General features: G+C 34.9%; 6 protein-coding genes and 1 long non-coding RNA gene across 11 annotated transcripts; 1 reads left to right on the top strand and 6 right to left on the bottom strand.

The window, feature by feature from the left end:
* Positions 1–7,023: 7,023 nt before the first annotated feature.
* Positions 7,024–8,872, bottom strand: rgs2 (regulator of G protein signaling 2). The gene is made up of 5 exons (XM_058761008.1): positions 8,626–8,872; positions 8,450–8,536; positions 8,186–8,247; positions 7,543–7,709; positions 7,024–7,461 (listed from the first exon to the last, which is right to left on the bottom strand). The coding sequence occupies exons 1-5, from the start codon at positions 8,727–8,729 to the stop codon at positions 7,282–7,284; spliced, it is 600 nt and encodes a 199-aa protein (XP_058616991.1). The 5' UTR covers positions 8,730–8,872; the 3' UTR covers positions 7,024–7,281.
* A 5,338-nt stretch (positions 8,873–14,210) lies between these two features.
* Positions 14,211–17,655, bottom strand: si:ch211-117l17.5 (regulator of G-protein signaling 1). Of its 3 annotated transcripts, none has more exons than XM_058760739.1 (5): positions 17,471–17,655; positions 17,276–17,335; positions 17,101–17,162; positions 16,798–16,964; positions 14,211–15,130 (listed from the first exon to the last, which is right to left on the bottom strand). In XM_058760739.1, the coding sequence occupies exons 1-5, from the start codon at positions 17,545–17,547 to the stop codon at positions 14,942–14,944; spliced, it is 555 nt and encodes a 184-aa protein (XP_058616722.1). In that variant the 5' UTR covers positions 17,548–17,655; the 3' UTR covers positions 14,211–14,941. The 3 variants fall into 3 exon arrangements, with proteins under 3 accessions (XP_058616722.1, XP_058616721.1, XP_058616723.1); XM_058760738.1 differs by having other exon boundaries at positions 17,101–17,165; positions 17,471–17,654; XM_058760740.1 differs by having other exon boundaries at positions 17,101–17,165; positions 17,417–17,635.
* Positions 17,656–24,630: 6,975 nt separating this feature from the next.
* Positions 24,631–27,213, bottom strand: si:ch211-117l17.6 (regulator of G-protein signaling 21). Of its 2 annotated transcripts, XM_058759468.1 has the most exons (5): positions 26,689–27,213; positions 26,517–26,603; positions 26,119–26,165; positions 25,869–26,035; positions 24,631–25,495 (listed from the first exon to the last, which is right to left on the bottom strand). In XM_058759468.1, exons 1-5 carry the CDS (start codon positions 26,763–26,765, stop codon positions 25,316–25,318), a joined length of 558 nt encoding a protein of 185 aa, XP_058615451.1. In that variant the 5' UTR covers positions 26,766–27,213; the 3' UTR covers positions 24,631–25,315. The 2 variants fall into 2 exon arrangements, with proteins under 2 accessions (XP_058615451.1, XP_058615452.1); XM_058759469.1 differs by lacking the exon at positions 26,517–26,603.
* Positions 27,214–28,121: 908 nt separating this feature from the next.
* Positions 28,122–30,993, bottom strand: LOC131529661 (platelet glycoprotein V). The gene is made up of 2 exons (XM_058759467.1): positions 30,916–30,993; positions 28,122–30,448 (listed from the first exon to the last, which is right to left on the bottom strand). The coding sequence occupies exon 2, from the start codon at positions 30,437–30,439 to the stop codon at positions 28,529–28,531; it is 1,911 nt and encodes a 636-aa protein (XP_058615450.1). The 5' UTR covers positions 30,440–30,448; positions 30,916–30,993; the 3' UTR covers positions 28,122–28,528.
* A 749-nt stretch (positions 30,994–31,742) lies between these two features.
* On the bottom strand, positions 31,743–33,444 carry uts2d (urotensin 2 domain containing). Its single transcript, XM_058759470.1, has 5 exons — positions 32,694–33,444; positions 32,474–32,578; positions 32,314–32,351; positions 32,037–32,130; positions 31,743–31,955 (listed from the first exon to the last, which is right to left on the bottom strand). The coding sequence occupies exons 1-5, from the start codon at positions 32,788–32,790 to the stop codon at positions 31,930–31,932; spliced, it is 360 nt and encodes a 119-aa protein (XP_058615453.1). The 5' UTR covers positions 32,791–33,444; the 3' UTR covers positions 31,743–31,929.
* Positions 33,445–33,801: 357 nt separating this feature from the next.
* LOC131530502 (uncharacterized) lies at positions 33,802–34,361 on the bottom strand. The gene is made up of 3 exons (XR_009268406.1): positions 34,254–34,361; positions 34,026–34,123; positions 33,802–33,920 (listed from the first exon to the last, which is right to left on the bottom strand). It is a non-coding gene; the product is annotated as an uncharacterized LOC131530502 (long non-coding RNA).
* A 2,568-nt stretch (positions 34,362–36,929) lies between these two features.
* On the top strand, positions 36,930–57,870 carry ccdc50a (coiled-coil domain containing 50a). Of its 2 annotated transcripts, XM_058760811.1 has the most exons (12): positions 36,930–37,305; positions 42,554–42,616; positions 46,969–47,098; positions 48,610–48,700; positions 48,924–49,020; positions 51,977–52,756; positions 53,032–53,156; positions 53,258–53,302; positions 53,393–53,497; positions 54,356–54,450; positions 54,534–54,637; positions 54,724–57,870. In XM_058760811.1, exons 1-12 carry the CDS (start codon positions 37,257–37,259, stop codon positions 54,741–54,743), a joined length of 1,704 nt encoding a protein of 567 aa, XP_058616794.1. In that variant the 5' UTR covers positions 36,930–37,256; the 3' UTR covers positions 54,744–57,870. The 2 variants fall into 2 exon arrangements, with proteins under 2 accessions (XP_058616794.1, XP_058616795.1); XM_058760812.1 differs by lacking the exon at positions 51,977–52,756 and having other exon boundaries at positions 36,938–37,305.
* Positions 57,871–58,384: the final 514 nt, after the last annotated feature.

Consider the following 58,384-nt stretch of genomic DNA (forward strand, 5'->3'; position numbering starts at 1 on the left):
TTAATGAAAATACAGTTGCTCATTGTTTATTCATGTTGCATTAACTAATGTTAACAAACACAACTTGTGATTTTAATAATGCATTAGTAAATGCTGAAATTAACATTAACTAAGATTAATAAATGCTGTAGAAGTATTGTTCATTCTTAGTTCATGTTAACTAATGTTGTTAACTAATGAACCTTATTGTAAAGTGTTACCGAAATATCTCAATTCTCACCTTTATAGATGATGTTAGTTGATCTGTAGTGGGCGATGGTCAAAGTAACCTAATTTTCTATTAACTATGTATAAAAACCTGTTTGTTTTTTTACTTAAGTAACATATATGGGTGTTTATATTTAATGTGAATTAACATTGAAAGTTATGAATAAAAACATTGTAAGTTAGGCTATCATAACACTTTTATTGTACAGAAAGAGAGCAAAGAACATTTACATTATCAAAGAACATTTTCACTGACAAGAGTTCAAGCACTCTCAAAAACAACCCAGTAAAATCACTGAAGCTACACAGTGAAATGAATATCTTACTTACATATTCGTACACACATTTGCACTTTGTTGTTTCTGACCAGAGAATTCGCCAGAAAGAGGTATTCAGTCAGCGAGCAAGTGAAGAAAACACCATTTTAGCGATGACTCATCTGAACACCTCTGATTGGTCATTGCATTCATAAGCTCAACAGAATCGTGTGTGATTGGTTATAATGCGCTGTACTGTAAAACGCGTCTGTCTCTGGCTCAGCGCCAGCCAGCAAACCCAGATTTGAATTTAGCAGCTGATGATATGATGCGCTGAACCATGATTGTATCAATTATAGAAAATATTATTCGGGTATTTTTTGTCCTTTGGAAGCTGCATTCAAAATCAAAACTTGGCTCAAAAATCTGAAGGGGCACGTGCCCCCTCTCTTTGAATGGGCATGACGCCTCTGCAGGCTACAGTACGGTTTCCGCACTCGTTTGACTCGCGCCTGGCCCTAAAGTGAAGTGGAGCGCGCGTCTGAAACGTCTCCGGTATGATGTGCTGGTAAAGACGTTCTGCGACTGAATAAATGCACTTCTTGCCAAGAGAAAAAGTGACAGAAACAGCAGTTGTGAGAGGGGTGGCCAACCCTAGGCTCCGCCCCTGTGTTAATTGCATTATCTGAAAAAAAAAAAAAAAAATCGCCTGCATTAACGCGCTAATTTTCACGCCACTAATATGTGTAATATATATATATATAACAAATACCTTTCCCTCAGGCACATCTTTAAAAAAAAAAAGTGTAATCAATGGTCACCGGTTTCATGAAAACCGTCGTTATTTGGGCAGTTCAGTTTTGAGGCTTGAATTGAGGAACTGATTAAACTAAAAATAAATTAAGGAAAGAAGGCTACCTATTTATTTTAAGAGAATTAGCTAAATTTTGCAGTTTTATTTTAGAGGTGAATGCTAGTTCCCAGCATGCTTTGCATATGGCTGGATATGGAGAGTACATTTTGAAATTAAATGCTATTTTGTGTTTTTGAGTGAAGGGAAACATCTATTAATGTTTAATGTTCAGTTGTTTGACATTTGAAAGAGTTTCTGTTACACTGAAGTTTACATTGTGCAGAAGAGTATAGAGCTTATTGTTATGGATACTACTCCTATAAGACATTAAGCCTTGTTCAACAAGCAGTAGCTTTGCTTGAGCTAGTGCAGTACTCTCCAGTATTTCTCAAGTATTTTCCTACTTGAGCTGTTTGGCTGTATACAGTCTTTTAAATGTAGCCTATAAAATAACTCAAAGTCAAATACAAACAGGCCTCACTCAAAATCACAGACTTTTGAGAATCAGCTTAAAATAAATGAGTACAAATTATATTAAATTCATTGTGTCATAGGTTAATTAATTTAGGAGATTTTACATGATTTATTCAGGTATATTACATTAAAAAAAATCAAGCCTTAAAAACTACTCAAAAATATTAAGTGTAATATTGTTACCATATTTTTAATTTTTTTTAAAGTAAATAGCCCGTTCCATTTTTTACAGTGTTGCAGCCATTCACATGAAGTGATGGAAACTTCGGTAAGTGTTGTTCAAAAAAGCTGAACAGGCTTTTTAATATTCTGCCGTGCTCAAGCAGAAGCTTAAATCACCGGAGCGTTTGGCAGTACAGTTTTCCACAGTCGTTTACACAGTGAGTTGCGTTTCTATTTTTGCCAGACTGTTTATTTACATTCCTTCAAACTCCCCAGACCAGTAGTGAGCTTCAGAGAGCCGCTGTAGTACATGATAACCGCGTCACGACGCAGTTCCCGCCATGAAAGAACACGCTATCTTATATTATTGCAGTCAATAGAGCAGAGCTGATCGCGGCAGTTGATAATAGCGTGAAATTGCGCGCTTGCGTTAGGACCCAGTCGCCATTACCTACTTATGACGCGCGTGCGCCTGTAAAAGTGTACAGTGCGATCCGGTTATGTGAAAAATCTTACTCTCGCCAGTAAAGTGTGTTATGTCTAGGTGTGAACATGTTCTGAAGTTCATAACTATTCCAAACATTTGAGTTAACGATGGGTTGAGTAACTTCAAACTACAAGCTACAGAAGTCTTGAGAGGTTATTCTGGTGCAGCTTCACAAAACCAGCACATTATTATAGCTTCTTTTTATGCTTTGATTTCTCCGTTTCACATGAGTTGCCAGATTTATCTTCACTGAATTCAGACTGCAAGGAATCATAATCTAGCAAGGAAAATATTTTTTAAATTATTTTTAGACTTTCAAATCACACTGGGAAAAAACAACAACAACTTCTATCTATCTATCTATCTATCTATCTATCTATCTATCTATCTATCTATCTATCTATCCTTCTCATCTTCTTTATCTATCTATCTATCTATCATCTATCAATCTATCTATCTATCTATCTATCTATCTATCCTTCTCATCTTCTTTATCTATCTATCTATCTATCTATTTTCCTTTTCTTTATATCTATCTGTCTGTCTGTCTATCTCTCTCTCTCTCTCTATACGCTCTATATACACACACACATAAACACATACATGCACACACATACAGATATATAAAAATATTCAGTGTGTAATATATAATTTTTCAGTTATACAATATATATAATTTTTTTAACGGCACTTGTGTACATTTATTTTAAATTACGTTTGTGTTTATATATCCAGTAACTTCAAAAATTCTCTAATAGCCTACTCTAAGTCTCTAAGATTGTTATTATTATATAAATGGCACTTGTCTTAATATATTTGTATATCTAGTAACCCAACATAGAGGCTGACATGGGAGTGGATTTTCAAACCTCTCCCGTCCCACTCCCACAAAAAAAATTCCTTCCCGTCCCAATCCCACAAAAAAACTAGGGGAAAATCCCGTCCCGTCCCAATCCCGGAAGAATGACTCCCATTCCCTCCCACTCCCGTGTTGTGGGTTTTTATTTATTTTTTTGGGCCGGAGTCTGTCAGTTACAGTAAAAATACAGTACAGATCACAGCGTGCCCACCTAATTGAATAAAAATCCAAAATGTAGTTTTTTGTTATTATATTGAACTGAAAGCCATCTTAAAGGAACACTCCACTTTTTTTGGAAATAGGCTCATTTTACAACTCCCCTAAAGTTAAACAGTTGAGTTTTACCGTTTTTTAATCCATTCAGCCGATCTCCGGGTCTGGTAGGAGCACTTTTAGCTTAGCTTAGCATAGATCATTGAATCTGATTAGACTGATAGCATCTCGCTCAAAAATTACCAAAGAGTTTCGATATTTTTCCTATTTAAAGCTAGACTCTTCTGTAGTTACATCGTGTACTAAGACTGATGGAAAATGAAAAGTTGCGATTTTCTAGGCCGATTTGGCTAGGAACTATACTCTCATTCCGGTGTAATAATCACGGAACTTTGCTGCCGTACCATGGCTGCAGCAGGCGCAATGATATTACGCAGTGCCTGAAAGTAGTCCCCAGCTATATCATAACTAGTTACCTAGCTGGGGACTACTTTCAGGCACTGCGTAATATCATTGCGCCTGCTGCAGCCATGGTACGGCAGCAAAGTTCCGTGATTATTACACTGGAATGAGAGTATAGTTCTAGCCCAGTCTTAGTACACAATGTAACTACAGAAGAGTCAAGCTTTAAATAGGAAAAATATCGAAACTCTTTGGTCATTTTTGAGCGAGATGCTAATGGTCTAATCCGACTCAATGACCTATGCTAAGCTAAGCTAAAAGTGCTCCCACCAGACCCGGAAATCGGCTGAATGGATTCAAAAAAGGTCAAACTCAACTGTTTAACTCTTGAGGAGTTGTAAAATTAGCCTATTTCCAGAAAAGTGTTCCTTTAAGGCACTGCACTAAATTTCATGTAAATCATCCATGCTAACACACATGTTTTTCACTCTCTAAGTCTGTCACGGACTGCATACCTCATTCACTTAACCAGCCACACCAAAGCAAACAGGAGGAGAGCTTAAAGAGATAGGGCAACTAGAATTGAGTTCAAAATTAAAATATACAGTTAATAGTTTATTTATATAAAAGGAATATTTGCGTATAAAGTTGGGTATCATAGTATTATTACTATTCCCGGTCCCGCCCACTCCCGCTGACATTTTTTCCTGTCCCGACCCCAATCACGTTATTAATAGTGATTTGGCCTGCGTCCCAATGTGCGTACTATCCATCCTAAATTCTATGTGATATTAGTAATTTTCAATACTATTTAGGGCAGATAGGGTGGATGGTATGCACACTGGGATGCAGGAGTTGTTTCCCATCCTGTGGGATTCCCGAAAAAATGTCAGCCTCTAACCCAAAATAGTCACACTTGTAAATATTGAAAAAATATTAGTATAAATATTTTAATAATAGTAATAAATTAAAAAATATTTATTTTATTTTATTATTATTATTTCTTTTATTTTTTTCTTATTTTTTTACATAGATTTTAAATGACATTTGTGTCCATTTTTTTGGACTCTCAAAAAATCTATCTATCTATCTATCTATCTATCTATCTATCTATCTATCTATCTATCTATCTATCTATCTATCTATCTATCCATTTATTTTATTTTAGTTTAGTTTATTTTAATGGCTGTTATGTTTAGATGTGCAATGGTCCTGTAAAGTATTTTAGACTCTCAAGTCACACTTAAACACACACACACACACACACACACACACACTCCACATATGTGAAAAGGAAAATAAAAAAACTAATTTTTAAGTCTGACTTTTCAATGTATTGTTTATATATTTATGTTTTTTTTTTATTGTTTTTTTTAATGTTATTTATTTATTTGGCATTTGCAGGCAATTGTGGACTAGAAAAATTCTCATACCAAATTTCACCTTTCTATTACATTTTTTTTCCTTCTAAATTTAAACCAGCTAGTCCCAATCTGATTTTAGTAGGTTTATGAAGTCCAGGTCTCCCAGCAGAGTCACCACATGTAAAAATTAATCACATTAACTATATGGACATGTGCATTTATTCAAATGTTTAGTTTGGAAAAACATGCCATGTCTTCCAAATAAAAGCCACTTGCTTTGACATTCATATATTTTCAAGTGTGGCATACTGTAAGTGCCCCGATACATCTCAGGCCCACTGCAGATATGAAGACGACCCGTGGGAAGTGAGTTGAGGAAAGCCAGCAGTGTTTCTGCTTCACTGTCTGTGAACACGTTCTTGGATCAGTTAAACAGACGCAATGTTTGTGGTCTGTTCAGTGTCGGATGGCCGTGAGATCATCTACAGGAACACAAGGAGCGCAAATGTGCCACAGAGGTCAATTCATCCCCACATACAACAACAAGAAAACGTTTAGCTGTGGAACAAAACAAGCACGTTAAGTGCGGAATGTTCTGCTCACTATATTTGCATTCAGTGTTTGTCTTATGTGAGTTTTGTTTTGCAGGTACAGCTCAGATCTTGCAGTCATTCCTTAAATGGGAAGAAGATAAAGTCTGATATGTCGGTGAAATGACGTGAGTATGTGAGAGTTTCTGTAAATGTTTGGAGGATTGAAGTCTGCAGTAATTCATCGAAATGTGCACTGGGTAAGTTTGTTGAGAAAACTGCATTTCGGTTTTCTTTTGGTTAGTGAGACTTGTAAAACTGGTCATGAGACGTTGAACTGATCTGATCAGTTAAATGAAAGCATTTAGTAGGTCGTCTTATCTTGGCAACTAAAAATAGCTTAAGGAGGACAAAGCAATTAATGGTGTGAGTTTGGGGCGGGGCTAATTGTTTGTGCAACCAATAGCAGTGCACGAATGTTTATGAAATGTTCTGTTATTGTTTTGCAATGCTAGTGTAATTACACTTCAACTTTAAATACTATGAAGGATTTCTGTCATCAACAAATTATTAATTGGGAAGGGATACTTTAAAAACAATTTTTTTTTTAAAAACGCAAATTTTATGTTATAGTCAATATCATTTTTGGTTGCATATTTCCCCCCAAATAAATCAGAAAGTTACACTTAAATAAATAAATAACGAAAGAAATGGTGTAGAAACAAATTTCATTCAGAGAATCGACAAGTAACACTTTAATTTAAACTTTGTATTTTAAAGATGTAGAAAGAATGAAATAATGATTTCCTGTGAAACATACTCCAATAATGTCTGTTTTATTTACAGCTTTGAAAAATAAATATTTACAGTGTAATGGAATGACAAACTAATATTATTTAATCCAAGTTTATTTGTATTTTTATTATTGTTATGATTAGTGTTTTTTTTTAGAGATTAACTTTCAGTGAGTGCTAGATAGAAAACGTAAAAATAAATCTAAATCTAAATGTAAAAAATAGGGAAATAAGCATGAATAATTAAATATGCAATATTAACTGATACTGATACAAACTAAAAAAAAAAAAAACTCGAATGTCAGTTGGTAAATATTTATACACTTTTTGCTTATTTTTTTTATTTTATTTTATTTTATTTATTTGTTTTTTAATAGCAGTGCCCCCAAAATCCAGAAAGTAATGGAATGACAATTAGAAATAATTTCATCCAAATTTATTCTTTTGCTCTTTCATTGAAAAGCAAAAATAATAAAAAAAGACCCACAAGTAAACTTCAAAACAGATACAACATTATGTGAACATTCAATACCAATACCCGACTATTTACAAATCTGTGCAAAATCTGCAAAATGAAATACACTGAAATCATAGTAGCACAATCACTACATGAAACACCATATGCGCAGCATTCTGAAACGGACCGGCCATTCGTTTAAACAGTTTTCGACTGAAAACATTATCGCTCCTCTGCTGCGATTCTGCAGAGCTGGCGATAGAGTTCAGAGTCCAGGAAGCGAGGGTATGAGTTGTGCTCCATCAGGAAGTAAACTCTGTTTTGGGCAGCTTTGAAACTCGACTGTGTTGGGATCAGAAGGCTTTGGTGGAGGGTCTCCTTTGTGTGGAAGTCCAGGTTGATCTAGAAGGAAGAAGTGAAAGAAATAAGAATGTGTGGCACGGCTTAATGAAAACGAATCAGCTAGCATTGACTAAACCTCACCTCTTTTGGAGAATCTACCCCGATGAACTCGTCGTATATGGTTTTTGCCCTGGATTTGAGTTTTGATCTGGACCTGATCTTTCTGAACTCTTCACAGACCATCCAGAACTCGATATTCTCCTCGCAGTGTTCAGACTTCATGAACAGTCGCAGAGCTGTTAATCCACCTGAAATATGAAAATATATATTAATTACATCAGTTGACGTTAAATAATGTGGTGCATTTCCAACTTAAAATAAAAAATGAATAAAATTTTAGCGTGTGTGTTTGTGTAATAAATATGAAGATTAACATTATATATATATATATATATATATATATATATATATATATATATATATGAATTTTGTTCATTTTGGTTAAGCTCAGATAAATAGGAATTCTATATTTTTATAAATTATATATTTTCTAATATAAACTATAATATATAATGTATAAAATAAGAATATGAAAATAAAATAAAAACTTGATAAATATTAATTCTATGAATGTTATAGTAAATATTGTAATAAACACGATATATTTTTATAAATGATAAAAATAAAATATTATAAAAATGATTTAATAAAAATATTATAAAATTGAAAATAATAAAATATTACAAAGATGAACATTAAATTCATAAATGGAAATAATAATTACATTTGCTGCTCAGCAAGTTGTCCAGAGACTGTGCCCATTGAGTAACTTCTTCAGTAGTTGGCCTGCACGAATATAAACAAAGAAATGTTATTTAATTTTGATTTAACAATAATACAATTTAATTTTAATATAAACAATTATATATTCGTTTATTTTTATTTTAGATTTTAATTTAATACTTTTTTTTAGTAAATCTATGATCCCACTACATATTATAGTGATTTTTATGCAAATTATTAAATATGAAGTATTTTTAATGCTCACCCATATGATTTTCTCTGTGGCAATGTGTGGCGTGATTCTCTCACGGGAAAAGTCTTGAAAAGCATTCTTGATCTCCAGTTTGTTTGTCTGTTAATCATAATCAACATACATTAGCAACCACGGGTTAATTGCCCCGCATTAAAACCGAATGCAAAGTGCTAAAATGCGAGTCTCACTTCATCTCTTTCTGTCCTGTAGTCGTGTCAGGGTTCCTGCAGTAGATCAAACGCTCCATGCTCGAATCTGGTGTGGACTTTCGCATTTTTGCCAATCTATCCATCACTATCAATTGAACTGAAACATGTGTCTTGCTGTGTGTGGCTTTTATACTCCAGAGTGCAGTAGTGTGGGCGGGGCCTTGTCAGCAGGGGTAGCATCTGATTGGTCGTCCTGCATCAGTGTTTGAGTATGCAGACCTTGTTGACTGGAACACTGCAGCTCTTTCTCAAATAATCATGTTGACTTGGAATGCATTAAATTAAGATGAATGTCTATGAAATTAGTATAAAACTTGATTGTAATACACACACACACACAAATGATTTTCGTGGTTCAAAGATAAATGGAGTATGTTTTACTAAAGAACACTATTTCGGTCATTCTATTTAAACATTTCACATTGTGTGTGTGTGTGTGTGTGTGTGTGATAGATTTTTAAAATTTATTTCATTATAAAACTCAAAGTAGTAAAAAATAAGAGTATGTTTGTAAATTCAGAAATTAACAACTATTTATTATTTGTTTTTATTACAAGCACATCATTTATTTGATTTTGTATAATAAAGAAAATTCATATTAGCATAAAGGAGAAAAATACATTTTCAATGTACATTTTAATGATGTAAAATTGAATATTATAAAATATAAGATGTTTGTGTATATATGTATTTACAGTTACATTTTTCTTGTATGATTATATATTATATGTGTGTGCGCGCGTGTGTGTGTATACACACATATACATAAAGAAAAATGTATGTGTGTATATATACACTGTAAAAGGTGATAAGTTGCCTTAAAATTTAAAAAGTAAATGATAATTAAAAAAATAAGTTAACTGAATTGTCAAGTTCACTTAACTTTTTTTTTTTTAATTAATTAATAATTAATTAATTTTAAGGCAATGGGTTTCCTCAATTTTTTTAAGTTAAGTCAACTTTCACTTTTTACAGTGTATATATATAATTTTGTTTAAAATGTTGATTTGTTTATTACATCATTTAGATTATGTTTTTATTTCAAAACGTGCAAAGTAGTTAAAAGAAAGTATAAGAATGAGTATGTTTCAAGATGAACAATACTGAGTCACGTCTGTTACTTGAGAATGTTAACGCAATATCCGCCTCAGACAAAAAGTACTAAACAAACCGGTTTGTACCCAACCAGCATTCCACATGCTTCTATTTGTGGAAACCAAAGGAGTGCTCTATTTATAGAAACTAATTTCTAAAAAAAAACTCATGAGTTTGTGTTATCACTGGCTTTTAATTACGTTGGATGTGATTCAAACCACTGAAAACACTTGCAATCTGAGCCATTTGTGCTTCTGACTGCAAGCATCAGGTTAAACTGATCAGGATCGGTTGAAGGATTCCAGATTTACTAACGATATCGAAAAATGCATTTCCTGAAGAAAAAGAGCAGTAGATCATATTTCATGTGTTTCAAGGGCCTCGCCGATAAACATACAGTGCTGTGGTGGAAGAGTAAACATCTGTGACAAGATAAACTGTGTTGAAACCTTGACTTTAAAGTGCTAAATTAGATCAACATGTTTGTACCTGACAGACTAACCGTTTTTAGCCATCCTTGAGCACTCAAGTGTTTGTGTCCTCTGTAAGAGTAGAGCTTAATGCACTAGTGTTTGCCAAAAACATCCCTTATCGCTGATTTAGTAGAACGTCTGCACAGTAACTATTTACATGACAAACTGCATGACTAGATGACAAATGCAAACTCTTTTCTGATGCAGCTTAAATGTCAGGTTTAAAAGGGTGCAACCACATCCCACAAGTGCATTTCTCATCTCAGATAGCACATTTGTGATATTGAGCATGTGAACTTTGTGCAGATCAGATTTGTTTTGCTTGCAAGTAAGATCTGTAAAACTTTATGTTGATCTGTGTGTGTGTGCGTGTTTATATGCGTTCCATATTTATGTGTTTATATAAGTTATGTGTATAGTATATTTAAAAATAATAAATGCATATTGATATAATCACACAACTATTAGAAATTTCAATATACATTTTTGGTGGCCTGAAATGTGAAAAAAAAAAGTATTATATAAATTGTAAAAAATAATGTAATTATAATTATGTAACTATAGATATATAATGTATAGATATGCAATAATGTGTGTGTATTTTTGTATTTTTTTAAATATACAAATTTCAAGATAGATATACACAAATATACATTATATGATGGCTAGATAGATATTTATAATATTACAGTATATATTTATACATAATATCTATTTTTCATGTTATATCATATTTTCAAACACTCATGCATTTGTCTTAAAATAGAACACAGATGGAAAAAAAAAAAAACTTCTGAAGCTTTTCAGTTATGAAATATGCATTTGTCATAGTCATGATAGACTGTGTAATTCACCTAATCCTATTCAGTTTGAACATGAAATACTGGTTTTGAGCCACAGTTGCTGGAAAGAGTGCACATCCCTGAACAGCACAAATAGAATAGTTTGTTCCTGTCACCAGTGTGGCATCAGAACTATGCATGTTTCCATTCATTTAGTCAATGAGATGCAAATATAGATATGTGTACGTGATTAGCGTCAATGCCTTATACAGTGTTAAAGAGGACATGGAAAAGAGCTCGATTTGCATAGACATGGGACCATTAAAATGGACAAAGTTGAAGTTTCCATGCACTTACAGAAGTGATACAATAACAAAGAACTGAGTTTTTGACATTTTTTGTGTGATATGGTTGTTGTTAGGTCATTATTTTCAAAAGAATCAACCTTCAGTGGTATCTTTCCACATTTTCCACATCGTTGCATGAATAATATCTTTTTGCAACACAATAAGCTTTTTTGACCACTTCCTATTTGTGTCATACTGTCATTGTAAAGATGAATATCTGCTGTTCAGGCAGGTTTTTTAGTAAACCTCAGCCAATCAGAAGATAAGCGTTTTTGGGGGGAAACACGCTAGGAAGTCTACAAAATGGACTCGCTGCAACTGCTCCATTTAAAGTCCATTTTTATGACCCCGTCCATATCATCCAGCTTTGCAGATGTCAGACTCAGTGTTTTTAAAAGACTTATCGTCTGTTATGGTGTTCAGACTGTAAATATCAGTGAGCTTCTTAAGTGGTTAGCAGCAAGATTGTTGCCAAGTTTCCGTTCGAATAGACGATAGTCCAAAAGCTTTACGCATGAGGTATTTCCCAGCAATGACACATGTGTTGTACTCATGGGGGACTCCAAAAGTACCTTTATAATTTATTTGTGTGTGCAAGAAGTTAAAGACAAGAAGTAAAAGTACAAAAGTTCAGCTGTCCAGTTTGTTCTACTGAATTGTAGTCATGCTGTGATTAGCACTGCTTGAACAGACTATAATTTTATGTTCTTCAACATAAATTAGACTCAAAACCGTCATGTGCTTTGTAAACACAAGATGCTAACAAGCCAACAAACTACTATTTGCGAAATGAAAGCAATAAATCAGCTGTGTTCTAGCATATCCAACTTGCTAGCTAATAGGTTAACCTCTAGACGTCTTCTGACCAGGTTTGTAGCAGTTTTCACCTCTCACAAAGCTCTTTTGGTTGTCTTTGAACAGCTGTTTTATGCTAGCTATTAGCTTTGTTCCCAAATTTAGCAAAGTACAAATGTTCAACTGTCCAGTTTGTCTTAAAACACAACATTTTGTCTGTGTAACATAATAGTTATGTCTGTGATTAGCAGTTACATCTGTGATTAGCATTACTTGACCAAACTCATGTTATGTTCTACTACATAAATTACACACAAAACCACTATACTAGCAGGCTAACAATCTAATATTCATGAATTGATAGGAATAAATCTACCACTCTCCAGCATGTCCAACTTGCAAGGCAAAAAGTGAGAGTCCAGGTTTGTAGTGGTTTTCACCCCTTGTAAAACTATTTTGGTCTTCTTTGAACAAAGTTTTATGCTAGCTATTAGCTCTGTTCAAAAGCGTAACAAAGTACAAACCTTCAGCTGTCCAGTTTATCCTAAAACACAATTAGCATTTTTAGTCATGTGTTTATGTTCAACAACATAAATTACATATAACACTTACTGCTGTGTGCTTTGTAAATACAAGATGCTAACAGGATAACAAGCTACTATTCACAAATTAAAAGCAATATAGCAGCCATGTTCTAGCATGTCCAACTTGCCAGCTAATAGGGTAATCTCTGGAAGTCTTCTGACTAGGGTTGTAGTAGTTTTCACCCCTTGCAACACTTGTTTGGTCATCTTTGAACCACAGTTTTATGTTAGCTATTAGCTTTGTTCAAATAAAACCTACCAAAACAGAACTAACATTTTTTTTAGTTATGTCTGTGATTAACATTGCTAAAACAGACATTCATGTTATGTTCTACAACATAAATTACACACAAAACTGACATGTGCTTTGTAGACAAAAGATGCTAATAGGCTAACAAGCTACTATTCATGAATTGAATGCAATACATCAACCATGTTCTAGCATATCCAAATCTCTGGAAAATCTTCCTTCTTAGATATGGCGAATTAGCATTCAAGTTTAGCTATAAATTTATGTCATGAGTGAACGGCTCTATATTTAAAGCTTTTAAAATCCATTACAAACTAAATTAGGCATTAGCGTCCTGTGTGAGAAACCGTTAAACAAATGGCTGAAGACTTAAATCCCTAAAAGGAGTCAGTTTTTTCCAGTCACAGTTCTGCTTTATTACCCATGTGCCCTTGACCAACACATTCAAGTTTCTCCAGCGGGACAGTCCCTGCAATTAGTGTGAAGTGTCTACTAAATGGCAAGTCTCACAGAGGAAGGCTTGTGTCATAAACTAGGTTAGCAATGTTAGACACGCAATAGCAGAAATGTACGAGTTGCAAGATCTCATGACTTTTCAGCAGCCGCTGCAATGCACACTTCTCTGACGCTTATGAAGTCTTTCTTTCTTGATTCCCTGTTCTGTGGGAACTGAAACTCATCTGTTCCTTTTTCAAAGGTAATTGTTTCACTATGTAGTCATGGGACCTGTCGGCCAAAGGGTTAGAAAAGAATAATTCCTATATTAATCAAATGAGTTTGACAGTAGCTGGAAAGTTCACATTTAATGATGTATTTGGTGTTTTATACAGTATTGGTAGTGGCTGTAGTATCTTGTTTTCCAGTGAAAGCAACATCCTTCAAACAAGCTAAATTAACCTGAGTGGCAAAACTGCACAAGATAAAACATTTCAATGGGTATACACAATATATTGACACAATATTGTTTATTGTTTTATTTATTGGTATTGGGCGATATTGGGTATTTAAGTTTACATATAGTATAAGATTTAGATATCAAAAGTTAAGGGAAAGTGGAGGTTTACGGCAAAGGTTCAACATTTTAATGTGTTTTCAATTTTTATGGAAATAATATCGGACATTTATTGGTTATCGGCTAGAATAGGAAAGTCATTAATCTTCTGATCTTCTTGGCAAAAATAATTTTGAATGTTATATATGAAGCAAACCAAAGACAAAAAGGAAAACACAGTCAAAAGTTCAACAGTGTCTAATCTTTATTTAGTTGTCCTCAAAAATAACAGTGGACAGAGCAAAAGTCAACATCCAACCAGTGGCTGTGGCTAATAAATAAAAAACATCATTATTTAAATTAAACTTTATAACATTACAAGTAATGCCTACAGTTTTTGTGTGTGGCACACATGCTACAACTGTTCTTATATTATATGTACTTTTATTTTTTTAATTAATTTAACTTGAAGTCTCAAGTAGGTAATAAAGTCACACTTTCTTTAATGTTATACATCTGTGTGGCAATAAGGCACCGATGTTGAAATAGGATATGTCAAGTTCCTCTCACAAAAGTGTCCAAACCAACTCAGCCAATAGGCTGAGGTAGCTTTTTGTTACTAAGTAATTGCAGGACATGGTAAAGCAGTTCTTAAAGATCCTCTGGAAGGGCCAGGAAAAGAAAATAGTGTTGTGCCCACACTGTAGCTTCAGAAACCACCGGAAGGGCTTGAAGGAGCTGAGTCCTTATCTACACAGGAAGCACCCTTAGTTAAGAAGCACTCGTGGCGCTTCAGTAAAATGTTGGACTTTGATATCAATGGCACATTCCCAACCATTGTTCCATATTGTCTCCTTCTAGTCTCAGAGGTCTTTTGGGGTCTGATCCACATGGCAGGGGCGCAAGCTTTGGGGTTCTGGTCTTGCACACAAGACCAGATCGTTCCAGTTTTAGCTTTGGTGTGATATATCCATTGAGTCATCTTTGAGCATTGTCTGCAGCGAGGGACTCAAGAAGGGTCTTGTACATCTCAGACCGTAGAAATCGGGGGTAAGAGTCGCGTTCCATCAGTCCGTAAACGATCTTCTGAGCGTCATCGAAACACTGCGGCGTCGGACTCTTCACTTTCCTCTTGATTTCCTCCCGTGTGTGATAGTCGATGTTTATCTGCGATGCAAATGAGAGCCAATGACACTGTCTCTACACTGGAAGTGACCGATTGTTAGACGTACTGTCCATATAATGAGAAATTACATCGGAAATATGCAAAATTAAGTCGTAATTGCTCAGAAGTAATTCGTTCAGAAGCCATTGTTTGTGCTGTGAAGAGGCCAGTATCAGATAGTATTTTACTAAGTCCTTTATTTCACAGTCAAACGTTATTCCTCCATTTATATATTTGTTTTAGATATGTCATGGCCATTTCCGGGGGTCAGGCTCCTCTGCTGGGGGCCCCTGACAGTTAGTTGGCCAACGAAAATGGCCCTAGTGGCCCTGTAATCCATCCAAGTTAAGTATGAACCAATCAGCTGTAAACTCAGTTCTGCTGTGGACTTCAGCAATCTATTTATAATTATATTATATTATATTATATGATTGTGTATACATACAAATTCAATACAAATGTACTTGAATGATTAAATGAATGATTCAATATTTTTAATATATTATTTATGATAAATAATTTTTAATTTATTGTTCATGTTAAATTGTATTGCTAGTGAATATACATATATAGCCAATATAAATACATTAATAATGAATGATTAATTATTATTATATTATATTACATTATATTATGTTATGTTGTTATGTTATATTATATTTTATTGTATAATATTATATTATATTACTCAAGTACATGCATACAAATCTAATACAAATGTATTTATTTTCAATTATGTGAATATATACTGTACAAATCCCTTACAAATTGACTTAATGAATGATAATTATATTACATTAACACTGTATATACATACAAATGATAATGAATGATTCATTATTATCATTTTTATTATATTTATGATAAACAATTTTTAATAATTTATTATTTTATATTAAATTGTATTGCTACTATATATATATATATATATATATATATATATATATAAATCAATATAAATACATTAATAATGAATGATTAATTATTATTATATTATATTACATTATATTATGTTATGTTGTTATGTTATATTATATTTTATTGTATAATATTATATTATATTACTCCAAGTACATGCATACAAATCTAATACAAATGTATTTATTTTCAATTATGTGAATATATACTGTACAAATCCCTTACAAATTGACTTAATGAATGATAATTATATTACATTAACACTGTATATACATACAAATGATAATGAATGATTCATTATTATCATTTTTATTATATTTATGATAAACAATTTTTAATAATTTATTATTTTATATTAAATTGTATTGTTACTATATATATATATATATATATATATATATATATATATAAATCCAATATAAATGTATTTATAATGAATGATTAATTATTATTTTTAATTATATTATATTACTCCTGTATTTACATGCAAATCTTTTACAAATATACTTATTTTCAATTATTATATTGTAATAATTAACTATTTTGTATTATATTATATTGCTGCTGTGTATATATGGTTAGATGATTTAGCGTTATTGAACAGAAACTGTATGAAGTTATTTAAATATATAACGTATACAATTCCTGTCATACAAATGGAGAAAATAAGTGTATCACGACACAACAGACACTTCTAGCGTAGCCTCATTGATTTGTATAGTGACAGGGTGTCATGTGGTGTGTCCAGTACCTCTTTCGGAGATTCTGCTTCGACGAATTGCTCGAAGATTTTCCTTGCCTTCGAGCTCATCTTATGGGACGACGTTATCTTCTTGTAGTCCTCACACGTCAACCAGAATTCGATGTTCTCGTCGCTGAACTCTGATTTCAGAAAGGTGCGGAATGTGGCCAGGCCATCTGGAGGGAAGCGAATGCGGGTGTGCGTCAAAACACACGGCGTGAATGTAAACCAGCACCTCTTTAATTTACTCATGTTTTAGTTTTCTCTGGCCTCAGCAAACCAATGCCAAAAATAGCTTCGAAATAGACTTACATTTGGAACCAAGGAGCCGCTCCAGAGACTGGGACCATTGTTGGGTGTCTTCTAAACTTAGCCTGCTGAGATCAGACGGGTTTGATTAGTTGACCGTAACTGGATTAGAAGCAATAACTCTTGTTTGAACTATTTTGAACCTGGTGTCCTTATATGTGTGTCGCTTTTTCCTTACCTCTCAGGAGCAGATGAACTGGTGAACATACACTTTAGTCGGCACATGAGGTTCTTTCCTCTACGGAGAGAAAGTCAGCTTTGTTGTCTGCATTTTATGCTTCACACATGCAAACCTATGCTAAACCATGCTGGGACTCACAATAAATTCCCTTGTGCTGATAGTTGAGTGCAAATGCCTGAAGATCACACTTACAAGGTCTTGTTTCTCCTGCAGTCGTCTCTGTCCATGTTGAAATGTGTTGGAAGAGGTTGTGGGATTAGGCCAGGCATGGTAGAGCGAGGGCTTATTGCCCAGGAATCCACAGCCGTGCGCTCCTGCTAGTGATCATGCTGCACTTGGTGCTCTACAGGTTTCCCTTCTGCGTATCCGGCTCTGCTTTTTATGCCCTGCGACGGTTGCTAAGGGCTCGTGTCACCAACGGGGACCACAAAGAGGAAGCCCCATCAAACCCTCCCCCTCCTCCCTGGCCGCTCGTGTGCGAAAAGCATAGCCTTTTCTCAATATTTTTAGAGATGTAAATACACATTTACCTTACTAAAATAGCTGATAAGCAAATTACAGCTTTGCATGTGTTGGGTTTTTCAGTAATCTACAGACGTAACCAGGGCCAAACTGTAATGGAGCACGGATGGAAATTAGAGTCAAATGTGATGGTTAGGCCGTTTCATCACTCTTTGTTTTCTGAAAGAGCATTGAAGAAGTTACACAAAGGAATCCTTTTGCAAACATAAAGATAATGTGTGACTAGCTTCAACTGGTCTGAAAATAAAAGTTATGATTAGAACCAAGAGTTTTACTGCCTGATGTCAGAGGGCAAATGCTGAAGTTCTGCAAGGTCTTTGGTGTCTCTAGTCACTATGTTCTGCTGCTTTGCTTTTTAAAGAACCAAAATGCTGCTCAGAAGAATCTATAATGAAACTCCACAAAGAAATGTATCACCAGAAGTATTTCTTGAAGACAAGAATTGTTTGTTGGAACAATTTAAAAAAACTGCTCTTTTATTCAATGTTTATTAAACTTGTGTTTGTCAAATAAAAGGCATGTGGTGCAACCAACGTGGATCATATACCCTCATATTTATGAATAAGTTAATAATATTTGTTTTAAAAGTAAAAAAAAAAAAAAATGTGTTGTTAAATCAAAGTCATATGGTGCAACCAGCATGCATCATAAACCCCTGTAGACCCTCATGACTGTGTGTGAAGGTCAGTACATCTTGGAAAATATCAGATTAGTCCAGGTTATAAAAAAAATCATATTTCTGAATAAATAATATAAAAATATACATCAAAAATGTATTTCGCATGGATTTATTGTTATTCATATTTTTTTTTAGCGAAGCTTAGTTCAGGTTGTAAAATGTCATGTGTTGCAATTCCACGAAAACATAATGATACTTATAATTTAGCAGTTCATGATATTTCATTATATTTGATATATGATTTATGGTGATAAAAATACATTTTAAAATGTATTAAAAACTTACATGAAAAAGCATATTTATAGACCCCTGAAGACTTTGATCTTTTTATGACAAGCCATAATAAATAAGTTCAGTGTAAAATGACATGTGGTGCAACTCCACACACACACACACAAACTCTTGATAAAAAAAAAAACATTTAAATGAAGAAAAAAAATCATAAAACTGCTTATTGTTTAATGAAATTTGTTCATAATATCAAAGTCATCTGGTGCAACCAATATGCATGCAAAAAGCATATGATATCGGACCCCTGCAGACCTGAAAATAGATAATTTGATATTTTATGACAAGACATTGCATCAGGTTGTAAAATGCAATTTGGTGCAGCTCAACAACAATAAAAAACATCATGATGTTTATGTATATATAATTCAGGATATTTGTGTAAAGGTACATTTTACACCGAAATATGTTTTTTTTTTTTTTACTTTTTTAATTAATAAAATGCTAAGTAATAAAATTTTACAAGTTTGTGTTAGTCAAAACTTAATTTACATAAACTTAAAAGCTTAATATTAATTTTGGAAAATAATGATTATGATGTGTTACACCACATGACAGTGTTAGTGTCATCAAATTAAACATTACTTGGAAATTGTTTAAAAGTTTTATATTCATGTCTGAAATCAACATGAATAAAAGAGTATGTTCTAAGTACTTGGCATGCGCATTTTTAACTTGATTTTTTAAAGATTTTCCATTATCATTGTCACTCCATGAACCCTTAGTTTAAATGGACCTTTTTCTGTGTTTTTCTGTGTATTAATCCATAGTAAGTGACTTTGGGTTTTGTCTCTAAGTTTATCCAAAAATGGATATAGGCAGTCAGGCGTTCACTTTTGACACCATGTGTTAGTGACAGCGTGTGTAGACATCCTCAAAGTCACCTGATCGGCGTGCTCATACTGTAACACTGTCAGTTTCTCCATTGTGCGCAATTGAGCAATTTTGTACCTCAGGCAATGTTGGCGCCTAAGAACATTACTCATTTCCTTTCAGTTGCCATGGTGAGTGTGTATTTGGCTGCAGATGATGGGCAGATTGTGTGAGAGATTGGTCAAGCGTGTTCATCTGCAGGCTGAAAACGGGTAACTTACAGACTGGTGAAACGTCTCATCAATAATTGTCGCATCCGCTGTACAGTTGCATGATGGGAGCTTACTTTTAACGGTCGCCTTTGTAAATTAATTTCCTTATGTCCGTGTTACCACATGATTTCACATCAGCCTCACTTCTGAATGACAACATATGCGTTGCGTTGAAACGGGAAACAAATGTATGGGAAAAATCAAATAACATATGATTGAATTAGTTGTACAGTACATTGTATTTTATTAAAAGCCATTTATTTCTCCCCAGCAAAGAGAAGCATCTGAGACCACGTTGATACCTAAATTAAACACATCTGAGGAATCCATTAGGTCTCCTGAGCTTTGAAAGAGCGATCAATGAGCAATATTCTGGTAGTATTTATATCATCAGCATCATATTTTAATGACCAAATGAAAATCGTCTGTGAAAAATCCCCATGAAAATCAAATACTGTGCATCCAGTAATAATTTTATAATGAAAAGCATCATAATGGTGCTAAACATGGTTTTTTTTTTTTGGTTTTTTTTTCAGTCTGACGTGGATAGATATTTTCAGTGGTCCTAAAACAGTGTTGTCTTTATTATAGAATTGCCTTCCCCAAGAAGGACATACGCTGAGGGAGATCTAGCATGCATCAGACGACCGTTGACATTCACTGTGTTGGTGGAATTTTAGGTTAATCAAACATAGTTATTCTTAGACGCTCTGAATTGCCTTTTTAAGCTATGAATCTCAGGAAGTAAGTCATTGTCACAGTGGGGTCAAGCACTGACATGGATTATTATTGTATTATATGGCAATGTCTCTCACTTAAGGCTCGTCTCTGCATCAATTAGCTCGGGTCGGACATGTGCCCAAAGTACAGTTCCTCACAGACTGTGGAAAACTGGCTTCTCAGAGCATCAATTTAAAAAAAAAAAAAAAAAAGTTAAGCGCACTTGATAATTCACTTAACTTATTTTTTTAATTATCATTTATTTAATCATTTTAAGGCAACGGACTTCCTCATTTTTTTTAAGTTAAGTCAATTTATCACTTTTTACAGTGAGAACAAATGAAGATGTCTATTAAAGTTGTTGTTTTCCGCTTTAGTAATAAACATTCCATCAATTAAATATACCTTGGAATTTTCATAAACACACAGACGATAGATAGATAGATAGATAGATAGATAGATAGATAGATAGATAGATAGTAATGAATATTCCATTAATTCTTCTTTTCTTAAAGAACAATCCAGCAATTTATGTATGTATATAAAGTTAACTTATTTTATGCGTCAACCCTGTTATACCGTTAATTTCAAAGAATTAAAAAAAAATAAATAAAACAATCCAGTAATTCTACAGTGTGTGCAGAATTATTAGGCAAGTTGATATTCTGCTCATATTTTTTTTCCAAGAACATTTTACCAATTCCAAACCACATCAATCTTAATAACTACTATTGATTTTGTATTTAATAATTTGTAAGTGATATATAATTGTCCATGAAGGCTGATAGTCAGAAACTTCTTATTTCAGGTGTACAGAATTATTAGGCAGATTTTCCTTTACAGATAAAATGAGCCAAAAATGAGATTGAACTCAAGAATAAAAGTAAAACAATTATTAAATGCCCATGAGAAGGATGCAATACTAATGCAATAATAGAATTAGCAAAGTTAAGGCATGACCATTGGGCAGCAAATGCTCATTGGTCAGCACGGTCAGAAAAACAGGTGGAGAGGAAAGACGCATGTTAACTGCAAAGACTTAGGAATTAATGTCAAGAATTAGGTGAGAAACCATCAGGAACCATTTAGTCTCCAGCACCATCATTTTCCAGAACTGCAACCTTCCTGGAGTCTCCAGAATTACAATGTGTCAGGTTCTCAGAGACTTTGCTTGGGCAAAAATTCTTTAAATAACCCTCACTTAATAAGAATAACATGCTGAAGTGTTGTGAATACACGAAGACTGATTTTGTATAGATTTATGGACAGATAAGTTGAGTGACTCTTGAAGGACCAGCATCACATCCTCTTGTACCACTGTTTGAAGAATTTATCTTCCAGAATCTGGCAGTAAGTTTTGGGGCTCATTTTAGTTCATCTCGTATCCTGAAAAGTCTGTCTTGCAGGATTGATTAAAAATGAGCTCCTAAAACTTACTGCCAGATTCTGGAAGATAAATTCTTCAAACAGTGGTACAAGAGGATGTGATGGTGGTCCTTCAAGAGTCACTCTCAACTTATCTGTCCATAAAGCCTATAAAAAAATAAGTCTTCATGTATTTCACAACACTTCAGCATGTTATTCTTATTAAGTGAGAGTTATTTTAAAGAATTTTTTACCCAAGCAAAGTCTCTGAGAACCTGACACCTTGTAATTCTGGAAACTCCAGGAAGGTTGCAGTTCTGTAAAATGATGGCGCTGGAGACTAAATGGTTCCTGATGGTTTCTCACCTAATTCTTGACATTAATTCCTAAGTCTTTTGCAGTTAACATGCGTCTTTTCCTCTCCACCTGCTTTTTCTGACCGTGCTGACCCAATGAGCATTTCGCTGCCCAATGGTCATGTCTTAACTTTGCTAATTCTATTATTGCATTAGTATTGCATCCTTCTCATGGGCATTTAATAATTGTTTTACTTTTATTCTTGAGTTCAATCTCTTTTTTGGCTCATTTTATCTGTAAAAGAAAACCTGCCTAATAATTCTGCACACCTGAAATAAGGAGTTTTTAACTTTCAGCCTTCATGGACAATTATATATCACTTATAAATGATTAAATACAAAATTGATAGTAGTTACTAAGATTGATGTGGTTTGGAATTGGTAAAATGTTCTTGGGGAAAAAAATATGAATATCAACTTGCCTAATAATTCTGCACACACTGTATATGAAAATAATTTCTATATGTGTATGGGTAGTTAATGTATCAATGGTGTGACGGAAAAATTTAAAAATAAATAAATAAATAATAATAATAATAACCTATAACATTGAAGATAAGCCTTTCTCATGCTATTTGTAACTCTAAGAATGAAGATAAATTTTTCTCATGTTATTTTTATGTTAAGTTGTTTTTTTGTTTGTACATTTTTGCTGTGTCACACCCAGAGCTGGGTAGATTACTTAAAAATTGTAATCCGTTACTGATTCCAAATTACATTACAACATTTTTTATTAGTAACGTAATCCATTACATTACACAATTTAGGTAATATAATCAGATTACTTTTAGATTACTTTTGAGCTATCTCGTTTTTCGCATTGATTTAAATAAAATAATCTTGTACCATACTGATATAAACATACAAAGTGTGAGAAAATATATTCAGTTTGTTGTTATTAACAACATGAAGTGCATTACATATTATATTACAACAAGGTTTCCCAAACCGAGTTTGTGAAGGAACTGCAAGGGGTTTATGAGTTTAATGAAAAGCTAATAATTAGGTAAATCATAAAAAATGTTAAATTAAACAAATAATTTTAAATTAATCAAAACCTGCATGTCATGTGACCATAACCAACTCAGAGATCCATGAACATGCAAATGTGATACTTCATCATTAAAATCTTTATTTTAAAATCTCAGGGGTACTTCAAATACAAAATATATGTGACCCTGGGCCACAAAACCAGTCACAAGGGTCTTTTTTTTAATTTTTTTTTTTTATTGAGATTTATATATCATCTGAAAGCTGAATAAATAAGCTTTGTTATGATAGGACAATATTTGGCCGAGATACAACTATTTGAAAATCTGGAATCTGAAAAAAAAAAAAAAATCTAAATATTGAGAAAATCGCCTTTAAAGTTGTCCAAATGAAGTCCTTAGCAATGCATATTACTAATCAAAAATGAAGTTTTGATATATTTATGGTAGGAAATTTACAAAATATCTTCATGAAACATGATCTTTACTTACTACCCTAATGATTTTTGGCATAAAAGAAAAATCGATAATTTTGACCCATACAATGTATTGTTGCTATTGCTGCAAATATACCCCAGCGACTTAAGACTGGTTGTGTGGTCCAGGGTCACATATTAGGTGAAAGAGGATCAGATGACAAAAAAAGTTGGTGAAATTGTGCATTTTAATGTGCTTGATAGACAAACGCCTTCCAAGGTAATACATGGTAAAATAACTGACTGAGTGATAAATCAAATAAAAATTAATGTGCTCATCAGTAGTTGGTGCAATATTGAAACACTTCTTAAACCTGAAATGATTGTTGTAAATCCAGTGGTCAAATGCTGTGTAGCCACCTGACTAATGACTGATCTATGTGTGAATGTCCACAAAACTGTAAGACTTTCTGAATGTATATAAGCAATTTAGAAAGGCCGATTGAAAAGACAAAAAAGAGGAATTAGGGAGACTCAATAAATTATGAATAAATTATTGCTGTTGTGTAAATAATATGCAATCATGTAATCCATAAAAAAAGTAACTGTAGTCTGATTACGAGTATTTTAAAATGTAATTTACTCTAATTACAAGTACTTAATTTTTGGAATCTGATTACGTAATCCAGATTACATGTAATCAGTTACTACCCAGCTCTGTGTCACACCATAGGGCACAATCCAGTTACTCATATATGGTTGATTTTAGGTTATGCATCAACCCTGTTACCGTTATATTTCCTATTTTAGTAATGAACTATTTTATTAGTAAAAAAAAAAAAAAAAAAGATTCTTAAATACAAAATCTAGTCTTTTTATAAAAAAAATTTATCATGATGTATTTGGGTTAATATCTTTTTTTTTTTTTATAATTATCATATTTTTTTAGTAGGGGATTTAATAGGAACTCTCTTTTTTGTTCCTTAATATTTGTGGAAATAACAGCATTAAAATGTCTTTTTAATGAGACCTTTCATGTTCTTGTATGTCAAACTGAACTGTAAATGTCATAATTTTTTTAATAAAAAAGTGTAAATTATTTATTTATATGAATGTTTAAAGTAAAGTGAATGTTTGAATACTGTAACTGGGCCTATGTAGTCTTAAATTTGTAAAAAAAAAGAAAAAAAAAAAAAAGAAAAAAAAGCACAATGCTGTTTGATGTCAACTAACTGTTTATCTTGAGGTCGCACAATACAATTTCTCAACACTTAAACACATGTGTGATACAATCTAACAGAAATCTACTTTCAAGACCAACATTTATAGAAGTCACCCATTTCACAGAAAAGTCCAGCTCATCTCTCAAATAACTCCATTTAATTCCATTAAATGGAAACCATTTAATGCACCTCCATTCTAGATCATTTCCTGTAACGGTGACACTTTTATTTTTCTCATTCTTCTTATCACTCAGACCAATGAAGCTGAGCTTCTGCACACCACATACTTTCTGTTCTCCTCTGTCATTTCCTCTAAACCACGTGCATATGTCCTCTTTCTGTGCACCAGCTCATTAAGAACATTTTTCCAGTGAATTAGTTGTCATTGGCTGGTCTACATTGGGTTCCTGGCTGCGTTCCTCACGTTCTCATAGGCCTCAGATTTGAGGAACCTTGGGCAGGAGTCTTTCTCCATAAGTCTGTATATATGCATCTCGGCTTCATCAAAACAAGTGAGGTCAGGCTTCACCAAAGATCTCTTGATCTTCTCACGAGTGTGATGGTCAATGTTGACCTGCGAAATTGTAACATTTACATCCATGAAAGATAATTGAAGTATATTTCTATACTAACATTTTCATTTCAATGGTGTTTAGTTTGTTAAGCAAATGGCAAATGCAAAAATTCTGGTTTGTTTTTCTTTTGAGCCATTATTAATGCTTTTTAAAATTTTTAAATGTCATAAGTTTATTTGCGACTTGCAAGTGCATTTATTTTTGGAGAAACTTTTTAGTTACCAGCCCAAATACTCTAACCCCCCCCCCTCCCCCCCCCTCCTATTAATAAACAATACCATGATGCAATGGCATTTCTGTGCATCGCAGTTTACTGTAACGGTTTAGAAAGGCCCAACTCTATTTAATGCTTTACTGAATGCACATACTGACCTCTTTTTGAGCCATGGGATGGAGAAACTCTTTGTAGATATCTGCTGCTTTGTTAGAGAGTTTGCCGGATGAAGTCATCTGCTTATATTCCCTGCAGGCAAGCCAAAATTCAATGTTCTCCGCACTAAACTCAGACTGGAGAAATGAACGAAAGGCGTCCAGGTAGTCTGTTCGCGAAAGAATAATTTTTTAATATACTAAAATTAAACATAAATTATATGTTTTAAAGGTGACTGGTGGTTGAACTAACCTCTGTTTTCAAGCAGATCAGAAAGCTTTGGCCCTTGGTCTTGCAGTCTTAAGAAAAAAGAGGAAATCAGAAAAAAATACATTATTCCCACCATCTATAGTCATATAAAATACTTTTAAATAGTTTTAATGATTTTAAATTTAAATGATGTGTGTGTGTGTGTGTGTGTGTGTGTGTGTGTGTGTGTGACATGCTATAATATTTAAAATACCCATCTTTTTCTAATTATTTTATGAAGATTACATGGACATTTATATTTAAACTTTTGTCACTCTGAAGGAATGAACTAAGGCAAAAACAATTTATCTGGCCAAAGTCTGGCCTTAAAATTGACTGCTTATGCATCAAGTACCCATAAACTCATGATTTCATTATTGTATATATGATTTCAAACTTACTGATAATGAGAGTCTTCAGTATTTTTCTTAATCAAAACACATCGGATATTGTTTTTTTGTTTTTTCCTGCTCAACAGAACGTCCAGTCTATGAAATTAAAATAAACACCTCAGTCCATCTTTCAGTCAATTCAAGAAGTTCGTATGCAGAGAGACGAGTAAAATTCATTTACGTTTTCGGTTGTTTCTTGTTCCGAATGAGGTCCTTGAACTCGTAGATCCGAATCTTTGAGAAAAGCATTTTAGGCATCTTGGGGTGACGGGAAATATTTACTCAGAACGATCCGCTATGCATCATGTTTGTGACAGACTTTTCCCATCTAACGGCTGTATATACGGTCGAGTCGCCAGGCAGATGGAGTAGGATGTTATCATACCTGAACATGTTAACACAAATCTCTGGATGCCATTGACATAACGAAGTCTTTCATCTGTTCTCCATGACTCAAGTTTTCAAGTTTATTCTTGAATATGGTGCGTATAATATTAAGATAGTTTTCTTGTTGCTATGACAGCACGACATTTGAAGATTATGTCTAATAACATTCAGGCCTTGAATGAGGTGTGTGAGACCGACAAAGTAGCCTACATTTCTCCGTTTTTAAACTATATTTTTTGAGTAAGTTGAACGGGATCCAGATGGTCTACGAGCCGGAACTCGAACTCAATTCGTCTTTTTTTTTTTTTTTTTTTAAGACTACCGCATATTTTTAATTGAAATTGAAATTTGACACCTGTTTTGATTTCCCAGTAGTTAATGTACGAGAGTCGTCGTTCCGATGTTCCAAACACATGAAGCATTTTGGAAACATTTTCAAAGATGTGAAACATCCTGTTAATGTTGTAACAGAGATCTTCAGGCTTTCACGCTTCATTGGCGGATGGACCGCGCCCACAGACAAGCATACACTCTATCAGTGAACACTTTCTTTGAGTTTCGGAATCACATCAAACATCAGTGTTGGGCTCGTTCATTGAGGCGTATTGTTAGTCATGTGGGAGTGGTAGGAATTTGATAACAGTGCTTGGTACATGTTTGCTGTGTAAGCTAAACTATGCTGAAATAGTAATGTGCAAATGTGAGTTTAGCCACATCTCTACTTTGGGCGGTCTGGTCTCAAAAGTGAAACGTGTGATTTCTGTGCCTCTAGTGACACTAAAAAGAATCGCAACAATAGTTATTATACTTAGTATTTTAACATCCCAAAATACTTCATGCTTTCTCTAAAATAATAGCATAATAATTATAATATCTATAGCCTGCTAATCTAAAATAAAAGTAGGCCTATATATATATATTAAGGTTGACATTGTGCATATTTACTAATGATCTGCAGTTTGAGTATCCTAATCTAACAATAATTTTAATATAATTTAAATATATATTATATAATAAAAAATAGTAGCCTATAGTATAATAAATAAGTTATTTAAATAAACAAAAAAATAATATAATAATAACTAAAATAAAATAATAATTTGCTTGAGAAAATAAGTATGGTGGTATATTGTAAATATGTTAGCATATGAATATTCTGCCCTATAACTTCTGCTCTGTATTGTCTAACCACCAGGTGGCATACATAGCAAAGAAACCACTCTCAAAGAACAGAAACCTTTTTATTTGGTCTTACACGTTGTAAATAACCATCAAGAGTGTGTCCATTATCAGTTTTGTGAATGTAAAGCACTGGAATGTGGAAATTGCAGAAAGGAAAACTTGTGTATTGAGAAAAGAAACAAAAAATTCATTGTAAAAGGCTGTATAAATGAATGCTTACAAAAACAATTATATACATTTTGATGCTTGTCACATAAATTGTGCTGAACCTCATTTGTAATGAAATGTGTTGCATAAAATGAGAAAGATGCAAGATTATTGGTCTCAGGCTTTTATATTCCTCATAAATATATATGGAGTTGAATTAGACAAATTACAATATGCACTACAGAATAATGTGAAAACACATAGCAATTCGCTAGAGATTAACTGAAGGGGTTTTTAAGCTTTCTCTAGAGTTTGACTTTGAAGCTTCGCACTCTTCTAGCCATTATTCTCTGATTCTCTCCCATACTGACTTTTCCTAACACCCAAATCACCTTATGAAGCCGATACAAAGTGTACAAGCTGGCCACAATCAGGACTACACCACTGACCAAGAGAACAATGTACAAAGCCATCATGAATCCACTGTAGGGACCCGTTGATGGGACAGTCCACAGGTACACCCAGCCATTGTAATGATTGTTGTGCACGATTTCAGGTCCGTTATCCAGCACAATTGTATCGTAGAACGCCGGATCATTGTTGTTACCATTGCCTTGTTTCACGTAAATATGATCAGGTGTAGGAGAAATTAGAGAGGTGGTTGTTGGAGAATTACTTGTAGTTGCAGGTGAAGTTGCATTCACAGTATTTCTTGCTGTTGTACTTGTAGCTGTAGATGTTTGGAGGGTTGGTGTCGCTGGAGCCCCAGTGGTAATGGCACTTGTGGCTATAAATGTGGTCTGGAAAACACCACAAAGTAGTTTCTCGTAAGTCAGCGTTTGCAGCGGATGGTTTTCTAAGCGGTACGGTTCATAACATGTTACTCCTTTGTCCAAGTTACTAATTAGTTTTGGGTTTTCATGGATCCATTCTGCAATACCCATAATGCTACAATCGCAATTCCATTTGTTGCCGCTAAGAGAGAGATCTTTTAGCGCCCTTGCATGTACAAAAACATCTCCTGGGAGATACCTCAGATGGTTGTGGTTCAGGTCTATTATTTCTAGTCTTGAGGTGTTGTGAAAGATTGCCGATGGGAGAGATTCAAGCTTGTTCTCATTAAGCATCAGAATTTGAAGGCTTATCAAGTTTGAGAAGAGCTCCGGGTCTAGTTCCCGAAGGTTGTTGTTCTTCAGGGACAGTTTCTTCAGGTTGGGCAGACAACAGAAGAGGTTCTTTGGGAGGGAGGTCAACTTGTTGTTGAAGTGTAAATTGAGAGTCCGTAGGTTGGTCATGTTTGCAAAAAGGTTCCATGGGACAGTGGATAGATTGGTTTCGTAAAGGTACAGCTCTTGGAGTCTCGGCATGTGTCCCATCAGCTGGTAAGGAAGGGATATCAAGGGGTTCTTGTAGAGGGTGAGCTTGGTCAGGTTGGGCAAGTAGTAGAAGGTCTCGGCTGGAATATAACGGAGTTGGTTGGCAGACATTGTGAGGGTGAGCAGGGATGGCAAGGGCCAGAAAAGACGTGGAGTAATCTGTCGGATCTGGTTCTTCTGTAGCATTAGCACCGACAGGCTGCTTAAATGGTCAAAGGAACCACTTTCAAGAGTCTCCAACTGGTTGGATGAGAGCACCAAAGATTTGAGTTGCCAAAGGTTGTGGAAGAGGGTCTTCGGGAGGTTCCTCAGTTGATTTTCAGCTAAGTTTAAGTAATTCAGCTTGGTCAAACCCTGGAAGACATCAGCGTCCAGCTGGGAGATGCGGTTCTTGCTCAGATTTAGTTCAGTTAGGTTGACCATCGCCTCAAAGAGTTCTGAACTAACTGAAGCTATTTGGTTTCCATCTAGCTGCAGTTGCTCCAAGTTGCTCTGCTCACTAAACATTTTGGGTGGGAAGACAGAGAGTGGGTTTGATGAGAGTTTGATGGACCGAAGCTGTGGAGCACCATGGAAGGCTTCTGGTTGGATGGTGTCAAGAGTGCTGTGCGTGATCATTAGTCGTAGCAGAAGAGAGAACGTCTGGAAACTTTGGTCTTTGAGGACCTTTATGTTGGTGTCATTTAGCAAGAGTAGGAAGGTTGTTGTTGGGTCGAGGGGAGGAATGTCGGTGATGTCCCCAGTGCATTTTGCAGAACCCCTAATGTTGCAAATGCACCGATTGGGACAACTGAGGGCGAATTGAGGCAGAAGCTGAAGTAGAACAAATGTGAACCACATATTCTCAAACTGGGGAACAAATATAGGCATATGTCATTATAAGAGTCTTCTTAATTATATAATTGATACATTTAAAAAAAAAAAATATTTTAGGAAAATGAATTGCCTCATGTACAATAAAAAGACTGTTTTAAAGGGATAGTTTGCCCAAAAATGGTTGTTCCAAACTTGTATGACCTTCTTCCTTTTTTTGTCCATTGAGTTCAAAACAACATTGGACTGAGTGGACCAAATTATGTCCATTTTTGTCCACTGTCTCCCGAAACAACATTGGACCCAATAGACTTTAATTATATGGACAGAAGTGGACAAAAATATATTATTTTATGTTCCACAGAAGAGAGAATGTCATGGAGGTTTGAATTGACATAAGAGTGAGTACATTTCTGGGAACTTCAGAATTTAGACACAATTTTCATTTCTGGGTAAACTATTTCTAACTAAAACAAATAAAGAAGTAGCAATGTTAACCTTACCTCTCACAGATACTGAAGAATGTCTGGCTGAAATGGATGCATTCTGCTTTTAATAACCACACTTTGGAAATAGCTCTTCCCTTTCAACACTTATCATACTCTGCAGTGAAGCCCACATGGAAGCCTGCATCCGTTGTGATGAGGTTTTTTTTTTTTTTGGTCTTTATTGTGTGTACTTGTAGAAGTCATTGTCTTCCAACTTGCAATGTCTCTCTTTAAAAATAATAATACACCTCTGTTTACTGAATGTTCAATAATGCAGAGTGGGACATTATGACTGACGATATGACTGACTGACTGATTGATTGATTGATTGATTGATTGATTGATTGATTGAAAAGGCAGTATTAAAATAAAATAGCAATACTTGTTCCTTATTTTTGTTGGACAATGTGCATTTTTTTTTTTTTTTTTGCATTATTTGATGTCCATAATCCTCTGTCTTCATATGTTCATATATGTCCTTAAAGGGACAGTTAACCCAAAAATGAAAATTCTTTCATTGTTTTTGTTCCTCAAGTTGTTCCAAACCTATATTTGTTTCTTTCTTCTGTTAAACACTGAAGAATTTTGAAGAATGTTGGTAACCAATCAGTCGGTAGCCATTGGCTTCCATAAGTCAATGGCTACGGTCAGGTCTTTGGTTAATATATTGTTTTGGTATGTGTGACATTTATAATGTTGAACAAAGTCTTAACACTAGAGGGAGACAAGAGCTCTTGAAAAGCCAATCTTTATAATTTAGAACTCAAGATCCTTAAAAAATAGGGAATATTTTGCGCAATGAGATGATACAGTAAAATCAGTCAATTTCACTTGATGTTTTATTGATATGATATTTACATAAAATACATTTTTGTTATAAGAGTAAAGTCATGAATACATTATAACGATCATGATACATTATGAATACATATAATTCCATATCTTAAAAAGTTCTGCTCGTTTGACACATCTTAAGGCATTAGATGATTTTGCAGATTTTCTTGCCCCTGGTTCTTCACTTTAAGATCCTCAAACACAGTATTTCCAGAAACAGGCTAAAAAGAAAATGGAAAAAAAATTACATCTGCATTTATCCAATTGACAAACATATCTGTTCATAAAAAAGTAACACTCACCATCATCTCTTTTGCTGGTCATCGATCTCTCTTTTTCTATTGCGTTTGACACCAATTTTCTTTCTACATTTAGCTCCTCTTGAAGGGCCGCAAGCTGAAACAGCAAGCTGACAATTAGCTTTCATAATAATAGTTGGTTTATTTGTATTAATATATTTGTATAGTAATGTATTTTGTTTTTGTTTTTGTTTTTTTTTAATGAAAATTAAATATTTCATTGTATTTAATGACAATAAACTTTTTTCCATTAAATGCACATAACCAAAATTAAACATACCTCCTGCAGCTCTGCGATTTTTCTGGCCAGCTCGAGTCCTGCGATTCAGGAAGAACATGTAACTAAGTGCAGGTTTGTGGATTATAAGATGCTTATTCATTATACATTTGCTAGGAGTAAGACAATCTGTGCAACACATGAATAAAATGCATTTCTTTACCTATTACATCCTTTTCTTGCACAGGCATGATGTTTTTTCGTAGCAGAAATGCCAAAATCTGGTTCTGGATGTCTGAATCATCCTTTGAATGGAAAACCCGGCTGACTGTAAAAATGGAAATATGCAATTTAGCACACAATTAAGATACAAAGAGATTGATTTAAATGAAATCTATGATTAAAAACCAGTCATTTAGATCAAATTAGCGGCTTGTACTCACCTGGACTTGCAAGGCTTCTTGTATGAACGTTGAGAGCACCAATCAGAAGTAAAAAAGCAAGTCGTGGAAGAAGACTTCCTGAGGATAGTCTGTCCATGGCACTGAGGGAATGATCCTGGTGCGTGTTTGCTCCTGCCTGACCAAAGGCGCTTCTGCTGGAGGCTCATCAGATGGGATACTTTTAATCAGGTGTGAAGACGGGAGGATGTGTCATCGCTGTAAATCAAAAGTGTGACGGGGTACGTTCTGTATCTAAAAGAGGGTCCGTGACAGCTGGGACTGATGTTCTGGCGTGGTCTCAGGGCCAGCGACGGGCAATCAATCAGCGGTGGTGTATGTTAGAACAAGAGTAAATCACTGACAATACTGGGTATCATTCATCTGGGGATGGTAAAATGTTCCTGGCATTCTTCTTTTAATTTAACTAAAAGTATATGCGAGTCAGTGTCCAGAATAACAAGAAACAGTATAATGATGGATGTTATATGTATGATATAATGTCATGGTGGCTTTTACAGATTATAGAAACTCTAGTTGGATAAAGGCTTAAAACGTTGAGACCCATATCTATAATTAACAAACGTGTTGTGTTTAAATAATATTTCTTTTTTGTCAGATTTTTTATTTTTTATATTACAGCTTTTTTACAAGTTCCATAACATCATTGACAAAGTAATTACAATTAAATATTCATATATAATTGCAATTAAATATTTCTTTAAAATAATGATAAATTATATTTCAAATTATTATTAACTTATTATACTGAGTTACTCTACTGCATATTTTAAAAATATATATTTTCTTTTATTATTACAATTTTGAAAGTACACTCTTAAAGGGATAGTTCGCCCAAAAATGAAAATTTGATGTTTATCTGCTTACCCCCAGGGCATCCAAGATGTAGGTGACTTTATTTCTTCAGTAGAACACAAATGAAGATTTTTAACTCAAACCGTTGCAGTCTGTCAGTCATATAATGGCAGTCAATGGTACCCATGGCTTTGAGAGAACATGCACAGACAAAACCAAATTAAACCCTGCGGCTCGTGACGATACATTGAGGTCTTAAGACACGAAACAATCGGTCTGTGCCCTCTGAGATTACCCTCTGAGACGATTCCTTACAGGGGCTAGATGGAGGAGAAAGACGGGATGCTGTGCAACATCTTCGCTTTCGCGGATTCCAACTGGAACGTTTTGGTGTGACTCCTCATCATCAGAAGCCTGGACATGAAGGAAATTAATAAAACAAATTTTTAGCTAAAAAGTATGTTATGACCCCTTTAGATTACATCATTTATAACAGAAAGAAAAATCAACAATACTTACAAAGCATGCTTTGAAGAACTTCATGAAGTTCTTCAAAGAAGGGTGATCAGGTATTACAGGAATCCCTCTTATGGCAACACACTTCATGTCAGTGAGGTCTGAGGTGGCAGAGACAACATTGCATCAATTTTTCAATCAAATGAAAATCACATTTCCGTCGATTATTGTTTTTTTCTGTATTACAGGAAAAGTTCACCCAAAATGAAAATTTGCTGTTAATTTACTCACCCTCAGGCCATTTAAAATGTAGGTTACTGAATCCATGGCCCTTGGTGATTCATAAAATGGAAGTGAAGGGGTTCCATCACTTTGAGCGTCAAGAAAAAAAGCAGATACAGAAAACACAAAATTAATACCCCTGGCTCTTGATGAAATACTGAGATCTTATGAAGCAAAACAATGAGCACATTGACTGTAGCCTTAGCATAGCCTTAACATAAATAAAATGTTTAGTCTAGTATGTTTTAACAAGTATCCCCTTTAGCCACAAGCAAATTGACAGCACTTACATTTCCAGATCATCTTTTTTAACAAGCTTGTGACCTGTTGAGTCATCCATAAACTGCTTCTAAAAATTGCAGTAAAGTTATTACATGGTAGAAAAGACTTGATATTAAATGAAATGTATTCAGTAGCTAGCTAACTAACACTATGTGGACGAGAGATTGCATTTCTTGGGCTAATATCCGGCACATGCACAAAGTATTTCAATATAAGCTTGTTTGTGTAATACATTACTCGCAAAAGTAACGTAAAACAAAAAAAAAAATCCGATCTGTAAAAGACCATGGGTTTGCAATCGACATTCATGCAGTCTTAAATTATATATATATTTTTTTTATTAGCTAACTGTTATATCTTTCATTTATTAATAATGGTTTCAGAGCAAAATGCGCGCCCCTCGAGGAGTCAGTTCAAACAGCAGCTCAGACCAATCAGCTTCTTCGTGTTGCGTTTCTCATTTCGTTGACATTGGCAACAGACTCAAATAAGCTTAGTTGAGTTGATTCAACTTAAAACATTCAAGAGAGTGTGGAAACACATGTAAATCGTACACCTAACTTAAAAAATTCAGTACTACATTATTTTATTTTATTTTTTATGTTTAGTGTACTCAATTAATATGGGTTAAGATTTAGATTTAGATTTAGATTTAGATTTAGTCATTTTGCAGACGCTTTTATCCAAAGCGACTTACAATTTGGGGAACACATGAAGCGATTCATCTTGAAGAGGCAATTCGACAAAGGAAGTGCTTGTAACACCAAGTCTCAGGCAATGTTTAAATAAGTACAAGCTAGCAAGGGAAGGAATAAGTAAGGAGAAAGATTTTTTTTTTTTTATGTGTAGGTTGAAGTCAAGTAGTGTCGAAAGAGATGAGTTTTCAGCTGTTGCTTGAAGATTGACAGGGATCCAGTACTCCGAATATGGGTGGGAAGATCATTCCACCAGCCAGGAATGGTGAACGAGAATGTTCTGGAGAGTGATTTTGAGCCACGAGGCGTCGCTCACTAGCAGATCTCAGACTTCTGGAGGGGATGTAGATTCTTAATAGTGAGTGCAAGTAGGCGGGTGCTGAGCCTGTGGTTGTTCTATGAGCAAGCATCAGTGTCTTGAACTTGATGCGAGCTGCGATTGGTAGCCAATGCAATGAGATAAAGAGAGGTGTAACATGGGCTCTTTTGGGTTCCTTGAAGACCAGTCGTGCCGCCGCATTCTGAATCATTTGTAGAGGTTTGACTGTGTTTGATGGAAGTCCAGCCAGAAGAGCATTGCAATAGTCCAGCCTAGAAATGACAAGGGCCTGGACAAGAAGTTGTGCAGCATGCTCCGTCAGAAAGGGCCTGATCTTTCTGATGTTGTGTAGTGCAAACCTGCAAGATCGAGCAGTCTTTGCAATGTGGTCTTTGAAGGTCATCTGGTTAAATCAATTTCAGGGATAACAGTGTAAAGAACCTTTAAAGAACCATCTTTTTTTAGAGGCACTGTCCATCCATTAGAAACTCTAATTGCATTGAAAGTTGAAAAGAAAATTCTGATCCATATAATTCTTAAAACAATATTTAAGTTTAGTTCATATTTAAGTTAAGTTCATTTTATTTTGTTTGTTAGATATTCAGCTTTTAACTTTTTTCTATTTTCTTTTTGTTTCTTCAGTTTCTACCAATCATTGAATAGTTGACGCAATAATAACATATACAAAATAATTACAAAATTTCTTTAAAATAATAATAATAAATAATACTTCATCAAATATTGTACTCTATATTCATCATTTTGGTGTTATAATGACGTTTTTGTAAAGGAAAACTTTGGAAGTAAAGTATTTTCCATTTGATAGAAACTATAATGCATGAATGAATGAATGAATTAGAATGATAATAAATTATTAAAATACATTTTTATAATTATCATTTATCAGATTTTTTTTAGGAGTTTTTTATTTTTATGGGGTATTTTACCTTTTAATCTTTCTTAAAATTTCCATAACATCAATGACATAATAATAATAAAATAATAATAATTCATCAATTAATATGCTCTTGGTTATTCTATATTTACCGTAAAATATGTTTGTATTTTTAATATTTCATAATACCTTTGTATAGCAACATATATACATTTTACATTATAGTTAGGCTATACATAAATTTAATAATTTTAAAATCGTGGAAGCCTGACATCAGAGTAGCTAAGTAGTTGCATTTTCCAAAAGCAAAAGAGTGATTTAAAGTAATAAATTCAATATCAGAGTGTTTATATTAGCCTGAATTTTAAACATAAACAACGACAATAACCGGGTTTTTAAATATGCACAAAACATCCAGGTAGCCTACTTCTGAAGGAACTTGAGGACTGCGCAGGTTCAGTGTGTTTGTTAGTTCGCGTGCGCGCGCGCTTCTATGCGTGCCAGAATTTGAGCGCGTGCGCGCGTGCGCGCGTGGCATGTCCCGCCCTGCCATCCGTAGCACACACACACACACACACACACACACACAGAGCTCAGCTTTTCCTTCGTGATTTGTGTGTGTGTGAGTGCGAGCTCACAATATTCATCTGCTGAGGGTACAGAGGGAGGGACGGACAGAAACCACGGCTGGCGACAGAAACCAATCAGAGCGACACATTAGCGAAGACATCGATCGGGATTTATTTATCTGACGGAAACCGCCATCAGTCTGTCAAACAATAACCTTCAGAAATCCCAGAGAAACATTACGCGCCGACGACATGGCTGATTTTAGTATTGATCAGAACAACCTGCCTGGCGTTAAAGAGGGTGAGTGAAGAAGAAGAAGATGATGATGGTGCGCGTGCTTTCTGAGGCATTGTGTGTGTGTACGTTACTGCGTTAAAATAAACGGGCAAATGGCACGGCCTTTTAGATGATTCAAAACTGCCAAAAACGATTACATATGATTACATTGTTACGAATTATGAAGGTAAACTGTTATTTTGACTCAATACAGTGGTTACCTGTTATACAATGTAACGTTACGGAAATATTTATGTTACTGAAGGAAGAAGTCAAACAGTGCAATTGAGCCATTCGCTTTACTGAGAAACGCCTCTATCAATATATATCTGATATAGAAAGAGAAAGCGATTAAATTCAGGCCTGTTTTGCCTCAAATATCATGTAATAGATGGCGTGTGATGATGCCTGACGTTAGCTTTAGTTGTTGTGTTGTTGTTGTTGTGTGTGTGTGTGTGTGTGTGTGTTTAGCAATGTGAATGCTGGCACATGTGTTGTGAGAGTCATCATGAAAATCTTCGGCATACTGAAGATGACTGTGGTGCAACACAAGCTGTTGATGACTTATCGTGTTAAGAAAAAAACAACAACAACAACAAAAAAAAAACATTTAGCTTTGCAGACTTTCAACCCACTAATTTTAACCTCATTTTATGCTTAGGGTGGATTAGGATTTACAGACCCTATCATTTCCGCCCCGAGTCCAGTTTGTGATAATATCTGAGGTTCAGACTCCTTTATTGGCCTGAAGCCTAAATTCAAAAGTCAGTGGCTAATTGGGCACCAAGTGTTGGTTTCTAGTTATTTCAAGTCAAGTCAAGACACTTTCTTTTATATAGCGCTTTTAACAATACAGATTGTGTCAAAGCACTTAACAGTATCAAATTGGAGGACAGAGTGTCAGTAATGTATAATGATAAGATTAAACACTCAATTTTCAGTTAAAGGCATTTCATTATTGAATTCAGAGATGTCATTGTCTAGCTCAGTTTAGTTTAAATAGTATCTGTGCAATCAAATCGGCGATAATCGCTAGAAATTAAGTGTCCCTAACTGAGCAAGCCAGAGGCGACAGCGGCAAGGAACCAAAACTCCCTCTGTGACAGAATGGAGAAAAAACCTTGGGAGAAACCAGGCTCAGTCGGGGGCCAGTTCTCCTCTGACCAATTTCATTTAAAATAAATCATTTTAACTTAAGTGGTTATTTGACTCAAAAATGAAAGTCATGTCATTATTTACTCACCCTCTTGTTCTTCCAAACCTGTATGCGTTTCTTTCTTCATTTGAGAACTACAGAAGATATTTTGAAGAATGTTGGTAGCAGTTAATGGTAGCCATTGACCTCCAGTATGGGAAAATATGCTATGGAAGTCAAAGGCTCTTGAAAATATATTTAATTGATGATTTTAATGACTTTTTATGTTTAAAATGATCTATTTTTTTGTTTAGGTTCAGTTATTGGTTTGAAACTGAAATTCAGAAATCAAGTACTTCTGGCTAATTGGGGACCAAATGTTAGTTTCTAGTTTTTTTTTTTTTTTTTTTTAAAGACCTCTTAAGTAGGACAGACCGAGTTAACAATTTTAGGATGTTTTATGCATTTAAAACAAACCATTTTTAATTCATAATCAGTTATTGGTCTTGAACTGAAATCCAAAAATCAAGTAGGCCTAATTCTGGCTAATTGGGGACTAGATGTTAGTTTCTAGTTATCGATTTGATATAAGTTACTTTAACTTAAATACGACCAAGATGGTTAAGACCTTCTGAGGTGGGATAGGCCAAATTCACAAATTTTAAGGATTTCGATGCGTCTAAAATGAGCTACTTTACATGCAAATTCAATTACTGAATTTTAAACATTAAGTAATTCTAACAGGAGGACCAAATGTTGGTTTCTAGGTAATTATTTCATAGAAAATAAGCAATACTTAAAGTTAAATAAAGTACAGTAAGGTTGAGAGCTCTATAGTGGGACAGGCCAAATTCACATGCTTAAAGATGTTTGATGTCTACTTTTTTGTGCTAGATTCATTTTATGATGGATAATATAGTTTATTAAACATCTTATTAGTTTACACAACAACAATCATGACGTTGTCATGACACATGTTTTCCGTTTATTTTATATTATCGCCAGAACAATTTGAGTGAAAGCCTCGACTGTAAACGTAGCGTGTTTATGCGCAAGTGCGTCTGGATGTTTTCAACTTATTAACGGGATGAAAACGAGCAACATACCACATTTCTAACCAGTTTCTGTTTGTTTCTCCTTGAAGAATGTCCTTGTGGTTTCTGTTTTCAGTCGTTTCGTGCGTGTGGATTCAGCATTTTGTTGTTGTGTTGCAGCTGCTCTTTGCTCTTGGAGGCGAAGTTAGGGATGTTTGCCTGGAAAATGTGCAGGCTTAAAAATGTGCTGTTTCTGCTTCCTAGCTAAGACCTCCTGGGATGCGTTCAGCGTTGGTTTCGTGTTTGCTTTGGAGAGCTTTCAGCTTTTCCTTGTGTTGTTGTTACTTGTTTGCCAGTCGCTGCTCGGGTGCTGCTTTGTAGCGCCTTGAGGATCATCATTCTTAATGAATCAGACATTTCAGTTGATGCCATAGTGTTTGTGTCGCTTTGGGCTGTATTTATTTCATGGTGTATGGTATCACCCACAAGTTTTTAATATTAGGAGAAGATCCACCAGCATGTTCTTTTTGTAAAAATCTGTTATGCCAGAAACATGTTTTATTAGATTGAGCTGGGTTTAACTGGGTGTGTCTAAGTAATTTTTAAAATTATTTAAAATTTTAAAATGAGAACTTTTATTTGTCAAGGATGCATTAAATTAACCAAAAGTGACAGTAAAGGCAATTAAAATGCTACAAAAGCTTTCTATTTCAAATAAATTCTTTTGAACTTTCTATTCATCAAACAATCCTTACAAAAAGTCTAGCAGTTTCCACAAAAATATCAATCAGTACAACTGTTTTCAGTATTAATAATACATATTTCTTGAGCAGCAAATCAGCATATTAGAATGATTTCTGAAGGATCATGTGACACTAAAAACTGGAGTAATGATGCTAAAAATTCAGCTTTGCATTACAGGAATAAATTACATTTTAAAATATATTCATATAGAAAAATATTGTTATAATATTTCTGTTTTTACTGAATCTTTGATCAAATAAATGCAGCCTAGGTGAGCAGAAGACACTTTTAAAACATTAAAAAGTCTTAGCGACCTAAACTTTTTAAAAGCAGTGTGTGTGTATATTAAATATGTATTAAACTTTATTTATTTATTATATGAAATTTAAATAAATTCATTAATTCGTTTGCTCAATAAAACATTGAAAACAAACATTCTTATCTTAAATGTGTCAACCTGGCCCATATATCGGTTTACCACTAATATTTAACTGTCATAAATCCAGTTTTCTCGTAACGATAAGCTACATAACTTCGCCATATAACCCAAAAAAGTTTCCAGTACAGGTTCTGCAGCACAGGTTCAACAAATTGGCCTCCAAACCCCTAAAATAGGCTCCATGCATAAGGAAATTAAGCCAGCCTCGAGTAAATGCACAGTCAGCACCAAGATGCTTATTTTCAGTCGGTGCTTTCTTGGTTCCTCCTGCCAAATGATACTCAGCCGTTCTCCAAATCCTGTTAGATAGGGCATTGAGATGTCATAACGTGGCTTCACTAGCCAGCAGCTCTTGGTTCCTCATTTAGCTCTATGAATATCCTGTAGTCTCGGTTCTGCAGCTCTTCTGCTCAAGATGCTAATCAGCAGCAGATGGACGACGACTTTAATCACTGATCTGCAGAAGTGGCTTAATCTTATCCTCGTCTCGCCTCAGCTAAAGACACTGGAAAATTCCTAGGTAAATTAGGATTACGCCAACAGTTTTTCGCATTGTTATTAAACTTGCCATTAAATTCCCTCACGACTGTAGCACACAGTGTGAAACTGGAGCGTGTGTTTGGTTGTATTAATCACGCTCGATTCCCAGAAACAGTAGGGCAGTTTTCCTTGCAGGCCGAAATGCAGAAGGTGCTTTTATCTGATTTAGGTTATCGGAGCTTGTATCAGAGGCTTGAAGGCATGTGTTGTGCTATCAGTCACGAATTAAGGCGATGCATGGATTTCATGGCTTCTCCACCTGCGTTTTGAAGCGTGTCTAAGCAGCTGGGAAGCTGCCAGGTGCAGAATCAGGCCTAAAGAAAACATAAAAAAGCAGATAAGAGGATGTTAAAGGGCGGATGTGGAGGACATGGTTTCAGTTTCTCAGGTTGTATTTATAACTGTGGTGATAATAGTCTGTTGCGCTGCAGTTTCAGTCTAATGCAGACCCCACAGAATTGTGTTCCTTTTATAAAAAAAAATGAAAAATTACAGTGCAATAAGCATCCTTCTTTGATAGATATATATTTGGGAGCTTAAATTGATTTTAAAAGGGATTTAAATATTACAGAATTTGTATGTTGTCAAAATTGAGCTGTGTATTCTTTTTTTTTTTAAATGATTTAATTTAATTTATTTAAATGTAAATTATTTACTGTATTTATTTATTAACATAGTCTTTACTGCTTATGTTTTTTTTTGTTTATTATTTTGTTTTATTTTTGCCATGAATATAGCCTTTATTGTTCACATGGTTTTAAAAAATATATATATTTTATCTTTTTTTTTTTTTTCTACCCGTGAATTAAGTCTTTACTGCTCATATGCCATTTTCCTAATTATTATTATTATTATTATTTATTTATTTATTGCCAGGAATATAGCCTTTACTGCTCATATGGTGTTTTGTATTATTTTATCTTTCATTTTTTGCCATAATATAGTTTTGCAATAAATATATTCAATAGTTTGTGGATCAGTAGGATTTCTTTTAAATGTTTCTTTAAAAAGTCTGATTTCTTATTATTGTCAACGGTGAAAACAGCTGAGCTGCTTAATATTTTTATGGAAACTGTGATGGGCTACTTTAAATGGAAATTTCAAAAGAACCGCATTTAATTGAAATAGAAATCTTTTGTAATATTATGATCAATTTAATGCATCCTCACTGAATAAAAGTAATAATTTCTTTAAAACAATAGTGTAAGTCCAGTACTAACTATACTGTGCATACAGATAAATGCTCGTATGATAAAATTTTCACCTAAATCCGTTTTCCTGAGGTTTGTGTTGTGAACTTCCTGTGTGGGTTGAAACTATGACGTGGTTCTTTGTTAACCGTAAATAACCTGATTTTTATCTCTTTCTGTCTGTTTGCAGTGTGCCGGGACTTTGCTGTGCTAGAAGACCACTGTCTGGCCCACAACCTTCAGGAACAGGAAAGTAAGTCCTCTCATACCCTCTTAAATGAACGTTAATGCTTGGAAAGTTATGACCTGTTATCCTGAAGCTGTTTGTTGACACCAAATGAGTCATTCAAAGCCCCTACGGTGTTTCCCCATCCTTAATAGAGCATAAAAATGAATGGCAGTGGAAAGAAAAGTCTAAACTCCCCTCAGCATCTTCCCCTTTTACCTGCAGTGTGAGGTCTTATAGCTTCACCACAGATCACACATGCCATCATATTGAGTTTATTAGCACGAATGTATGAGGAAACCATGTTGAAAAAGACAAAGAGCTCTTGAGGACACGATGAATGTGTGGTCACATTTACTGTTGTTTGGTGAATTTTTGAATAGGAATCCACGCATTAGGGAGTTTAATGCGAGGGCGAAACTAAAGTTTCCACAAGTAGACGAGTTCAAGTTGGTTATGCAAATTCCCCGTGTTGACCAACAGAAAGCAGTTTAGTTTTAAAGTGACTTTTGTGCTGGCGGCAATAGCCTCGTGGGCAGCGTGCCGACGTCCCGAGTTCGAATGCTTCATACACTACTGACAATGGACAATTTTTCTAATGAAATGACTCCTTAAAGGGATAGTTCACCCAAAAATGAAAATTTAATGTTTATCTGCTTACCCCCAGGGCATCCAAGATGTAGGTGACTTTGTTTCTTCAGTAGAACACAAACAAAGATTTTTTTTTTTAACTCGAACCGTTGCAGTCTGTCAGTCATATAATGCCAGTCAATGGTACCCATGACTTTGAGAGAAGAAAAAAACATATATAGACAAAACAAATTAAACCCTGCGGCTCGTGACGATACATTGAGGTCTTTAGACAAGAAACGATTGGTCTGTGCAAGAAACTGAAGAGTATTTATATAGTTTTTTTACCTCTGATCCGCCACACGGTCCAACTGTCCTGAGCTCCTTCACACAACAGCCGGCACCTGACGCGTCGTCTTCTTGCTTTACGGTGGATCGCAGACTTAAGTGCATTATTGCCACCTATCTCTCAAATGGACCATTGACACTCCTAATTGATATTGTAGATAGTGTCAATGGTCCTTTAAAGGGATTGTTCATCCAAAAATTAATATTCAGTCATGAATTACTATCCCTCATGTCGTTCCAAACCCGTATTACACAAATTAAGATGTTTTTTATGAAATAAAAACCACGTTAAAGGCCCAGAAATGTAGCATCAGTAAAATAGTGGTTCAACCGTAATGTTATGAAGCTATGAGAATACTTTTTGTGTGCAAAGAAAACAAAAATAAAAAATTTTCAACAATTTCTTCTCTTCCGTGTCAGTCTTCGCCACACGTTCACAACAGTACCACGACACATGCGTGTGTTTACTTTGCGCACAAAAAGTATTCTTGTAGCTTCATAACATTACGTTTAAACCACTGATGTCACATGGACTATTTTAATAATATCCTTACTATCTTTCTGGGCCTTGAACGTCTCAGTTGTGTTGCTGTCTATGCAGACTCAGGAAAGCTCTCAGATTTCATCAAAAATATCCTAATTTGTGTTCCAAGGGTCTTACTGGTCTGAAACGACATGAGGGTGAGTAATTAATGACACAATTTTCATATTTGGGTGAACTATCCCTTTAAGACAAAGCATCTGATGGGGTTTTCCTGAAGAGGTACAGCAGATTCTTTCAACAATATTGTGTTGGAAAGATCTGAAAACTCCCTGTTTTAGAGCTGATACGTGGGCAGGTGTTAGAAACACAACTCGTCTCTTGTGAAATTCAATTATTCGGAAGTCTTCTAGCAAGTCCATATTTGTGTGTGATCACAAAACTTTGATCTGCTTAATCAATGCTATAAATGAACCCGTGAGAGTTCCTTAAATATCTCACCACATCAACCTCTAAAACTTTGGTTATTTTTATTTCAGCAGAGCAGTGTTATAATATTATTTAGCATAGTATTCATTCATATTTTGCATTACTTCAGTTTTCATTTCAATTAAGTCTTAGCCATAGTTTAGATTTTAATTTTTTTTTTTTTTAAATTAACTAAATTTTAGAAATGTTTTATATTTCTGTTAACTTGTTTTTTTTTGTTTGTTTGTTTTTAATAATTTTAGATCTTCAGCTTATTTGTGTAGCCATGTCAGCAAAACAAGTTTTTCATTTATTTAATTTTATTTTACCTTTCAGTTAAATGATTTTTAATGTGTTTTTATAGATGTATTTAGTTTATAATAACAGTACTATTTTTTTTTAATTAGTTTGAATAATTTGAGATCTTCAACTTTAGTTGCCAATGCAGAATTTTCGTTATCCTTTCAGTTTTCATATAGTATAGTTCTTTCATTTTAGCTTTTTTAATTTACAAAAACGATTTGCAAGCGATTTAGTTAACAATATCAACACTACAGGAGAGCTTTTTTATCAGTTGTAATAATTTTAGATCTTCAATAATAATTTAATTTTAGATTTGCTGTCAAGGCAGCGTTTTTTAAATTTTCGTTTAGCTTTATTTCAGTTAATGAAGATGATTTGAGTAGTTTTAGATTTAGTTAACAATAACAACACTGCAAAGCTTTTATATGACTGAACACAGCAGCTTCTTTGACCATTGAATCAACAGGCCTGACCTTTCATGCAAGTCAGAGAAACAGCTTGCGTGTCGCACATCAACTTTTAGTCGCGCTGGCAGATGCTGCTAAACCGTCCCAGCTGAACGAATTTCATTGAATGAAAGCCAGAGAATGCCTCGTTCTCGATTTTTATTTAACGCTCAAAATGGCACCCTGTAAAAAATGTTGCTAGCTTGACTGACATCAGGTATATCCATCACACAAATGTTTCAGTTTATAGCTTTTCTTTCTGGTGCTCTTTCTTAAAAATAGCGTACGCTCGCAGCCACAGGATCAATAAAAGTGTTCAGACTTTAGGAAGATGATGCACTGTGTCGGCTAGAATTGCGTCAGTGTCTACGATTTACTGCCTTGTCGACGTAACACAGCCTTGAAATGGCAACCGGTTTGATGCTGTTTCAGAACATGTGCTCTCAGCTACGTGTATATCAATATGTGATATGCGATGACATATTATATATGATTTAACATGGTCACTGAATTGTCAGCTTTTTTGTTTTGTTTTATTTTTCTGTAAAATTAATAAAACAACTTATCGACAATTGAAAAAAATTTACAAAAAATGTGTTTTGTTCTTATTTTGTATTATTTATTTTGCTTTGGTAGTTTTCACTGAATTTTAATATTGTTTGAATATATATATATATAATAGATTCATTGTTTTATAATTATATATACACTATTTTTTATTTTTTAAACACTTAAAATGTAAACTCTTTCAACGATTTATTCTTCAGTGGTTTGTAATGAGTTTTCTGAACAATCAATGTAAATGTCAGTCTTGTGAATGTTTTAAAGCACTAATAATAGTTAATATTAATAAGTAAACAACTGACTGAATCAATTAGTCAATAATAATAATAATAATATTAATAATAATTTGATTACAGCAGTATTATCAATTATTATTATTATATTGCATGTTTTGTAGTAATATATAATAATAATAATACTTGAAATAACACAAATACCACTACTACTCGTGTTGCTACTACTACTAAAAATAACAACAACAACAATTGATATAAATGTCAGTTTTGCGCGAATGTTTTAAAGCGCATATAATTAATATGAATAAGTAAATGATTTACTAAATGCTAAATTAGTTTTGACTTAATATTCTGTGATTAGTCAGTAATGATGATGATAATGATAATAATGACTATAATAGTATTATCAATAGTTATTGTGTTTTGTAGTAATACATTTCAAATATAAAACAAAATACCATTCTTCCTCTTCCTACTACTACTAATACAAATAATTATAATTATAATAATAATAACAAACAAAATATCAGTAGCAGTAATAGAAGTATTAATTGTTTAATTAAATTTATTATTATTATTAAATAAAATAAAGTATTTAACTTAAACTAATTCCATGATTTTTATTATTCAGTAAATTATTTAATGTTTTCTTACAAATCTGTGTAAATGCACAGGCTATTTGGAATATCTTTTGTTGGTAGCACTTTTTTACAGTCCTGTTCCTCATGTACATACTATGCACTTATTATAGTAATTATAATAACTAGGTACTAACCCTAAACCTAACCCTACCCGATGAAGTTACTAGGTATTACCAGAACTTTCTTAGATGTACTTACAGCGTACCTACCCAAGTACACATGCTGTACAACAAAGTGCAACCCTTTTGTCTAATTTATTTGTATTAGACACACTTCGAAGTGAGCATCTAAACATCAGGTTTCTCTTCCTTTCCTCTTCCAGTCGAGAGCCACCTGGCATCCAACGTCCACAAGAGCCGCCTGGTGCAGCAGGACCTGCAGGTGGCCAAGCGTCTGCAGGAGGAAGAGGACAAGCGGGCCAAAGCTGAGAACCAGAGACAACATCGCCACTTGTGAGTCACCTGAAACCCTCACCACGAGACACCAGAAAGATGCCCATCATCGAAAGATCAAACTGTACTCTTCCTGTTTAGAAAGGAAGGTCGTTCTTTTCTCATATCTTCCCAAACTCTTAGCAGTATCAGACGCTGCAGAGCCAGTTGGGAAATCCTGCTTGTTTTGCTGTCTGTTGAGATAAGAGCTGTTGTAGGAGTGTGTACTTGCATTATCAGTCCTTGATAACTGCTGTTGTCTCTCAGATGTTGACATTGTGTAAAGCTGTGTCTCCGCTTCACATACAGAAACACAATATGTGAGTTTAGTTTGGCTTCTGCTGCGCTTAGAGCTTGAGTCTGGCCTTGTGTCGTCTCATAGTGTACTGTGGCAGTAAAATGTTTTGACTTCTGCTCATGGCACATGCGGATAAAGTGTTCCTTCCTGCTGGGCGACGTCTCAAGGTCTCTGAGCTGATGCTATCATCAGAGTATGAGCGGGACAGAGCGAGAGACCAGTGAGCCTGAGGGGAGACTCGTTCCACCGCTCAAATACTGCAGTTAGTGTGCCAGCAGAAGATACTGTTATGGATATTAAGATTTTGTTAAAGAAATGAATACTAATGCTAAAAAAATGTTAAGCAGCACAACTATTTTCAGAATATTAGACTGATTTCTGAAGGATCATGTGACACTGAAGACTGGAGTAATGATGCTGAAAATACAGCTTTGCATCACAGGAATAAATTTAGTTTTTAAATATAGGAATAGGAAGTTATTTTAAATTCTAATAATATTTCACAATATAGCTGATTTTACTGTGTTTTTTTTGAGCAAAAAAAAAAAAATGCTGCCTTGATCTAAACACTTTCTAAACAAAAATTGTCTTGTCTTCTGTGCTACTTGACTGAAAAGCTTGTGTTGCCTAAACATGTCTTTAAGTCAAACTAATTACATTAGGTAGGTTGTAATGGGATTGCTTTACTAATTACTCTGTCTGACTCTGAATGGTAATCACATTACTAATTACTGGTGAATTAATCTCCCAATCCTGTGTATATATATATAATAAAACGATTTAATATCTAATTGAAGTAAACCTGAAATATAAATATTAAATGCAACCTACACTCTTTAATCAAAGAATAGAAATGCAACCAACTGAAAGTTTTAAGTACTAAAATTACTAAAACTAAAAAATTTTTATAGACATAAAAATAAAAAATGTACTATTATACATAACATACTACAAAATACCACTGGGTTTTGTATGATTCCAAGTTTAATGTGAATAATTGACAACTACCTAAGGCACTTAAAACATAAATCACACTTATTTATGACAATTAGTCATTAGCACAAATTTACGATCATTGTAGCCCTAGATAAGTTACTCTGTTACCCATTTAACCAAACACTGCAGACAGTCTTCCAGGAACACAGTCATCTCACAGGAAGTGAGAGCCATGGTGGCTGATGTGAGAACTTGCAGCGTGTAAACTCGAGTGTTTTCTTTCCCTCTGTCCTGCCAGGGAACGCATCGACAATGAAATGGCTCAAGAGATTCAAGAACAACTGGTCCGGCAGGCTGAACAACAGAGGCAGCAGGAGGAGAAAGATGAGGTGAGAGCCATTCACACACTCGCTTCAGGTCGGTCAGCGGTGCGGCTGCGGTTTAGCCACACCCACAGCAGTCACATGACTTCATTGTGTTTGTAGCACTTGAGAATGCATGCTCTCGCATTCTCTGTGTGTTGGTCATAGGAAAAGCATAGATGTATCCACACCCATGACTGTTACAGCAGCACTCATTCTTCTGAATTTGTGTTTGTATGTGTTTAACTAGGCCATCGCCCGGAAGCTGCAGGAGCGAGAGATGAAAGAGGAGAGAAAACGGCAAAAGCATATGGAAGGAAACCACGAGGAGTACTATGATGATAAAGGTGCGTAGATGCCCTCTGGTGGAAGGTCGAGCAAAGATGGGGTTTGGAGAAGAGAATATGTGGGTTTGGATCGGTAAACACATTTGACTGCTGTTCTCCGAATCTACAGCGCCACATCACACTTTACCACAGCAGTGAATTCGAAGTCTGAATTCATCGGATACCATGAAACACAAGGACAAAACACATCTTCATTCGTTGCATGCAAAAACAAACACAACCAGTGCAGTCTGATTCACGAACAAATGACTTTTTCTTGCAATGAATCGGTCTGAGATGTTTTGTTATTGTGAATTAAAACCTTTTTTTGTTTGTTGGAATAAAGCTGAAATAGAAAATGACAAAAGGACAGAACCGAATCACTAAAATTAAAAATGGAAATAAAAATAAAATCTAATTCAAATATTTATGATGCTTATAATAGTATATAAATAATACTAAAATAACTAACATTTTGGGTGAATGAATGGCTGAATCCAGCTAAATAGACATTCTCATATATATATGTTACAGGATGCATGAACAGTGTTGTCATTTGATTCAATTTAAACTTTTTATTTAATAAACAGAAATGCAACTAACTCAAAGTACTAAAACTATATATCCTATACTATATGAACTATAACTGATAGATAGATCACATCTAACTGCATCGGTTTTTTATATATAATTTTCTAAATGGCTACAAAAACAAATAATTGGTTAAATTTGTATAGTTTTGTACAGAATTTTTAGCATTTTTCTATTTTGTAGCATACATAAATATAACAGTGAATGTTATAAAACGATAAAATCCAATAATACTAACATTAAAGTGTAATAAATTGTAAAAACAAAACTAATTTTGAGAGTCAGCCAGTAGTAGGACATTGGAGTTTTGACATTCTTCACCACAGATTAGCGTCACATTAAGGAGGGGTTTGGAAAAATGAATCGTTAAACGAATCCTTTGGGAGTCGTTGAGCAAATAAGGTAAACATAAATGCACATTATAAGACTATGAAAGTGTTTTTTGACCTTGCATGCATGTCAACCTCCCAAAACCAAATTATGAACCTTTCATTACCCATAATAGGGGCACATTAACACACATTTCATGCATTCCAGACACTTCCAGACACTTCTATCTGTTTATTGTGAAGTTAAACATGTCAGCTAACTTGACCGCATGTTAGTATGCAACTTAAGTTTGTTTAGTAAACATTCGGTAACTCTGGGACGGATCTAAAATAGCACCAGCAGACTATCTTGCGTTTGTAATGGGTTACCATTTAACGACAAATGCTACAAAACTGGACATGCAAGTTGTTCATGTCAACACGGCATCTGTTAACTCCACCCGCCCTGAACGGCTGCTCTTGCGTGCCACAGTTTGCATTCGAACTGTTTGCTCTCTCATGTTATGTAATCATTCTCTCATGCCATCATTTGAATGTGTTTAGGCTCTCCTGCTGGTTAGCCGGTATCGTACCCGTAGGGTCTGTTTGCCTCGTTAAACATGCTCAAATCTCTCATTCATGGGTGTTTAATTAATTGTTTCAACGAAACCCGCCTCAAAGCCTAAAGACTGAAACTTTAGCACGTAATGCATTGCTTCATGTTGTAAGGATGCTGTCATGATGAGCAGAGATTAGCACCCGCCTACAGGCCACATCATAAAAGATTGAGCATCTCAGGGAGTATTTTTTATATCTTTATCTCCCTCTCGAACTGTGACTGCATAGCTGGGCTCTGTTCTCACGCCAGGATGCAAACAAATAGGCCTAGGCTGTGCTTATGCAGGGATATGTTAGGGAGGAGATCAGACATGTTTATCTGAATCCTTGATGCATGAATCTGCAATAAAGAAATAGTTGTGGGAGGGTTAACGAATGCAAAAGGCTTGGTTTATTGGCATAAATGTGGACGAAAATGCTCATGAGCCTATTTATAAACGCCTACCATGTGCACTAATTTGAGATTTGGTTGTAGAAATAGGATTAAGACTGAGAAATCTGTGAAGAATTTTGAATATTTTGCTGCAGAGAAACACTGGTTTGCAGCCAACTGGTTGAAATAACATAACCCTTTTTTTGTTTGATTGCTTGTTTTATTTTTGTTTTGTAAAAATAACATTCTCAGTCCCAACCCACATGTTACTCCGTATTAAACTCTGTGAATCAGGAAAAAGCTGACTTTTCTAATGTGTTAAACTGAAGTTGCTGTAAACAGGATTCAAAATTAACACTCAGCCAAATGCACTTTCCAGTCGCTTTCCATTTAGAATTTTTACACACTATAATACAATAGAATTTTTAGACACTGTTTTAAACAATACATTAAGTATATCATTAATATTATCATCAGAATTATCAGAAAATAATGGCCACTCGACGTGAATTATATAAATAATTTTAATAGCACAGCCATTCGAAACCCTAAGTTCTACCACGCGCATAGTAAAGCGATCACCGACAATTATTTTATGCTGGAATTAATGTAATCACAGATATTGGATACCAGTCGTGTCTAAAGTGAAAGTAAACATGCGGATCAAAAGATCAGATCTGTGCGTTAAGACTTGGAGTGTAAACACAGCCTTTGTGACAAAGTTGTAATATATTATAGTATATGAGTGACAAAATGGCAAAGAAAAAATAAATAAAAATGTTTTTAAGTAAATATAAAATGTATTAATACTTTTATATTAAAAATGAGATAAATAGTTTAAAAGCCTTAAATATACAAGTTAAATGTTCTCCAATCACTTGACCCTTGGTATGCATGGCATTAGTTAATTTTGGACCCTGGCTGACTACTTCATTTGAATGGCTTTGTACTAATTGTCAACAATAGCCTTATTTACCATTTTACTTCCTGCATCATCCACAGTGAACTAACCCTTGTGTACTAACCCAGACAATTTCCCTCCTTGTTCTTGCACTCCACCTTTTGCCTCACACTTGCTTTCACACAGCCCCCCGATTTCCACCAGACCAACGAGAGCCAAAACCCCGTTCCGCTTCTCCAGGTTACAGAAAAGAGAAGAATCATGACTACAATCGAATTCTTTCCCCGTACAACTCTCCTGAGCCTGACAGAAAAAGATATCCCAATAGCCGTAGTCGATATCCGGAACATGAGCCCGTTGAGTTCGGCCGATCTAGGCATCCGGAGAGTCCAAGCAAGGGAAGGATCCTCGAGTACCACTCACCTGAGCGACGACCGAAAGAGAGAAACAAACCCCTCGATCTCGATCACACAGAACCACGTAGAATGAAGAAGCAAGATCAATGGGATGACCTGGAGCCAATGGTTCGCCGGAAGGAGAGGCCTCCAAGGGATTTCTCTGCCGGCCGGGACAAGGAGAGGATCAGGGATCGAGAACGAGAATGGGATGGACTGAGAGCCAAGGAAAGGTCTAGAGATCGCAACCAGACAAGAAGTCAAGATCGACATTTTAGCGGTGTTGACAGGGACAGGAACGTGGACCGAAACGGCCATGGACATGGTAGCAGAGACAGGCAAAGAGAACGAGGCAGAGATGGGAACAGGGGGAGGCACAGAAGCAGGGAGCGAGAACTGGACGATTACGGTCTCGCCCCAGCTAGAGGATGCTCAGAAGAAAGCCTGGAGTGGGAGGATCACAAGAACAGGCCGAGGCTCCCGTCAGGTCCTAATGAGGTGTTTGAGGAGCCCGTTCTCAGAGGTCCCTCAAGCGAGGGTCGGTCCCCTGGTCATTCTCCCAGAGAGAGAGGTATGGCCCGAGGCCCGTGTGTTTGAGTGAACCTGCTTGGACTTTGCATTGCCATCTGGTGGTGGGAGTGCTGTCAAGATTTCCTTTTTCCTGTGTATTGGTGATTTGGGTTTCTTGTCTATTTTTGTGGAACCTTGTGCACTAAATCTGGTCCTTCCTGATCATTCCTTTCTTAATCCCAAACCAAAAATGGCTGATTGAGTTCTGTGTGAAAAGTTTGTGTGTCGTTCTTTGTGCTTTCAACGTGGATTAATGTCCTCTGATGCCCCCTGCAGGTCGGAAGCCGCGAGGAGAATATGGCATGAAGGAGGCAACGCATGGACTGGCCCACTTAGATCTACAAGACCAGGAGCTCATAGACTTGGAGGTGGCACGCAAGCTACAGGAAGAAGAAATTAAGGCATCTTGAGTCTCTCTGGTTGTAATTATTGGTGACATGTAATCCACAAATGTAACTGTTTTATTTATTTATTTTGTGTATATATATATTTTTTTTTACAGGCGAGTCAGTTGGACAGACGAGCCGCTCAAGTTGCACAAGATGAGGTATGGTATGGTTTGTTGTTTTTGTGCACTGTCAGGGGTGTTGCTCATCTTGTTTGTTTTTTACAATTTGTTTTGTGACTGTATTTTAAGGAATTAGCACGACGGCTATTGGAGGAAGAGAAAAGGGAGTATAAGAAATCGAGAGATAAGGAGAAACAAGTGATGGAGAAACGACGGCCTGAGGTGGAATATAAGGTAAGCAACATCCATTCCAACTAAGTGTAGTTCTGGTCTTGAATGCTGATCGGTCAATATAGTGATCCAGCCACCCTTTAAAACCTTATTTTTAGAGATTGATAAATATTTACATTAAAAAAAAATTATATATATATATATATATATATATATATATATTTTTTTTTTTATTGATTGTTTGGTAGTTTATATGTATTTAACTATATTTATTAAATAATAAATAACAAGTAGATATTAATATAAATTCTTGGAAAAAGTTACTTTTTGTTTTGTTTTGGCATTGCATTTCTTTGCTTTTTGTTTGATGTTTTGCAATTTAACCAATCTGTTACTACAAAAAATACAGTTTAATAAAACTGTGTGAACACAGTTTGTTTTAGCAATTATTTATTTTTAACGAAAGAATAACAAAAATATGAATAGATTAAATATTAAAATAATATTAATAAATACATTTAACTAAGTTCTATATAAATGTGTAAGTTATAATACAGTAAATATAAGTGAGTTATAGATATTTCATATTTCTAATGTTTATTTATTTAATGTATTTTATTTTATGGTTATATTAGTTTGTTTAGGTTAGTAATTAATTGTTATATTAATAGTAATATAGATTTTGAAATTATGGTAGCAAGGACATTGCTACAGTGTCAGTGAAATTTTAATGGAACTGTTAATGTAATGTTAATGTAGAGGCCTTTGCAATTCATGTATTAGATACGACATGTTCAAGCAGGTTAAATGGACAATATATTACCTGCTAATGCTGCTGAAACCCACATTATTCCATGTGGGCCTGGTGACGTTGACCCTGTCAACACTATTGACACGCTCTCTGCTGCTTTGTCACATTAGCAAGTGCAAGAAGAAGTAGTACGACCACGCACGCGAGAAGAGCCGCACATCAGAGAGGACGAGTACCAGAGAGCACGCAACCACAAACCCACCAGGTACCACATCTCAACTCATTAACACACTCACGCTGTCAGAAGTCTTGCTGGAGTCTCATGTTCCCCTCGGTTTTTCTTTCCAGGCCGCCGCCTCCTACACAGCACTACGAGAACATAAACCCGAGCTACGTGTACGCAGACCCGTACTCCCCTCGCCCTCCATCAAGACCAGAGGCGGCGTACAAAGGTTCACATAGCACTAATGAGATGTCATGCTTTAAATTCTAATAACTTTTTAAATATGGCTGTCTGTATCTCCTCATCTCATTTTAGGTGCCTACTACAGACAGTGACCATAAGCCTCCGCTGCTGTCCAATCATGAGTCCGTTCGGCCCTTTATTTTGCGAATCAGTAGAGGAGAAGTGATTCAGAAATACTTGGAGGCTTTCGGCAGAAGCTACTGACACTTTATTTTATTTTTCCTTCTTCGGGTCATCGCATCAGATGAGCCGATGTCGTCTCTTCGTGTTGTGAAAGAGTCTTTTACCCTGGAGCTACGAACTACTGGGCGACAGGGACGGTTCCTGTTTGCTTCTCATGTTCTTGTCTTATTGCGGATGACTGGACAGGAAGGGATCTACTGCACAGCTCTCTCGAATATCCCTTTTCTCTTGGCGTCTATAATGAAGTTTCGTCTTGATTCCATGTTGAGTTCAGGATACAGCGGTTTTCCACTTTTTCGTTGTTTTTATTTAACGGAAAACGTGCTTGAATTTATAAACGGCACACTTTTGTGCTATATATTTATTGATTTATTTTGAGAAGATATATTTTATTTTATATTTTGATTCGTGTTTTAAATCGCTGATTGCTTTACCCTTTCCCCCGATCGATCTGAAGAGACTGTTAGCATAAACCAGGAGCGATCCAATTTCTGGAGATGCAAAATTCCACATATCTCAACGTCTTAAGAAGCAGGTATCAGGGTGAGGTTGTCGGCGCTTCTTCATTTTGCCTTCATATCATTCATGAGAGACTCTTTACTCACACTGCGGGCTCATGTACAGCAAGGGTTCAAGACGCTCAGCCTTCGGGTGCCTTCGTTTTTGTGATATTTCCCTCTTCACCTGCAGTGTCGGTAGCGATTCTCTCATTTTCTTCGTAGGTGCTTCAGGACCTACTAATATGCTCCAGTGTTCAAGTGCATGCTGGCTGAATGTGAACTCTATGGGGTCTATATGAATCTTGTCCAAAAAATGGCCACTAACATCTCTTCTACTCATTTTTTATTTTTATATATTTTTGTTTTATTTATAATTAAATAAAAATCCAAAATACTAGTTTTAAGGCATGTAGTAGCATTGCTGTTGGCACAGATGTAAACGGTTTTCTCGCTTGCTGCATCGTATGCAATTCATGCTAATATATAAGTGTTCGGATTTGCAGTGCTTTGCATTTGGTGGCAAACTTACTTTAAGCAGGGACATAAAAACTGACCAGCAAAAAGATCAAGGCAGCAAACAAGTGACTATGGCGTTTATCTGGCACTTTCTATGAATAGAGTACAAAACAGGGCCTGAAGCTCTGAGGAAAACAAGTTACATGTGTGTTTCAGCAAAAGATCAGTGAGTTGTTGTTTTTTTGTTTTTTTTACTTACAACTTTTAGAACTTGTCTAAATCAAAATTTAAAAACTAATTTGTCCAATTTTTAGCAATTGTTTATTTCTTACAGAGAGCATAAAATAAACTGATTACAAATTTTAAATGTCTGAACTAAAAATATACAAAAAATCATTGGTTGGATTTTGCTAATTTGAGACCAAATGCTTTTTTTTTTTGTGAAATGAATCAAAAATAAGTGTGCAACCTTTAGAAAAGTGTTGTTTTGCTTTGCTTTTTTGTTTGCTTTCCGTTTTCCCACTGCATTTCTTTGTTTTTTGCGTTTTATTTTTTTTTTGCATTGTTTTGATTTTTGGTTGTGTTCTGATTTCCCACTGCATTTTGTTTGTTTATTTATTTTATTTTTGCATTGCTCTTTGTTTTTTGTTTTTTTCTGTTGCTTTGGTTTGTATAGTTTTTTTGTTTGTTTGTTTGTTTTGTTTTTTGTTTTGTCTTGCAGTTTATTATTTGCGGTCGCCATAATTTTGGTCGTTTACATTGTGTAAATACAATGTAAAAACAATTTGTGTGGGTGTTTATTTCAAGCAAACAGAAAAAAATAAAATAAAATAAAAAATAACATTTTAAAAAGTATAGATGAACCATGTTGCACATTTTGCTTAAATTAATTTTATAATTCGGTTAGAGTTCACTAGTTGGGCACCAAAACCAATTGTTTTTTTAGTAATTAAAATAGATTTAACAGTATTATGATGCTTTTGTGTGATATCAAAATAATTTGATGTTTTTAATGCTAGCTATAAAATCATTTATCTAGCTTGTATAACAGTTTACTCCCAAGTACTCCTTTTTTTATTTATTGCTTGAGAAAAAACCAATTTTGCACCCTTTTTATGGAAAGTGCCATATGCTCATCACTTTATCAGGGCTTTTTTTTCTCTCTCTTACTGTTCAGTCATGGCTTACATTACATATTCCTGTCAAAATGTGTTTTAAAGGGATTACATTCCGCTTGGCTTTTGGGAATGGGAATATGATTGTGCGGGCTACATGTAGCATCCTGTACAGATACAACTAAAGACAGCAGCTACTTTTTGTATCGCATTAGTGCCTCTATAAGACCAGTGTTCGACTAGTGCTGAACGCTCCCATCTTTTGCTGTGGAGAATGACAATATGCCAGTGTCGGTGCATTCCAATGAAAGGCATGGCCTGAAATGTGTCCAATAAACATGTAGGGAAAATATCTTCTGTTGCCATGCTGCTATGCTTAAAAGGTGATTTAAGAACATTTTCTTGTGGAATTGTATTACTGAATCAGTTTTGAATCACTTTACGTGTGTGTTTTAGTGATGAATGTGCATATATATCTCTCTCTCTTTCAGTGCTGTGTCAATCTAGAGCATATCACGGTGCGCTGTAGTATTTGAAAACAATTGTACTCTACAATTCTGATACTAATTGGCTGGATGGGTTTTGTGCCAAATGTCATTCAACATTCAGGGATTTAAAAAAAGCATTGCTATAAAACTGTCAATATCTGATGGTCTTGTGATTTGAGGGACAAGCAACTGGTTTACAAATGTTTTGCTTGAGGCTGTAAACAAACAAATTGAAGTTTTAGCACCTGATATGCTGTTGTAAATGTGTGTGTGTGACAGAGCGACAGAGACGTGAGCATTTTTCACTCAACGTACGAAGATGACGTCCATGCCAGTTTGTTTTACAATCAACTGCTGCTGGAAACGTTTTGTTACCGGCGAAAGTGTTTGTATCTTGCACATTCTCATAGCTTCCACTGGCCAACTGTAAATACCAAATAAATGACTTTTAAAGGGTATGTTTGTGTCTGTCGAGTGTGTTTGTAATCCAGTGTATCTGATTTAATTAACAACAATGCACTAGTCATTACCTGGTCTTGGATGTCTATTCGGCAAGTAAATTTATTATTTGCCTTACTATATATAATATTGGTCAATATTTTTAGTATATTATTATTTTTATATATATATATATATATATATATATATAAAAGTAACCCTTATAAAACTCCTAACGCTAAATGTACCCCTTGGTAACCCTCTTGAAATATTTAACCTAATTTATTTCAATATATTCTGATTTTAAATTCAGTTTTCTTGGAAAGGGAGACTTGTGTCTGTGCGAGACTTCAGTTCATTAGCCGCAGCGCTTCACGTCTGATGTGTGACCCACTTAAAGTGCAGTAAATGGTAAAACACTTGTGGTACAAATTGGTGTTATTACTAGTACTTTAATAAATTTAAAATAATTTGAATACAAATGCTAATTTACAACATCCAGCATCACAATGAACTGTTTTGCACTGCTAAAAAGGCTAAATGGAGATTGCTG

The sequence above is a fragment of the Onychostoma macrolepis genome, chromosome 22 (assembly GCF_012432095.1).
Source record: "Onychostoma macrolepis isolate SWU-2019 chromosome 22, ASM1243209v1, whole genome shotgun sequence".
Lineage (NCBI taxonomy): Eukaryota > Metazoa > Chordata > Actinopteri > Cypriniformes > Cyprinidae > Onychostoma > Onychostoma macrolepis.

Coding starts and splice junctions, on each gene's coding strand:
- uts2d (XM_058759470.1), bottom strand. CDS start 32,790: ATGGACAGACTATCCTCAGGAAGTCTTCTTCCACGACTTGCTTTTTTA. Junction 32,579..32,693: donor AAGAAGCCTTGCAAGTCCAG/GTGAGTACAAGC, acceptor CCATTTTTACAG/TCAGCCGGGTTTTCCATTCA. Junction 32,131..32,313: donor AAATCGCAGAGCTGCAGGAG/GTATGTTTAATT, acceptor TTGCTGTTTCAG/CTTGCGGCCCTTCAAGAGGA.
- rgs2 (XM_058761008.1), bottom strand. CDS start 8,729: ATGGATAGATTGGCAAAAATGCGAAAGTCCACACCAGATTCGAGCATG. Junction 7,710..8,185: donor CAACTTGCTGAGCAGCAAAT/GTAATTATTATT, acceptor TTCATATTTCAG/GTGGATTAACAGCTCTGCGA. Junction 7,462..7,542: donor GGGTAGATTCTCCAAAAGAG/GTGAGGTTTAGT, acceptor TCTTCCTTCTAG/ATCAACCTGGACTTCCACAC.
- si:ch211-117l17.6 (XM_058759468.1), bottom strand. CDS start 26,765: ATGCCTAAAATGCTTTTCTCAAAGATTCGGATCTACGAGTTCAAGGAC. Junction 26,166..26,516: donor ACTGAAGACTCTCATTATCA/GTAAGTTTGAAA, acceptor TTTTTTCTTAAG/ACTGCAAGACCAAGGGCCAA. Junction 26,036..26,118: donor TGATCTGCTTGAAAACAGAG/GTTAGTTCAACC, acceptor TTTCGCGAACAG/ACTACCTGGACGCCTTTCGT.
- ccdc50a (XM_058760811.1), top strand. CDS start 37,257: ATGGCTGATTTTAGTATTGATCAGAACAACCTGCCTGGCGTTAAAGAG. Junction 52,757..53,031: donor TCATTCTCCCAGAGAGAGAG/GTATGGCCCGAG, acceptor TGCCCCCTGCAG/GTCGGAAGCCGCGAGGAGAA. Junction 53,303..53,392: donor CTCAAGTTGCACAAGATGAG/GTATGGTATGGT, acceptor CTGTATTTTAAG/GAATTAGCACGACGGCTATT.
- si:ch211-117l17.5 (XM_058760738.1), bottom strand. CDS start 17,547: ATGCCTGGCCTAATCCCACAACCTCTTCCAACACATTTCAACATGGAC. Junction 17,336..17,470: donor TGCAGGAGAAACAAGACCTT/GTAAGTGTGATC, acceptor TTCTCTCCGTAG/AGGAAAGAACCTCATGTGCC. Junction 15,131..16,797: donor AAGCAGAATCTCCGAAAGAG/GTACTGGACACA, acceptor TTTGCATCGCAG/ATAAACATCGACTATCACAC.
- LOC131529661 (XM_058759467.1), bottom strand. CDS start 30,439: ATGTGGTTCACATTTGTTCTACTTCAGCTTCTGCCTCAATTCGCCCTC.